The sequence below is a fragment of the Juglans microcarpa x Juglans regia genome, chromosome 5D (genome assembly GCF_004785595.1).
Source record: "Juglans microcarpa x Juglans regia isolate MS1-56 chromosome 5D, Jm3101_v1.0, whole genome shotgun sequence".
NCBI classification, from domain to species: Eukaryota; Viridiplantae; Streptophyta; class Magnoliopsida; order Fagales; family Juglandaceae; genus Juglans; species Juglans microcarpa x Juglans regia.
In genome coordinates this window covers 12,884,886-12,938,492 of record NC_054602.1, presented here as the reverse complement: position 1 = coordinate 12,938,492, position 53,607 = coordinate 12,884,886, and the positions used below count along the sequence as shown (strand labels likewise).

At 37.6% G+C, this 53,607-nt stretch overlaps 3 protein-coding genes and 1 pseudogene across 14 annotated transcripts; 2 read left to right on the top strand and 2 right to left on the bottom strand.

Annotated features, from left to right (window-relative positions):
- Positions 1-292: 292 nt before the first annotated feature.
- Positions 293-21,482, top strand: LOC121266470 (CTD small phosphatase-like protein 2). 7 transcript variants are annotated; one of them, XM_041170304.1, is made up of 9 exons: positions 10,414-10,643; positions 10,725-10,785; positions 12,289-12,550; positions 13,294-13,433; positions 14,680-14,764; positions 15,328-15,861; positions 16,850-17,187; positions 20,161-20,208; positions 21,081-21,482. In XM_041170304.1, exons 3-8 carry the CDS (start codon positions 12,382-12,384, stop codon positions 20,167-20,169), a joined length of 1,275 nt encoding a protein of 424 aa, XP_041026238.1. In that variant the 5' UTR covers positions 10,414-10,643; positions 10,725-10,785; positions 12,289-12,381; the 3' UTR covers positions 20,170-20,208; positions 21,081-21,482. The 7 variants fall into 7 exon arrangements, with proteins under 7 accessions (XP_041026235.1, XP_041026233.1, XP_041026238.1 ...); XM_041170303.1 differs by having other exon boundaries at positions 21,011-21,482; XM_041170299.1 differs by lacking the exons at positions 10,414-10,643; positions 20,161-20,208; positions 21,081-21,482 and adding exons at positions 294-557; positions 17,843-18,369.
- Positions 4,187-6,251, bottom strand: LOC121265696. Its single transcript, XM_041169385.1, has 5 exons — positions 6,027-6,251; positions 5,756-5,985; positions 4,986-5,490; positions 4,470-4,499; positions 4,187-4,312 (listed from the first exon to the last, which is right to left on the bottom strand). Exons 1-5 carry the CDS (start codon positions 6,249-6,251, stop codon positions 4,187-4,189), a joined length of 1,116 nt encoding a protein of 371 aa, XP_041025319.1.
- Positions 21,483-23,024: 1,542 nt separating the features above from the next.
- On the top strand, positions 23,025-23,961 carry LOC121265947 (annotated as a pseudogene). The gene has a single exon (XR_005940712.1). The product of XR_005940712.1 is annotated as a chlorophyll a-b binding protein of LHCII type 1-like (transcript).
- A 355-nt stretch (positions 23,962-24,316) lies between these two features.
- Positions 24,317-46,745, bottom strand: LOC121265946 (probable starch synthase 4, chloroplastic/amyloplastic). 5 transcript variants are annotated; one of them, XM_041169606.1, is made up of 16 exons: positions 45,158-45,516; positions 43,401-43,638; positions 35,063-35,144; positions 33,864-34,950; positions 33,741-33,792; positions 31,967-32,089; positions 31,815-31,890; positions 31,556-31,740; positions 31,250-31,444; positions 31,099-31,170; positions 30,320-30,529; positions 29,420-29,545; positions 25,568-25,717; positions 25,402-25,463; positions 25,225-25,300; positions 24,317-24,959 (listed from the first exon to the last, which is right to left on the bottom strand). In XM_041169606.1, the coding sequence occupies exons 1-16, from the start codon at positions 45,292-45,294 to the stop codon at positions 24,783-24,785; spliced, it is 3,048 nt and encodes a 1,015-aa protein (XP_041025540.1). In that variant the 5' UTR covers positions 45,295-45,516; the 3' UTR covers positions 24,317-24,782. The 5 variants fall into 5 exon arrangements, with proteins under 5 accessions (XP_041025540.1, XP_041025544.1, XP_041025545.1 ...); XM_041169610.1 differs by having other exon boundaries at positions 43,401-43,576; positions 45,158-45,299; XM_041169611.1 differs by lacking the exons at positions 43,401-43,638; positions 45,158-45,516 and adding an exon at positions 46,739-46,745.
- Positions 46,746-53,607: the final 6,862 nt, after the last annotated feature.

Genomic DNA, 53,607 nt, shown 5'->3' with positions numbered 1-53,607 from the left:
TAAATTTATTTTGTATAATTTTTTTGTGTCTGTAGCAATTCTCACATATATATATATATATATGTATGAATGACACGATATTCTATCCTATCACAAACTAACTTTTACAAACATATACACAAGAGTTAATAACGTGAAATCATAATATATAGATAACATATACTTATAATTTTACGTAAATTATTATATTTATAGAATAAAAAGATCAATTTTATCAGTTAAAAATGAGAAACACTTAAAAATGAGGTGCGGTACACGGGCAAAACAAGGAGGTGGACCACCGTCCCCCAATTGCATCCTTCTTTTCCTCGAGAGTCCCTAGCCTTTCCTTTCTTTCCGCCAACCTGCACGTGTCAACGCGTCAAGCTGAGCTGGTTCCCAATCCCTCGTGGCTCATTCTCATCGGTCCGATCACGTCCCCGTGGTCCCATATCAACCGTCCGATTCATCCAGCAGCAGTCGACGTCACCTATGTCTGACCGTTCGTGGAAGTTAAAGATAGCGAGAGAGAGAGCGCGAGAGCGAGAGAGAGCGCGAGACTCTCAGCTGCTATACGGGTATGCGTATTTCCGTCGTTCTTTTCAATTCACTGTATATTGTATAATTCAATTCACTGTAAAGCTCCATTTACTGTTGGTTGAATCTTGAATTTTCTGGTGATTTTCTTTTTCAAAGTTGTGTTTGCCGTGCGAAATGGTAGTTCAACTGTTTAACTGTCATTTGAACTTGGTCTTTCTAGGGTTTAGGTTCAGGAGTTCGTTTTAATTATAGGCTCTGCTTTCATTCTTTAGTTCGTTTTGGTTTTCTGTGATGTAAATTATTCAACTTTATTGAGTTTGGGGTCGTAAATAGCTTGGTTGACTTCGACTTTCGTGTGGTTGTGCTTCAAAATTGTGGTTTTTTGGACCTGGGCTTTGTGGATTCTCACCTTGTCAATAAGTTCGTTTGCTGTTTCTTGAAAATTCTTGAAAAAATCCCATTTTTCCTTTTGGGTTCCAGAATTTACTATTGAATGACACAGGTTAATTTTCTCGTTCTTTTTTATTTTTGAGTTGGTGCAGCAGTAATACAGTGATATTGCATCTTAATTATAGTTTTAGATTCAAGAGATAAATAAATTCTGTTATCTGCTATACCTTGATGTAGTTGAGCTCAAATGGATGAGTTAGGTGACAGTGAATTTTGAAGTTGAAGGTCCTTTAGGATTCATTTTGGCTATTCTTTCCTGAATTGAGGTGATTTGAATATATTTTTTTCTTTCGAGGAATGGCCATCTGCCACTCTAATTGAAACACAACAAGTTGTGATTTTTGGTCACCTCGGTCATAAATGACCAGTTTGGGATGCACAGAATAGGCAGAACACATTTAAATGAGTGGGTAATGGTGAACAGGCGTGGGAGTGATGGCAATGATGGATTTGATGGAGGCTGAGGGTAAAGTTTCTGTAGCATTTTAATCTCAGATCGCGATAGAATTGGAAAGTGTTGATCATCCATTACTCCATCTCATGGGTAGCACATCTTTCATGGTCTGTTGTGGTGGTTTTATTTATGCAGTCCATGTGCATAAATCCTTTTGTTTGTACCCTTAGGGCTCGTTTGAACACTTAGAATATATCATAATTCTGTGAATAGTGGTGAAAATATTTGAGTTAAGATGTTTTATTGGGTTTTGGGAAATGACCGAGAAAATCTTGAATAAAAATATTATAAAGTTAAAAAATTATTTGAGTATAATTTTTTAATATTATTTTTGTTTTGAAATTTGAAAAAGTTGTATTGTTTTTGTGTTTTGTTTGGAAGTTTGGTAAAGTTATATTGGGTTTTGTGTTTGGATAATGATTAGATAAAAAAGTTGAAGATTTGAAATTGAAAAATATGTTGTGTTTGAATGATATTTGCAAGGAAAATTGAAAAGTATTTTGTGTTTGAATGATGTTTGGAAGGAAATTATGAGAAGCGTTGAGAAGTTTAGAATATCCGAGAGGATCTTGTTACCCAAACAAGGCCTTAGAGTATCTTATAATTCTGTGAATAGTAGTGAAATAGTTTGAGTTAAGATGTTTATTGGGTTTTAGGAAAGGAGAGAAAAAGAGTTGAATAAAAATACCATAAAGTTATGATTTTTGTGTTTTGTTTGGAAGTTTGGAAAAATTGTATTGTTTTCTGTGTTTGGATAATGATTAGGTAATGATGTGATGAAAAATTTGAAGATTTGAAATTGAAAAGTGTTTTGTGTTTGAGTGATGTCTGGGAATGAAATTATGAGAAGTTTTGAGAATTTCTCATCTCATCTCATTATGCAAACATGCCCTTAGTTTCGAAGAGCGTGGGACTTGAAACATGATGTTTAACTTTGGCATATGTTCGCTGAAAGGTTATTCTAAATGCTTCAACTATTGAGAAAATGTATTTGTAAGTATTCCAATATTTCATAGAAAATGACATCTCCAATCAACACAATGTTTTGTGTTTTTTTGGGTAATATACAAAAAGAGGGGAAGTTAGATCTCATTTGATGATGATGCGATTGTGCTATTTTTTCTACTCTCATGAGAGAGTATTTAGAAAAACCTTCCTCAAAAGAGGTTTCTATCTTTGCGATGACGGCCTTGGAACATGTTTTTACAACAAAAAATTATAAGGGGAAGCTATAATTATCAATTGGTTGTTATATGTGTATAGAGATATGGTTAACAGAACGAGCATTATCTAGAGGGCCAAACACTGAATGAAATATTGGCATGGGGTTTAGGAAATTTCAATTCCATTTTGGCTCCTTCTTTGTGGGGGTGTGTGGCACATAATTGGGTTCAACTCCCCCATCCCCTTTGTGGCAAAGCCCCTTTTGGGGAAAAAGTCCAATGCTCACTACACGACTTTCCGATACAGAAAGAGGGAGAAAATTGCCGGCAAAAGAATTTTTTGATCTCCATTCTCCTAGCCATGCCTTTGCAGTGCCTTCATCCGGAGTTGTGGAATTAACAAGCAGCAGTGCTGGTGGTCTAATCCATTTGAGTCGAGATTGCTGTGCCATTGCACTTATCTCAGTTGTTTTCCTGCTGCAAGGAAATCCTTTCTGACTGTGTTACAAGGTCTAATCAAATCAACATTCACAGCTAAGACATTGTCCGGTAGCTACGTTCTTTGGGACATTGGTCTACGTTTTTGTGGGGAGTAAGGGGTATTGCCAAACTCAATTTTAGAGATTCTTGCAGGGCATTATTGGAAGGGGGAGATATGGTGTGCTTAGAGAGTAGCACACCTTTTTTCCATTTGGTGTGATATCTAAGGCTATGGATATTAGGAAATTTGAAGGCATGGGGTCAATACTCTTGAGTATACCTATTTTATTAGGCATTCTGGTCGGATAACCTGTTCTTTGACTTGGTTAGTGATGTGTTTGTGTAACAACCCAATCCAATGTTATTAGGGATTGAATAAGGACAATTTTATTGGGCCTAAATTGGGTTTCATGGATCATTTTGGATAAGCCCATGAGCTATATTTAATTGAGGTTGGCTAAGAATTTTAATTAGGCTCATAGACCCGAAAGTTTAATTTTTTTTTTTTGATAGGTAAAAAGAAGTTTTATTGATCCACGTAAAGAGACAAAGCCCGAGTATACAGGAAAGTGCCTAATTACAAACTACGTGCTACTGATAGTAGCTTACAAAGCATTAAGGCTCGTTCCATCCCATACAATAGAAGAAGCCCAAAGCAACAAAGTATGGAAGAAGAAATCCCTAAAACTGTCCAGAGAGCATTCCTTATCCTCAAAGCAGCGACCATTTCTTTCGTTCCACGTGCACCACATTAAACATAAAGGTACCATCTTCCATACAACAACAATTTGGCGATTGCCGCTAATCCCTCGCCAACAAGACAAAAGATCTATCACCCTCTTAGGCATGACCCATGCGATACCGAGCCTCAAGAAGATTATATCCCACAATACCTTAACTGCTTCGCAATGAAGAAGAAGGTGATCCGCTGATTCGCCGTTGCGTTTGCACATTTAGCATCAATCCATTATGTAAGTTCACGCTTTCCTAATTTGTCGATTGTTAAGATTTTACCATGGGAAGCCAACCAAGCAAAGAAAGCAACCTTGAGAGGAGCATTTCTCTTCCAAATACTCTTCCATGGGAAAGCATTAGGGGAATGGTTCACCAAGGCCTTGTATTATGAATGAACAGAAAATTTCTTGTTCCCTGTGCATGACCAGAGTAAGCTATCCTTCCCTCCTGCCCTATTTTTCAGCGCATATAAGATTCTGTAGAAATCAGTGATGGCTCCCACCTCCCAATCCTGGATAGATTTGGTGAATCTCATAGACCAATGAATGGAATCGACGGTTCTGCACATATTATCCGCCACTGAGGAGCCCTGGTCAAACGCAATCCTATACAGAGAGAGGAAAACGGTTTTCAAAGGAACATCCCCGCACCATATATTGTGCCAAAACCTGATTCGCGTGCTCCTTACCACCAAGAACCTGCAGTTGACTAGAAAATCATCCCAACTATTCCGGATCAGTTTTCAAACTCCCACTCCATATGCCCCTTTGACTTCCTTAGAGCACCAGCCTCCCCAGATGCTCCCATATTTAACATCTAAAATATTCTCCAAAAAGTGTCCCCCTCATGATGGTAACGCCATAGCCATTTCCTGAGAAGTGCCTTGTTAAAAGTTCTCAAATTTCTTAAACCCAGCCCACCGCAAGACAGCACGGTGCAAACTTTATCCCAATTGATCAGATGAAATTTCTTTGCATCCTCTAGCCCTTCCCATAAAAAATACGAAAAATCTTCTCCAGTCTATTCGCCACCCCTGCCGGAATAAGGAGTAATGAAAGAAAGTACGTTGGAAGGTTGGATAACGTACTCTTAATCAAAATGATTCTCCCGCCCTTAGACAAGTAAAGTCTCTTCCATCCCGGCAGTTTGCCTTCGATTTTCTCAATGATCCCTTCCCACATTACCTTAGATTTGTGAGGGGCCCCCAAGGGGAGTCCGAGATACTTCATAGGTAATGATGAGACTTTGCATCCCAATAAGGCAGCTTCCTCATTTAAGTTGTTAACCAAGCCAATAGGAACTATTTCAGACTTAGATAAATTCACCTTAAGGCCAGATATAGCTTCAAAGCAAAGTAGAAGTGCCCTTAGAGAGCGAATCTGATCCAAATCCGGGTCACAAAAGATCAAAGTATCATCGGCGAAGAGAATATGGGAGACTATCAATCTTCCATGCGTAGAACTACCCATCGAGAACCCCGAAATGAAGCCCTCATCCACCTCCCCTTCCAACATTCTGCTCAACACATTCATAACTAGGATGAATAATAATGGGGATAGTGGATCCCCTTGTCGCAGTCCCCAAGAGCTGTTGAAGAAGCCTTCAGGAGTGCCATTAACCAAGATAGAGAATCTGATGGTTGTAATACAGTGCTTTATCCACTGACACCATCTTTCCCCGAAGCCGTACCTGCCAAGAATATACAACAAGAAATCCCAGTTCACATGATCAAATGCCTTTTCCATATCCAATTTACACAATATACCAGGAATGCTAGTTTTAATTCTGCTCTCTAGGCATTCGTTGGCAATGAGGACCGAATATAGTATTTGCCTCCTTTCACGAAAGCATTTTCTCTATGACTTCACTCAGCCGATTCGCTAACACTTTAGAGATGATCTTATAAACCCCACTTATCAGGCTTATGGGCCGGAAATCATTTACTTCCACCGACCTCGCCTTCTTGGGAATGAGAGCGATGAAAGAGACATTAAGGCTCTTCTCGAATTTCATGAAGGAGTGAAATTCACTAAAAACCCTCATTAGATCCTCTTTAACAATGTCCCAACAGGCGTGGAAGAAAGCCATTGGAAAGCCATTTGGTCCCGGGACTTTATCTTTATTCATACCTTTTAGAACACCAAGCACCTCATCTTCTTCAAGGGCCTCTCCAATGAAACCGCACTTGTGTGATCAATGGAATAAAAAAAAAAAAGCCCGTCTACCTTAGGCCTCCAAAGGTACTGTTCTGACAGCAGTTTATCATAGAAATGGACAATATGATCCTTGATAGCATCTCTACCCAATAAAACCCTGCCCTCCTCATGAAGAACCTCAATGGCGTTATTCGTTCGATGAGAGTTTGCAACTCTGTGAAAGAACTTTGTACACCTATCCCCTTCCTTCAACCAAAGTGCCTGTGATTTTTGCCTCCACGAGATCTCCTCCATAAAGGTGATTTTTTCTAACTCAGCGTCTACGTCATTTTTCTTGCCCTGTCATCAGCTGATAGAGCCCTATCCACCTCTTTCTCATCCAGTTGCTGTAATTCCTTAAAAAGTTTGTCCCGCTGATCATTGATGTTCCCAAAAACTTTCAATTCCAAATTCTTAGGTCATTCTTTAAAGCTTTAAGCTTCCCGGCTAAAATAAAACTAGGAGTGCCCGTGAGCTGATAGGAGGCCCACCACAAACTAATTTTTTCTATATGAACCCATCCACCTTCAACCACATGTTCTCGAACTTGAAAAATCTCTGACCCTCATGAATACCCCCACTATCAAGTAGAATGGGGAAATGATCCAAACACAACCGGGGAAGCCGTTTTTGGCATAAAGAGGGAAAGTGGACCTCCCAAGACGGAGAAACAATGAACCTATCCAATCTTGACCAGGCCCTTCCGTTTGACCAAGTGACATCCCCCTGCTAGAGGGAGATCCACCAAGTCTAACTCAAAAAGAAGAGCTGAGAAATCTGCCATAGCTGAACCAGTGCTAGAATCCCCCGAACGCTCACTCGGAAACCGAGTGATGTTGAAATCACCCACGATATACCATGGAAGCTCCCACCAACTACAGAGGCCAGCTATCTCGTCCCAGAGAAATTTTCTGCTACCGTCGTCATTTGCCCTTAAACACCTGCGAAACCCCAATTAAAACCATCATCCACATTCGAAAAAGCACAAGCTACCGAAAAACCCCCGATGCAATCCTCCACAAGGTTAACTACTCTCTTATCCCACAACACCAGAATACCCCTAAAGCACCCTTAGAAGCAAGGGAGGTCCAACCTGCATAAGAGCAATTCCACAAACTTCTGATAATGTACCTATCAATAAACTTTAGTTTCGTCTCCGGCAAACAAATAACGTCCGCCTTCCAATCCCGTAATAGATTTCTTCACTTTAAGGCGTTTGTTCGGGTCATTCAAGCCGCGAACATTCCATGAAAGAATCTTGGGCTTCATGGATCGCCCAGATTCACCCTATCCTTGTGCCGTCCCCTGCTCGCACTACCCTCCCGTGCATCATAGTTTATAGAGCAAGTAAGTCTCCTAAGCTCCCTATCCTTCTTAGCTGCGGATCTGGCAAGCAGAGGTTGGTTAGCCTTTATTGCGATGAAGAGAGCTTGCAACTAGTCCTCATAACCCTCACAGGTCAAACCTAGGAAATGGCGCATATCGTTAATCTTCTGAAGGATCCAATCATCCCAGGAGTTGCTGGTGGCAGCAAACACAAAGGACGAGGCATATCCCCGAGTTCACACAAGTCAGTTAGCTGCAAATTAGCCCCTAGCTCCTTACACACTAATTGAAGTTCTGACCCAAAAGAGGAGCCTACATTCGAGACCCTCCCATCAAAGGAAGAATCATTAATGTCTTCCATCTCTGTACACAATACCTTTGAAAGAGTCTATGAGAGACCTAGAAGGTGCAAAGGAGCTTCAAAAGCCTCCCCGAGACTATCACAAATGAAACCAACAGTCCCATGTCACTAGCCTTGCCATCTGAGGGTAGGGGTTGCTTTGGAGGAGAAACCACGGGGTCGACGATGACCATCGGCTCGTTCTGTGGTTGCGGCGAGGTGCTGAAGGCCCGTGAACAGCAGGCGACGTCTAGGGGTTGCTCGGATGGAAAACCTGTGAGGTCGACGATGACCATTGGCCCTTTCTGTGGCTGCGGCGAGTTGTCGGAAGCTCAGGAACAACAGGCGACATCCAATGCGACTAACGCGGGAGGAGGTGAAGCGTATGGGACCGCCTGGAGTTCATTTCCCAAGATAGAGGCGGCCGTCGGTGATGTCTGTGACGGCGTTGGGTTGGCCAGAGAAGCTACTGGTGGGGACTCGTTCTGGCCGCAAGGCGAAGGCTCGGGGACCTTTGCCTGCCAGTCCACCCGAGAAGCCCTAACGGGTGTCTGCCTTGGAATTGGGCTTGAGGCCCGTGTGTGGGGGCACAAGGCCCGTGTTCGTGAGGAAAGGGACTCGGGTTGAGGCCCGAGTTGAGGCCCGAAATCCTTCTATGAGTTAAAAAACAGAATGGGGCATTCGGGCCTCCTAGTGGGTGCGCCCAGCCCATCCATATCAGGTGGTCCTTTAAACCTACTTGTCCCTGTCCTTTCATCTTCCCTTCTTACAGTATCTGAGTGAGCAGAAAATCCCAATGTCTCTCTTCCTAGTCCCATCACCATGCTCAATCCCAGGTCAATTTTATTCATCAAAAAAGAAACTTCCTCTTGTACTCCCGAAAGTCTAGCTCTGACAGCCCAAAGAATGCCCTCAACTTCACCAACCTTTTAACATCTGTCAGAATGCCCCTCTAGGACCGCTAGGCAAGGACCATGCCTCTCACCTCCGCTATGCGTGTTTCCCTTCGGCTCCATGGAAGCAGCCAAGATAGAGGCATATGAGGCTGGGGCCCTTGAATCTGAGACGAAACCAGAACTCCCATCCCTACGCGTAACACCCTCTGGTTGCACAACAACGCTTTCAGCCACCTTTCTAAGATGATAAGCAAATCCCTCCCAGCTACACCCCTTAGCTCCTTTGGGAACAATCAATGAGCCCCTTCTCCTGCCGTTATTGAGCTCCTCCAAAAGGAGGTAACAACCTCTAGCATTTCTTTGATGTTGCAGAGTGAGTATCCCATTTCCCACCCTCAACTTCCTGAAAAAACCTTCGCGCCGATGGGAGTTAATGGCTTCCCCCACCATCCTAACTAACCAAGAGGCAGCCCCCCGTTAATGAGAAGAAACAGAGCCATGCGATGATTTCTTTCAGTAATACGAAAGCTATTTGCACCTGTCTTCATGAAAATAAAAGTTTTCGGTTCCACCGTGAAATGACAAACTTCTTCCATCGGAGTTTGCGAAAAAGAGTAGAAAAATAACTGGAATAAAAGTAAAAAAGGAAAGAAAAGAAAGAGGGGAAGGGGAATGACGAGAATCAACTCCGGAGAGGAGGTTGCGTGCATGCATGCAGGCAAAAGATTTTTGTACGGAGAGAAAAGATAAAGGTTTCGAAAAGTATCCAAAGATTTCTCTCCCAAAATAAGGCCCGTTAAGATTTAGTGGATGATTTTGGCTGGTATTAATAGGCTAATATCTTTGGAAAGCCCAATTGAGGGTTATTGGACAACTTTGAATAGGCTATGGGCCAAAAAATTTATAATGGCTGATCATGGAAATTTTTTTTATAAGTAAGAAGTAAATATTGTTGATACGAATGAAATAGGCATAGCCCGTGTACACGGGAAGTATAGAAAAGAACACCTAAAAACATTCTAGGATAAAGCCCGATTAATACTGGGCTTAATAATTAGGATAAAGCCAAATTAATGCTTATGGACCAAGTGGGCCCCTGTTTAATATGTATTAGGCCCAAGAATTTATTTTAAAAGCCCAAAAATATTTATTGGACAAGTTGGGCTTGTTTTGTACTCAAGACCCAAAACCTATAAAAATGGGCCCAAAGACCATGACCCAGCAACTGGAAAACCCTAGACCTAAACACCCTTAGACCCGCATGTATATAAGCCTTCCTCATGCACATAGGACATCATCTTCAACCTAGGGCTGCCGCTCAACCTGCCTTCCCTCTCAACCTATGCCACAAAGTGAGTCCCCCACCACATGCTCCTCCATGCCATAGTTGTGATCCGCACCACGACAAACAGCCACACACAGCAACCAGTCCAAGGCAAAACCACTACACCAATCGTAAGCCCTTAACACGTTTTGCACCACCACGAGCCGCTGCTGCTCCCCCTCTCAGGCGTAAACCACTGTGCCTCACCATCTCTCATTTGAGAATCACTCAGCCCAACCGAAACCGAGAGTCTGTCACCCTCTGTTGTGCACAAACTGAATAGAGCACTACGTACAGTGCCAAGTCGTCGTCGTTCTCCACTCTATGTCGCACCACGAATCCACCGAACCACCCACATGCCGCCCAACAACCACTGAGCAACATGGGTTTTCCTCTTTAACTCCGACTGCAGTGACCATACGTGAGACCAGAACCGAAGCAAAGGATGATCTCAGCCCTCTGTGTGCGTGCACCACCGCTCCTCCTCCTTTTCTGCTCTCCTCAACCTCCAGCCACCTTAAACCACCTCCAACTTTCATGGACAACACTGTGAGCCGCCTCACTTTCACCCCACGACAACCCTATGCCCAACCATAAACCAACCTTGAGCCTCATAGTTGCTCTCGCGTCAGACATTGCACTGAGAAGACCAACTAACCACGGCCAGCATTTACTTCTCATGGTTGTAGCCACCTAACTCCACCCATAGATGGCCAACTCCTCTTAATCTTGGTGATGCTCCTTGTCTTCCTCCCTGTGCAGTAAGACTCTTTCTCCTTACATATGCCTGTTAAAAACAGTGTTTAACTTTGTTAACTCAGGATCGTGGTAATTATGTTTAGGTGATGATCGATATTCGCTTGGCACTATCGTGAGGTAACTCAGAGATGTTAAAAAGTTCAGGTAAGTGGTGCTCCTATGCTAGAATTTGCCAAAAACCGATTGAGGTTGATTTTATGGAAAACTTGCATATTTTATTATGAAAACAACCTTGGTTATTTTCTACACTAGTTTCTATATCTAAACTTTGAAATCTGACATCTTATTATGACTGGTGTAGACATGAGCAAATTTTGTACTCTATTTCTCTACCACATAAAATGTAAATATGAAATCTGAAATTTTGATTTGATTCCATGATAGTATCTATTCAGTATACTATTTCTGTTATTGCATTGCATCTGAAAACTCAGAGGCATAAGATCTGTTATGCTTCGATTTCTAGGCTTGCTACGGGATAAAATAATGACCTATGTTTTGATTGCACTCACTTTGGTGACAAAATAATGATTTATGTTCCACTTGGCTAACCGCAGATTTGCAACCTTGCCACAGGGTAAACATGGCCGTTGTTTTTGTTTCTGATGCTGTTTCAACTATGCTTGTGCCTAAGTTCTTTTGTATATATGTTGCTATTGAAAAAGAAATGTTTATGAAAATATCACTGCTATTTTTTGAGAACTTATTTCTACATTTTGTAACTTGCTCATGTTTACACATTATTATAGGTTTGTTACTTACTGAGTCAATGGACTCACCCCTTTATCTCCACCATTTTTTTCATATGACTTTGACGGTTGTGATAGTCAGAGTAAATAGCACGTGATAGGATTAGATGCGAAAGGTGAGATAAGTGGCAGGTGGCATGAATGGATTAGTCTGAGTTAAGAGAAATTTTGCCAATGTCTAGTTTATTCTGTTTGGAAGAGTTTTTGCCTTTTGGGATATTTGATTTTTTTTGGAGGATTTTTGTATTTAAGTTCCTATTATTGTGGATTTCAGTTTAAAGGGTTTGCAACCCTTGTACGGGGCGGGACAGTTTGGGTATGATATCTATGGTCATTAATTATATGCTTTGAGGAATAAATTTTGGGATGCTTTTCCTCCCTCTAAACATTTTAATGTTCTTAGTGAATAATCGTATGTAGATTATTGTTTTGCAAGTTAATTTGATTATATATTAATGGCTTAAGTTTTTCTGAGGTTGCGTTTGGGTACTGAGGTGATCTCAGATGATCTGAGTTGATCTATGAATAGTAGTGTTTTGTGGGTCCCATTGAGATGTGTTTGAACCTATGAAATAGGTTGAGATCATTTATTTTTTTATGGGAAGTTGAAAAAGTAGTGGGTCCCATCAATGATTGGTTTGAGATAGGTTGAGATGGGTTTGATACCCAAACATACCTTTAGAAACACCAATTCTTTAACAGCATTTACAATGCTTGAATACTGTATCTCATAGTTCTCATTGTTTCCTATGGTTGCTTAACATCTAACTTTTCGTTTTGCTAATGGTTCTTTGAACTTAGAACAAGCATGAAGAAATTAACGATACTTCTTTATCTTTTGGGTTTTTCTGCCAGATCGGTTGCTTCTTTATTTATCTTTATTGTTTACATGAGACAGTCTTGGCTGCTGGTTTGATTGCTTTGAGGACCTTCTTTCATACGGATGTTCTCGAATCAAGGCTGTGGTATACATATTTGAAGTACAGATCAAATGCCCTCATTAAAAATGAAGACCAAACTGAGCACAAGCTGTTTCAAAGAAACAAATGGTCTTCATGTATGTCAAAAGTCAAGTAAAATTTCCAAAAACTCTTGCTCGTATGTCAGGATTTCTGAACAAGCAGCAGAATTTGACTCCTTTATTCATAAATGTCAGGATGGTAAGCCACTGCACATAATGCTTAATCTCTCGGATTATCTTTTATGTACATAATAATAAAATTTTCAAGTTCTCGTGTTGCCTATCCTGATCTAGATACTTGGTGTTGGTATAGTTTGATTAATGTTTTACAATATTACACTCTATTGCCAATTGTGGGCAAAAAGTCTCATCTTAAAAGCAGATCATGTATCTTTGCAATAGTTTTAATACACTTGCATATGGTTATTTTACACTGACATACATATTATGTAGCACAATTGTAGTGTCTTTTGACGTCTTCTAACTCCCATTTTTTCATACCTTTATATATCTATTCAAAATTTACAATATTACCATTTGGTTGGTCTGCTTTAAATAAAAGAGATAAATATGAATTATTTCAAACTTCAAGAGCAACTTAAAGGATCAGAGGGCTCCAAAAAGCAGTGATTTATCAAAAGCAAAAATATGGCTTTTGAATCTTTCCTTATTTCCAGTATGTTATAATGATTTTCTTTTAAAAAAGTTTATCTATAATCTTTAAGAAAACAAGCAAAATTACTTTTTGAGTTAGTAGTTGAATGGTTATAACTGATTGTGTGATCTTTTGGTGTTTCTTTCTGTATCGTGTTCCACATAATAGAACCATAGTTTGATTTGTCCAAACATTGAGTACTATTATTTGCATGTGTTCCACATAATTAGAGATGCTTATTTGAGTTTACCTGAAGTTTTTATTTTTAATGCTCCTTATTCTTATAGTTTCTTCAAGCACACAAGTGTCCATGAAGAACATTGATAGTGATGAAGCAATTGACCATGAAGAGTTCCTGGATAACGAAAATTATCAGTTTCAGAAGCAGCCATCATTTTTTGTTGATTCTGCAATCATCGGGAGAATGGTACACTTTCATGTTGACTGCTACTTAAAATTTCTTGTTCTGCAAATGTTCTGCAACCACACATGAGGGGGAGTATTAGTTTATTGACTAGAGATCAGATTTACCATTTTATATTAGGTTAAACTGTTGCATTTACTCCTTTTCTTATTTTTATTTTGACTGGTTGGCAGTTAAGTATTTGCTTGAAACCTATCTTAATGGCAATGGTTGGTCCCTTTTGATTTGTTGCGTAACATCTTGTTGAATGAATTGAAGTGTTTTGGGAGTGTTTGTGGTAGGTTTGATGCGTCTGTGGATGTATGTGTGAGTTCATAGAGGTCTAGTCAATGCAAATAGGAACAGTCTTTCCATTTTTATTTTTTTATTTGGGGCGGGACTATACCCATTTTAAAATAATTTTCCGTGTCATTATTTTCCTACAAGTATTCCCAAAGCGACGTAAAACATCAAAGTAACAACAATCAAACATTAATTTTCAAAAAATCATTTGAGCAAGATAGTCTAAAAAAATATAATTAAAAATAAAGTGAGCAAGTTAGTCTAAAAAAATGTAATTAAAAATAAAGTATTTTAGGGATAAAAAAAACTCCAATATATACTCTTTTGAAGATTTTTGGGCACTTTAAGCTTTTTACTTTGCTGAAGTGATTTTCAGATTTTCGAGTGGGTAAGGAGCTTTTTTCCAGATATTTGGGATGCCAAAGGATGTATTTCTTAAATTTTCTTTTATCGGTAAACAAATTTTTATTGATCATAAGAATAGGCAAAAGCCTAGTAGGAATGTGCAAGAGCATGTCTGTGCGTGCTTGTTAGTTAACTTACAATTTTTTAAAAGATTAAGAAGAGCGTTATTTTTTTTTTTTATCTATAATATGTTTTTATGGGGATGAGATTTTTTTTTTTTTTTTTTGGGGGGGAGGGATTGGCCTGCCTTCCCTTTGTCCCTGACTGCAAACATGTTTATTAAGGCTGGGACATCTGGTGAATTTAATGGACGTGGAAATCATTGCTGGATATAGGTTAGTGGAAAGGAGACTAGTTTTTCTTAACTATTTTTGGACCTATTTGTGTTGGTTGGAGATGGAGATTTTCCTTATAATATGTAACTTCTGTTCTCAAGACATTTAAAATCAAATTGAAAATTGTATTTTGTGATGTTGTGTGGATATAAATGTGTCCGTGTTATACATTTACTTATGAATTTTTTCTTGATTATTCTTCCTCTGCATCGTGATCTTAATTGCAGGAATCTACCGACAGTTCAAGCCTAGGGACGATTTTTTCCCCTTCTTTGGAGCCCATTACCAAATCTAAAGCTGATGATGATGCAGGTCTGATGATTTTGTTTGGTTGAACAGTTAATATCAATCTGATATGTTTCCTGTCCCCCATAAATGGGATGATCATGAAATTCTTCCAAGTTTTTCCAGTGAAACCCTCACCAAAGGCTAACCATAGTTTCTTTTCACTTATCCCCTGTATTTTTTATATATAGTATACCTTTACAAATATGAAAATACTATGCCATTGGAGTGGACAATAATTAAAGAAATATACAAATAAATAAAGAAACTGATGTGACTCTTCTCTTGACTGCCTTTGTTGCCATATATTTATGTTCTACCAATTCCTGGTTGTTCAAAGCATAGATTGGTGCTTATATGTTTATTATTTGTCACTAATTTTTACTGCTACAAGAAATAAGATATACGTGTTTCAATGTTTAAAAAAAAATCTGGCAGTATTCATGCTTTGTCTGGAAATAAACCCCAAGTTGCCTTCAAAAAAGAAATTGTAAAGAATATGCTTCTCAAATCCCGTTTACATGCTTCTTTTACATGTGTTTGTGAAGAGATTGTGTCTAATACCCAACTTTTTTCTTGGTGTGCTATAGGGAACAACAAAGATCCTGACATACCAGTGTTGGGAGCCAATGACAGTGATGATAATAGAAGTTCATCCGATTACCAAACTTGTGATGTATCAGATTTCTACATATCTGACATGATTGTTGCTAGCTTACCCTTCAATGGGCATGCGTTTGACAATGACATTAGTGAGGGCAATTGCTTTCCTGATTACAAATGTGCTGAGCCAAGTTTTATGTTTGATGTGGCTGAACAGTGCATGATGCTGCCTTTCCTTGAGGACACAGTCCGAACCAGCGATATGAACAATACCCAATCATGTGAAGAAGCCATGATGGGTTCAGATAGTACTAGCTTGTACCGAGCAATTGATCAAATGAGATCCTGCGATCAGGAATTCGATGTCAACGCTGACTCCGATCAGGCAGAGTGCTTTGATCCGCAAGTGTTCCTAAGAAATTTACCGGAACTCTCAGATGTGGTATCAAATTTTCAGCCCACTATATTGCCAAAGGAAGCTCAGAATGGGAAACCTGTAACACTAGTACTTGATTTGGATGGTAAGGAATTTGAGTTATACGAATCTGTCTCCCTTTGTGTTTATGTTATCCAAGCTTTGATGAAAATGATATCTCATTATTTCCAGTGGATATGGTATGAACTTGGAGTTTTTGGTATTTATTGGCCCAATTCGTATACTTTACTGCCATCTTCTTGTTAAAATAATTTTGTTTGATCAAATATTTCATGCATTATATGGTATGAATGCTTTATGAAACTCATCCATGCTATTGTTATGGAATTGCTTCTACATATGGTCATTTGTTGTTATCAATAGATGATAAATTATGTTTTTTTTAAAGCTAATGAAAGTGAACATAGTGAAAAGTCAGCAGATTTTGTTGGTCCCAGATTTGGCTTTGAAGATCTCTTAGGAGTCATTGGTCTCAGTGATACAATCTGAGATAGTATCCATTGTGACATCAAGCTTCGGTGTCTCAGATGCAGTGCACATGTCTCATCGCCTGCATGTATGAGGAAAACATCAGAAAGCTCTCAAGATGACTGGTCGGTGAACTGTGCTTATACAACTGCATTTGTATTTGCTGCAAACCTAACAGTTTACTACTGGACTCGATAATTTGAAATCTCTAAGTTTTGGGAGATTTTGTGAATTGATTTAAATTGTAGAAAGTTGGCATAAAGTCACACATTAAGTATGTGTATTTTGTTTATTTATCTATGTATGCATATAGTTTGACTGTTTAATTTGTTCCCCATTTTGTTTTCTTCGTTAAAGATTTTCTGAATAAGCGGCTTTTTGGAACAAATATGAGAAAGGTTTAAAAAGTTCTTGATATTCCCAGCTGAGTTATGTTTGGGTAACTGTATAATTTGGGTCTCTGTTCTGATGGAGCCAGTAATTTGTGCTTCAACTTGGGGATCTGAGAGTAGCCTTGACTTTGACATTGTGTGGTGAAGTTAAATTGTGCTTTTTTTTTTTTTCACTTAAGTGAATGTTATTGATGCAATTGTCCTTCTATGCAGAAACACTTGTTCACTCCACATTGGAACCCCGTGATGATGCGGACTTCACCTTCACTGTTTTCTTCGACATGAAGGAACACATTGTATATGTGAAACAGAGGCCTTATCTCCATACTTTCTTGGAGAGAGTTGTGGAGATGTTTGAAATTGTTATTTTTACTGCAAGCCAAAGCATCTATGCAAAACAACTTCTTGATATACTGGATCCAGCTGGAAAACTTATATCTCGCCGAGTTTACCGTGAAGCATGCATTTTTGCAGATGGCAGTTACACTAAAGATTTGACAGTTTTAGGTGTTGATCTTGCAAAAGTTGCCATAATTGATAATTCTCCTCAGGTACATCACTTTCCTAGCCGTCATGATAGTTTGACCTTTGGTATCTCCATTTTTTTGGTTAATTTTCTTGCTTTCTTTTGTTGAAATTTTCTTTCATTGGTGTTCTGAGTTGTTGCCCAGTACGTTAATGATTTAGGTTGATGGACTTTTGACATCAGATTTTGTTGGGCTACCAACTTGGATTTAGTTGGACAGTGCCTGCCTTTTCCTATGAAGTTGGGAATATCCTCAGGGATAGCAGAAAGAAGAGGGTTGACTGTTGCTAAACCAAGGGTTAATAACTTAGGTGAAAATTATGTGGATCTGATTCAATGGCTTAATATTGGACAAGATTTTCCCATCATGTGGATTTCTAAGAACTTAAGAAGTAAAGACATGAATTTCAATCTTATGGATATGCATATATCTAGGCAGTAAATTAATACCAATTTTGCAATATGTCAGTTTAATATCTAGGAAGGCAAATATTTCTGTGCGAACCGGTTTAAGATGACGCCAAAAGGAAGAACGAGAGTCTGAATAAGGTCTCTTGAACCTGCTTAATAATGACATGATAATGTATATATCATAGGAGAAAGGGGGAAAAATTAAAAGAAGTCATCTCTATCATGGGCGCTTGATTGTTTAAGCCTTGTTCTCATTTTGATCATTTCAGGTTTTCCGTTTGCAAGTCAATAATGGGATTCCTATAAAAAGTTGGTTTGATGATTCATCAGACAGTGCACTAATTTCCTTACTTCCCTTCTTGGAGACCCTGGTTGATGCTGATGATGTCCGTCCAATCATTGCCAAGAGATTTGGTACCAAAGAATAAGAGCCCCTTTTATTTCTCATTAGCTTGAATATAGCAGCTCCTTGTCCCCTCCTGCCTATTTTAGTGCAAAAAATTACTTCTAGATTAGATTCAATACTATTTCCCTCCTTGAGCTCTTGAGGTAATTAGCTATACAATGAACTGTTGCTTGCCTAATTGTTGGTCCAGCTCTTGGTGCTTGTCCCTTTCTTTCTTTTCTCAGCTGACAACTCTATGGAGTGCTTGTCTAATTTTGTTGAAAAGGTAGTATAAGGATTTTCTCTTATATATTTATATTGTACAGTTCAAGTTGCTATTCTATTCATAAGGAGGTGTATACAAACTGTTATCATATTATGGAATATAATTCTTGTAACTGCTGCTTCCTTGATCTTATTACCCAAATTTGTGCTTATGATTTTTTATTGTTCCTTATTCTTCCATCTTTACTAAAAAGAGGCTGGGAATTTTTTTTTGGTACAAATGGATTAGGATGTATATCCGGTATGCTTGTGATCTTTTATTTCATTTATACATAGGAAATGTGTAGTGGGTCATTGATGCTCTTCCAACAATTCGTTTGGCAATTTCACGGTGCTACCTGGAAGGGGAAAGTATTATAGTATACAATTGAAGTACATATAAGATCAAAACCCAGTATAAATAACAACGAGAGATCAGTAGATTTGAATGATGGTGTCTTCATGATTCAAGACCACTAAAACTTCTTTCCAGGCATGTGGAAAGGGGAGTTGTACTTTCATCTAGTTTATAGTTTGCTGACATTCTATTTTCATATGACCCATAATCCACTTTTCAAAAGCTTTTTTGGGATTCAGGGCCACCGGGTTGGGATGGTTCTTGTAAACCACAACTCTTTTACCTTCTTTTGTGGGGTTCCCCTTTTCTGTACTTCTATAATTAATTCTCATATCTCAAAAAATAAAAAGAATAAAAAAAGAGATCTCAAGTTTTGGAGGCCTGCCAGGTGATGATCCCCCTCCTCCCCCCCATATGGTTCTTGTTCAACAGTTATCTTCTTTCTGGATTCTCTGTGCATAAATTTGATTTTTCGTCTTCTGAGTGCAGAATTCTCCTGACATCATACATGCATTGCGACACTTTGAACATAGCTTATAAAAAAAATTGTTTTCTCCTTATTGAATTGTACTCTGTTATCTCTGATTTCCATCTATATCTTCAAAGACTGTACTTGGCTTTTGATCTGAATTTCCTTCTTGCAATTGGACATGCATGTTCATGTAGGATGTAAAGATGGAGATACTTTGAATTGGTTCTATTGCTGTAGAATCCAAATGTAGCATGCGAAGACAGGCAAATTTGGCTGGTTGTGACCAGAACAATATATACACTTCTAACCTGTTCCATCTCTCTTACATAAGGAGCACGTCAGCAAATTCATTTTGCTCATTCCTTGATAGTATATGCATAAAAGTATGTATAAACTTAAAGACTTCTCTTAAGAGTAGAGTTACAAGAGGTATATGAAGGTTATTTTATTTTGGTAACTAAATGGAACACATGGAGTCAAAATTAGTTGAAAAGATCCAACTAGGCATATAAGTTAAAGATTGAGGGGATCCAACTAGGCATATAAGTTAAAGATGGAAACTATATTTTTCTTTCTGAAAAGCTATTGTGTTTGAGCTACATTTCGCTTGAAGAAATTGAAATTATGATCGCATGTACGGATCTCCACTAACTAACCTAGCATTCTCAACAACTAAATTATTAGTGAAAATTCTCACGAGGCTGCCTATGCTGAGTTATAATTTTTTGTCATTGGATCATGTGAAAAACTGTTATGAATCTGATCACAAACTTTGAGATGATACATGGAATGGATGATGATAGGCATAGTGCTATGTTTGGATTGGTGGATGATTGGGGTATGGCTATAGATACGAGGCTATGTTTGAATTGATGGATTAAGAATTTATGAGAATGGGAGTAGTCTCCTGAGTTGGTCTGTCTGTTGATAGACCAGTGGGAAGATTGCGAAGAGAAAAAGGGTTCAAACTGCTCATCAACTACCACGAGAATTGGAGAACAGATGATGTGTTATGGGTGTATAAATTAGCTGATATCGCTGCTTGTCATGATCTTCTGTTCAATCTCATAATATATTACAGTTTCACAATTTTGTACCTTTTCTGCAGGTCATTTGAAGAACATGCAGAGATATCTGCTAATGGCAAAAACAGTAGGTATGTGGAGTTTGTATCGCTTTTTATCTTTATTAGAAGTTGTACGTACAATAAATTTTCTGACAAATTTCGAATATCTGAAGCAACATTGAGAATGTGAAATCACGTTTGTAGATAATTGGATTGTTACCTTTTTATTACCTCTGTATAGTTTTCTCTTCTTGCCATCTTGTTTCTCACTAACCCGAGGCTTTGTATTGTAATATGACTAAAAGAGCATCCAGCTTGTAGCCTTTTATCTTCTAACACTTGTGGTTTGATAATTTCTAGATACATGCTATGTTGACTTGATGTTCCATTGCTTGTATCGTTCAAATCGTGGTTTTCCTCTCTGAAATTTTAGAATTTGGCTTTGTTTATTTTTGCGTTCACTTAACCAATTATCTCTTTCATGGATGAATATCATTTTTAGTGTTTAAGTTTTTACTCAGTTCATCTAAATGGAGATTGCATTTCAATCTGTCAATGGTGTGAACTTGGTAGGATTTGTCATGAAATTGGTGCAACAATTTTTTTGCCCGCTGATTACGAATCTATGATTTAGTAATGCTAAATTGGTAGCTTGACTCTACTAATGTAGAATTATCAGACCACCCAATTTCTATGTACAGCCCTCCATTTTCTTCCCTCTTCCCTCTCCATGTTTGGCAGGGATTTTTTGGTTTTTCCTTCTTTTTAAGTTTAGTGGAATCTTGTTACTCATCTAGTCTTGAATACACACGTGCACAGTCTTGTAGACTGATGAGCAATTTCAGCAGTGGAAGAGTTAATTACACCAATTGAATTTTAATTTCTTTACCAGAGGGAAAAGGGTCAAAGCAGTACAACCCACGATATCCATTGATTTGAAATCAATGTCTATTACAATTGAGATGGGTGCAGGGAATTCAGTTTCATCTGAAAAGGAAATCAGTTTGATTTTGATGGAAGTATACTCGTTCACTCCCCTCATTTCCTTATTACCATGGCATGCATTTATCAAAAAGCCAGGATGGAGCTTTGGATTTTTGGGTATCTGAGGAGGAGGGAATAAGATCAAAATGAAGCCTAAATTTTTAGTTGCCAATGCTTTAGCCCTGAATCATGAGGAGTAGCTTTTTTTTTTTTTTTTTCTTGGTTTTTATTATAAGTAGATGTCACATCAGATAATTTTGTAAGCAAATTGAAGTTTGGATTCCAAGAGTGAAAATGCAATTCAGGTTATTGTTTTCTGGATTTCCCTGATTTTAAAAGATAACACACTAAGTACAAGACATTCAAGTTCTTCTGTGTAAGCTTTTGAGTTGAGGTCTTCATATTAAGTTAAAAAGAGGATCGATCCATGTTATGCTTCTTATTTAAGGGAGATTTTATAAGTTTGTTTATTTGTGATGGACAAAGGATTATTTCTTAAACAGCCCAATATTCATCGTTTACAGAACGACCACTTTGCTAAGCAATGCCCTGACGCAAGCGAAAAGAGAGAGATGCCTCTCCATTAGGTAGATGTTCATTGTCCATAGCTTTCAGAGATGATGATCTTTAAGTCCATTCTCTCTTAAATAAGCTTTCTTTTGAAATGTTTTCCTGGGAAAATGCTGAACTTCAAGCTTCTGGGTTTACTTTGTTACAATTGGAGCAACTTCTTTTAGCCTGGTTTTGAGGAAACTTTATCCTTGATATCTTTGTTGCTTGTTTTTCCCCCATGTTTTTACACCAAGTTACTGCCAGTCTTGCTTGAAAAAAGCCAGAGAAAATGAAATGTGAAAGATCTTAAATGCAAACCATCTAAAGAATTGGCATCCTTTCCATTTCATTCCAACTACGCAATTTTCCATTTATGTTTCAGTAATTCTATATATAATCGTCAAGTGCGTAAATGTTGCATAATCATTTTGAAAAAGAGTAGAGTTTATTATTAAAAAATTAATTTTTTTTTATGTAAATCTTATATTTTATTCATTTTTTTTAAAGTGATTATACGACAGTTGTATAATTTATGGTTATAAATATTTTTTTCTCTTGATGGTTAGATAGATGTGATACCACGATAGTGAAAAGCCATCAATATTGTATGACACGTATGGTTCTCCTTTGTTGTCCATTCCAACCCACGTGACCATCTTGTTTCAGAAAAATCTACTACACATATCATTCAACAAGTGTCATCTTTCAACAAAATGTTTGTTGACCTGGAAATTGAAATTTAGCCTATATGTAATGTTATCATTCTTGTTTATTTAACCAATATATAATCATGCTTTGTATTTTTTAATCATGTCTCGAAGTGGTGTTCAATCCAATTAATTAATGATATTATCCTATCTCCCAAAACAAACCAACCAAAAATTCACATATATTTCTTCTACAAATGTCAATAGAGTTATTCTATTATTAAGTTGGTATGTACAGTACATCATCCATAACAATTAAAATGTTAAAATTTAATTTGTAAAATTTAAATTTTAAAATTTATTTTTTAAATTAAATTAGATCATGTAAGTATTTTATTAAATATATTTTATACACACCTTTATAATAGAGTTTTTAATAGCAATCGGACATGCTACCGTTCTAATTATAATTATTATTTAATTAAAAAGAACAACATATCCAAATATCCGGTGAGTATAATCTGAAATCTACACGTGTTACAACTGTATTGGTTAGAAACTGGAAAAACTGAATCTTTTGGACTTGGTGGATCAGAGAGTGCCATGTCGGCAAAGAAAAAACAAAAGCAAGATCTTGAACGCCCAATGGAGTTTAAGATCTGGATACTGTGAGATAAGGAGTCTAGCTCATAATCCCCTATAAATGTCTTCCCAGAGAACGATCCAATTCCACCACCACCTACAGCAAAAAAGAAAGTTTAGTAATCAAGCTCTCTCCTTCAACAATGGCCGCCTCAACCATGGCCCTCTCATCCCCATCTTTCGCTGGCAAGGCAGTGAAGCTCTCTCCATTGACCCCGAGCTCGGCGTTGGTCGTGTCAGTATGAGGAAAACTGCCACCAAGACCGTTTCCGGTAGCCCATGGTATGGTCCAGACCGTGTTAAGTACTTGGGCCCATTCTCTGGAGAGCCTCCATCCTACCTTACTGGGGAATTCCCCGGTGATTATGGCTGGGACACCGCTGGACTTTCAGCTGATCCAGAAACCTTTGCCAAGAACCGTGAGCTCGAGGTCATCCACTCTAGGTGGGCCATGCTCGGAGCCCTTGGGTGCGTCTTCCCGGAACTCTTGGCTCGCAACGGAGTCAAATTCGGCGAGGCTGTTTGGTTCAAGGCTGGAGCACAAATCTTCAGCGAGGGCGGGCTCGACTACTTGGGCAACCCAAGCTTGGTCCATGCACAAAGCATTTTGGCAATCTGGGCCACACAGGTTATCTTGATGGGTGCTGTTGAGGGTTACCGTATTGCAGGTGGGCCATTGGGTGAGGTGACTGACCCAATCTACCCAGGTGGAAGCTTTGACCCCTTGGGTCTTGCTGATGACCCAGAAGCATTTGCTGAGCTTAAGGTGAAGGAGCTCAAGAACGGGAGATTGGCTATGTTCTCTATGTTTGGATTCTTTGTTCAAGCCATTGTGACAGGAAAGGGACCCTTGGAGAACCTGGCCGACCACCTTGCAGACCCTGTGAACAACAATGCTTGGGCTTATGCCACTAACTTTGTCCCCGGAAAGTGAAACAATGTGAATTTTCCCTTTTCGGACTGATTTGGGATGTAAATTATTGTTTGTTTGAAAATGTAATGAAGAGCTTAATGTGAATTTTGTGCTCTAAGAAGCCACAAATCGATGAAGTCAATGATCTTCGGACACAGAAGATACCGGTAGATTTTTCTCTTCTTTTCTTTTTCTATAATGAAGCACTCTAGTTTCTTATGCTGACGACATACAAAGCCTGGAAGTTGTTTTCTTGTGTTGAGTAGCTTCAAGCAAAATGGGTCTAAGAAATGATATCGAAAAACAATCTTCCTGTTTTTCTGGCAAGTAAAACGTTACACCTGTAACTTGTTGATGGAACCCTTGCTTTTATCATTTTTAGGGTTTTCATCTTCCACCATAATATTTCCTCAGAATGAAGCTTGCCTGTCTTGCCCAAGAACTTGAGTAGGTATATAACTTGAGAGCAACGAGCTCTTTATTTTTCTATATCGAATGTGTCTTTTATTACATTGAAAGCATAAAAGATATTGCACACTTGAACTCCTGTGAAAGCAGGTATACATTAAAGGTCTAAAAAAGAATATGAGAACCTCATACAATCTACTGTACCGGGGGTAGGTTGCTTTTATTATAAAGTGAATAGCATATAAAATGGATGAAGAGGTTGGGAAGTTGGGAGAAGAAGGGGCAAGGAACGTGAAATCCAAAACAATGCCAACTCTCACCCTTGTCAAAGCCATAAAACTCTATTTACTCTCATGCTGCACGCTCCGCTTGCTAGAGGGGCTGTCCCACATCCCTGAATGAAGCATTCCAATTTCACCTCCACCTTTATACAGACGCACCCAAAAATGTTTGAATTTGCGGGCAGGCTTGTACAGCCTTTCACCAAAGAGGATGTGAATTATCGTCGGCAAGCAAAGTTAAGTCCAAATTGCAGCCCTTGCTCTAGCAACAGACTTCGAGTAGAGTTCCTCATAGTGTGCTGCCGAAGAGTCCCAACTAAAATCTATATTCATGTCCTTCTGAACAAGCTGCTTCCAAATGTCACGGTTATTTTTGTAGAGGTTAAATGCACGTTCCAAAGCATTGTTTACACCCTGTCAAAATAAGGATGCATTACAACAGGGAACGGCAAAAGGGAACATCGTTACAGAGGGGAGAACCATGCAAAAAGAAGCGAGGACAAAACTGGTGGTTACATAGGATGCTAAAATTTCAAGTAGTTCGCTGCAATGGCCCAAGCCTCTAACATACTGGAGCAGAAAAGTGCCAACTAAAGCCCCATGCATGGAGGCGGGTGGAAATTACGTAAACACTTACACAAAACTACTCAAACCACATGCCATTACTCCACTGACGTACCTGTTCATCAGGTGTCAAAAATGTAAATCCGTTTCGAAATTCGAGAGGTATTGTATCATCATCAATGTCGAAAACACTACAGAAGAAGAAGAAGAAGAAGAATACAACGATTCTGGTAAGTCCTCTCAAATGAACAATGTGGTCATGTTATATTCAAGGAGGCATAAAGTAACCCACCTGTCATTCAGACCACCCGTTTTTCTTGCAATTGGTATAGAACCATATCTCATGGCTATCATCTGGAAAGAGTCAGTAAGGAATTAGTAATGTTTGACGAGGAAGTGATTTGCTCAAGCTGTTTTCTGTTCAAGAAGTTTTGCTTAGGAATGAATGCAGACGTTACCTGTGTAAGGCCACATGGCTCAAAGATAGATGGGATGATGAACATATCAGAAGCTGCATATATGGAATGGGAAAGAGACTCATCATACTTCAATATCAACCGAATGTGATCATGATTCTGAAAATGGTTTGCAATACCCTCAAATTCTCTCTGCAAGATAAAAAATAAACATGCATTAGTACTTACTAAAAAAATGTACAAGTAAACTAACATGTATTAGTCAGCATAAACTAAATGACTGTTTGACTTATCAAACAAAGAAAGTACACAACAGGGAAAAAAATATAGTAGTTATTGTTAAGATATAACATAAATAATAAAATCTACCTCTTTTGAGACAAGTGGAGATTTTCACATGGTATCAGAGTAGATGTCCTGAGTTCGAACCTTGACTCTACACTTATCCAATTTAATTAAATAGTCCACATGTTGGCCCATTTATTAGGGGAGTTCTGGCTCACACTTGAGGGAGAGTGTCAAGACATAATATAAATAATAAAATCTACATTTTCCCATTAACTTAAATTTTTGGGAGAAGCAATTTCACATAATGAAATTACATATAACCAGTATGTGTAAGAAGCAACAAGGAAACTTCAGTCTATCTGATATTTTCATTATCCACATGTCAGGGATATAGCACAAAGATGCCTTCCTCTCAATATAGCTTAAAGAGAAAGTCTACTTTGCCTCCCCAACTTGACACCTCCATTTGACCGCTAGTCAAAATTTATTTATTTATTTATTTTTTTTTACTTAGTGGTTAAGGAAGTGATTTTAAGTGTATTGGTGTATTTTTTTTATTTTTTAAATATATTTAAATATGTTAAAAAAATGTGAAAAGAAAAAAGAAAAAAAAAAAAAATTTTTACGCTGGGCGGTATGCCCAGCGGTCAAAATGGGGCTGCATAGTAGCCGCCCCCTAGCTTAAAACACAGTATCTCCACCCCCCCCCCCCCCCCCCCCCCCCCCCCCCCAAAAAAAAAAAAAAAAAATCTCAAGTTTTATTGACAAACATTATCCAAGTCCATTTATTATTATTATTATTATTTTTTGATTGGCACCGGGTGTTCGGGAACAACATCCTGATTAATCCTGGGGGTGCATAGGCCTAGGTAAGGAGTTCCCTGAAAGTGCATAGGCTCTCGGCAAGGAGTTTCCTGTGCACATTGGGTAATTCCAGGGAAAAATCTCCCAGTTCGATGGCCCCTAGATTTTTTTTTTTTTTAAGTTCCGAATGACCCCTATATTGTTTGCATCTAGTGGGATTCGGTTAATTTATTATTATTTTTTACTCTCATGATCTACTATTCGTTCATTAAATCAAAAGTTTTACATACCGAGTCAGTGAAATCCTTTAATGAGCATTTCATACCTCTTACATGTATACTTCTCAGATAATGTGCTATCTCCTAAGACAGCATATCAATTGATACACCGGTTTTTGGCTCTAACACCAATAATGATGTAGAACAGCACTAAAATTGTGTAACAATACAAACAATTAAGTTGAAGTCTGCTCGAGAGAAGGGTGGGGTTTATAGAAGGAAATTCCTTGATGGTGTGATTTAGTGGAGCGCCACAGATGTATATTTATTCTTTTATAAAGAAAACTCTAATCAAATAAGACTATGAAATTACAGGCTTTAGCCATTTCACACAGATCACTGGCACTTCAAGAGCAGACTACACTACGATAACCATGTTGAAAACAAAACAAATCTGCTTCAGATCAAATGCACTGTCACAAAAATTTCCAAAACTGAAGTATATCTACTCAAAAATCTTCATAGGATAGGTAAAGAGACACTCTCTGCAGAATAACTCCTACTTTAACTTCTTGTAATATAATGACAAGCTTATAAAGAAATATGGACTATCTGCAAAGCTAATTGCCTGTTCTGGGGTGCATCACAATGAGGCAAACTCAATACTAATTTCTTTAAGTACTAGATAAATATGGACTGGTCTTTATTTATCTAGTACTTATAAAAAGTACTGGATGAAAGAAAAAATTGAAAGGAGGTTAGCTGGATGGAAGAGGATTTTTTTTTGTCTAAGGGGGGTAGACTCACTCTTATAAAAAGTACTCTGTCTAACCTGACCACCTATTTCCTTTCTCTATTTCCTCTTCCGGAAATGGTTGAAAGGAGAATTGGGAGTTTATTTCGAAACTTCTTATGGGGAGGCATAGGTGAAGAAAAGAAGTATCATTTGGTTAGTTGGAAGAAGGTTTGTCAACCGTTGGATCGCGGTGGTTTGGGGATTAAAAATTCAAGGGTATTTAATAGAGCTTTACTTGGGAAATGGCTTTAGAGATATCAATTGGAGAGCAAAGCTCTATGGAAAAATGTGATAGATGTGAAATATGGAAGTTTGTGGGGAGGTTGGTGTTCTAAAGTATCTAGTGGAGCTTACGGGGTTAGTTTGTGGAAATTTATTAGAAAAGGTTGGGATTCCTTCTCCAATAATTTCAGATTGAAGATGGGAGATGGAAAGAGGATACTCTTCTGGCATGATTTGTGGTGTGGGGATATTGCTCTTAAGCTGGAATTTCCTGCCCTTTTCAGAATTGCAAGCGATCAAAATGCAGCTGTCTGTGATTTGTATTGCAGTAGTAACAATAAGGTTGAATGGAATGTTATTTTTAAAAGGGATGTTAATGATTGGGAGATGGATGAAGTTAAGGCTCTGCTGGTTAAACTTTACAGCTCAAAACTGGTCCAAGATAGAGAGGATTGTATGGTGTGGATTCCTGCTGGAAATGCTAAGTTTTCAGTTTCATCTTATTACAGAATTTTGTTAAGCCATAGTAGTTGTGTATTCCCTTGGAAAAGTATTTGGAAAGTGAAAGTTCCTTCTAAGGTTGCTTTTTTCTGTTGGTTGGTTTCTTTGGGCAAAGTATTGACTACTGAAAACCTTAGAAGGTGAGGTTTGTTTATTGCGGATTGGTGTGTTTTCTGCAAAATGGATGGAGAATCTGTAAATCACCTTTTCCTTCTCGCGAAGTGACAAGATTCTTGTGGAACGAGGTTTTGAGTTGGACAGGATTACATTGGGTTATGCCCAGGGAAGTGGTGGATTTATTGGTAGGGTGGAAGGGTGTGAAGGGTTGTAAGAAGGCGATGAGTATTTGGAAAATGATTCCTCCTTGTCTTATGTGGTGCATTTGGCTTGAAAGAAATGGGAGATGCTTCGAAGATAGAGAACGTTCTTTGGGAGATCTTAGGGTTTTTTTCTTGAGTACTTTGAGTTCTTGGGCTAAAGCTTTTGTAATGGCGGATAATTTTCTGCATCTGTTTTAGCTTTATGGTGGTAGTTTTCTTTTTGTTTCTGGAAGTTGTAGGTATTTCCTTTGTATGCATCCTGTGTACTTGGGCTTATGCCTATTTCTTTGAATAAAATTTATTACTTATCAAAAAAAAAAAAAAAAATATGGACCGGTCCGATGGATATTTATTGCTGAAGTACTACAGTTCTCTAAATTTTATCATTGCACAGACAGCTGCACTTACCGTTATAAGAATCTTCCGAATTTAAAAAAAGTTCCTCATACAGATCTGCAGCAGGAGGAGGTTTCTCAACTTGCAGGATAATATTTCTGAATTTTCTACCCTTAAATACTTTGAGGATCTGATCTTTGATTCTCCACATTGTTAAAATTAACACAAAATATTGATGTGATATAAACACATAACATATAATTCAGATCAGGCTTTCAAAGCCACAAACCAACTACTTCAATCAAGTGAGAATGTCCCTATTCTCTTTTATCTTTCTTTCCTTTTGTTTGAGCAGACTGTGGGGGATGGAGGAAATTGCAGATTGCCAAGAAGAAAAGTAAAACACTACCTGAATATGTGGGATTGGGCTTGAGCCAAGAAGTATAAACTGTCCTCCCAACTCCAATGTTCGATATATTGCATGTCTAATAAGATGAACACCTTTCTGTGGCACCAATCTTGTTATGCAGCCTACCTATAAAATAATAGATTGAACGGAATCAATCAAGAATTCAAGAAGCTTGACTACTGTAAAATAAAGAAAAATGTCAATGAGATATAGTGGCAATATTAGGCTACACACGGGAGGAGCCTCCTCCCTCACAAACTCTTATCCTGTCATGCATTGAATCAAGACCTTTGTAGTAGTGTTATTTCTTCCAAAAAATAAAGAACATGGAGACTACCTACATGGCAGCATATCATCCAGTGAAATTATAACATACAAACGGCCAAAGATACATTTTAAGCTAATTATTATGATATCACAACCACTCCCCTGGATAAAAGAGATTGAAGTGCCTAGACAATAATACAGAATAGACTTCTCTACCTCATCATTGATGCTTCTTTATCTTTCTTTATTTTTTGTTAAGTTTTTGTTAAGCATTAACATGGATAGTACAAAACCAAATCCTCGAACAAAGTAACTTAACAGCAAAGATGTTGGCTGTGCAATCAATTGAATTGCTAAATATTGATAAATAATTTATGGATACAGGTGCACATCTTAAGCCTCCTTGCTGGAAACTTCTGCACGTATGCATGGCAGTACCCCTAGAAGCTTTGTCCAGGATCTGGAGTTGATTAGGCCTCTCATAACTTTTTCAAAGGGCAACACATTATAATACCTCTATCAATGCTGCATATTAAGATTTAATGAATCTGAAATCTTATTAAACAAGAAAACTTAATGTGATATGATGATGTCTTCTCCTCACAAACTAACCATTTGGTAAAACAAAATTACCAGTGGCTTCTTGATATCTGCTGAAGAAAGCTGTAGATGCCTTTGCATAGCTTCCTTATTTTCTGCTTTCCCTTGAAGATCATTTGCAGTGTACTGGACTTTGAGAAATGTATCAGTGGCAGGATTCCATGCATCAGTATCAATTCCGTTTAGAATTCCAATGAACTTTTTGGAGTGAGAATTAAGGGTTGAATGAAGACCTCTTCCTCCCTGTAAATCATAAAGTACCAATACAACCTTCAGTAACAACCAAGGATATGCAACCATAGATTTAAGAATGAAAACCAATGAGTGATTTGAACACTTGCTTAAAATCTTGGCATTTTGCTTAAGGCTACGTTTGGGTAGTGAGAATACCTGAGAAGTGTTGAGAATGTTTGTGAATAGTAGTGAAAAAGTAGTGAAAAAGTAATAATAGAATAATGAATAGTAGGTAAAAAGTAATGAATAGTAAAAAAGTAGGTGAAAAGTAATAATAAAGTAAAGAATAGCAGTGAGAGTACTTGAGATACTCTTGGTACCCAAACGTAGCCTAAGACTCTAGTCATGGCAAAGAAAATTTGTAGTTGTGAACACCAATGCCATTCCATTATTTCTTGTAAAATCACTACATATAGGTTACCTAATGCGAACGATAGAGGTATTTTCTCTGCCCCCCCCCCCCCCCCCCCCCCCCCCCCCCAACAAAAAAAAAAAAAAAAAAAAAAAAAAAACTTCTCAGTCGAAGCCTTATTGTAATGACTATAAGTAAATGCAGTAAAACCAACGCAACATCATACCTCAGCAGTCCGCACCTCTTGTGCATAAGTAGGCGATACTGTTGTCACAATATTGGAAAATACAATTCCACCCTGAAAAACAGAAATATTTAAAATATATGCATGTTTCGAAGAATGATATACTAATAAAGGAATCCATAAAATGCCATACCTTAACAGGATTGACCCTATCATGTGCAGAGTTATCTTGCATTCTATCTGGTCTATTTAGCTGATGGACATCGAGACCACAGGATGCCAATTCTGAAGCGGGAGCAGTCCCTTGGTACTCAAAGTTGTGGCATGTAAAACATATTCTAGCTGAGTTAAATCCTTTAGGGGCATATAAATCCCAATAAAGTGGAGCCTAAGAAATCAAAACAAAATAGTTATTTAAACTAACAATGCATATATGAAAATAAATGTCAGAAGCTCAAAGAAAGCATGGGTCAATAAAAAAGTTTTAAATGGTCCATACAACAAAAGCTGTCTGCCAATCATGGCAATGAATTATGTCTGGTTTCTTGCCAGCTTGAAGAAGTAACTCAAGTGCTGCACGGCTAAAAAAAGAAAAACGTTTGAAATCATCATGCTCGCCATAAAATTGTCCTCTCCAGAAGAAATTTTCAGGATGATGAGGCTCAATTAAATAAACTGGAAGACCTGCATAATTAAAACTGTAGTAAGCACATGATGCTAAAATATACAATGCAAACAAATATTATGAAATCCTTAACCTTCAACAGTGCCGAGCCAGATTTTATTTTTGAATAGCTGACCGGCAAAGTATGATTCTACCATCACATCTAGGGCCTGTACCAGAAATCAGGTCATTAAGATGTTCATGGAACTCGGGCACTTTAAAATAGTTTCCAAAATCACAACTCACCCTTAAGTCACGAATTCGATCATATTGCATGCAGTCATATTTTGGAAGAACAATTTCGACATGGTGTCCCCTCTTCTGTAAAGATTTGCTAAGACCAGTTACAACATCCCCCAAACCACCCACCTGTAAATGAAAAAGCATAAGATTTTGCACTAATTATGATTATAGCATCAACTTTTTTTGTGACTCAGAGTAAGTTAAATTTTTTTAACTAAACTAAAAGTTTAAAATTTCTTTTCATATTCCACAGGGACTCATGATCAGCACTAGAAGAGAAAATGGGTCAAAGCAGAAAACTAGACAAAAGCCTGACAAAATATTATGCTACTTTCAAGGGCAAAACATGGCACAGTAAACATGTCAATGGAACATTTTCACAGCCAGAAGCTTTTGCATTAGCATCGCAGATGAGATACAAAAGAAAAAATTACCTGTATACGAAGATATGAAATAAGAACAATAGATAGTAAACCTTATAAATAGAGGAGAAATCCAGAGGACCAAATGTAACTAACAACCCTTGTAAAAGTAATTTCCAAGTTGGGTGGTGTTTAAATGGTGCTGTATGTGCAAGCAGGATGGGGAAACATTTTCTGTGGTGTGCAATGCCTCGTTCAATATAAAGAACAAAATAAAAATAAGGCTTGACCATTGCAGGTCTTTGCAAGGCTGTCTCTCCCATCACATGCTGAAAAAGAAAATCCTCCCAAGTGGAAAATACCCGCCACACTGCCAGAGAAGAGTCTGGGTAGATACTTTGGATGGGCAGGCAATTGAAAAAGTTATATGGCCTATTTTTTACATCTGTACTTTATGTCACCACATTGCCAATTGAATAGTGTGCTGTATAATCTAAAAAACACTTGTAAAACAAAAGTTAATGACCAAATATAAGCTCAGACTAGGTCATAAAGCACAGCGTTAAAGCATCAAGGAGACGCTAACATGCTTAGTTTGATGCGCTCCAAAAGGATAAATAACGACTATCATAACTTATTGGCAATAACAATAAACTTTAGGGTTAGTCTAATAATTTGTAATAATAATATACCATATTGTTTTTTGTCCCATTTTTTCAGAAAAGGGTAACACTTCTTTGAAGCCATATGTGGTTTTATAAAGAAAAGGATCAACCAAATAGTTCAGCCAAAGAGGACAAACTAACAATTTGTCTACACAATTGTCCAATTCAGGTATTTAGCCAGAAAGAAAACAGCAGTTCTGAACATGGAAACTATACTACAGGCAAGTTTCAAGTGCTAAGTAAAGCTGCGGATGCTGACATGCTGTACCCACTAAGATAATTTGACATAACATTTTTCTTCTCACTTGAATTGAAGTTCCTCAAGATTCCACCTTACATTTCCTTTAAACGGATGATAATGCAATATAGAGATTCTTTAATAGCATGTGATATTGACTTCTTTTGAATTCCTCAAGTAACACTGTCTGTCTACTAAGCAGTGTAACATAATTCTTTATAAGTATGGTAAGTTTTATTAATGATGTGTGTAACGTAATTTTAAAAAAGCATATACTAAAATAACTTGACATAATATGCTACTTCCAACTTGAATGGGCCTCCCTTGAGATGTTCCCCAAACTTACATTTCCTTTAGACAGATGATAAAACAACATCAAATTTCTCAAGTAATATTGAGTAATTTTGAAGGGTGTAATGTAATTTCAAATAAGCATAACAAAGAAATATATTAACATTTTCAAAAAATAAAGTAAAAACTTGAAAAAATGTACTGCAGTAAGTTGAGTTCACCTTAGCAACCGGTGCCATCTCTGCCGCAATATGAATGATATGTAATCCTGGACTGGTCAACAAAGGGCACAAATTAAACCACAGCCTACATGTTTTCTAAATTTAGGTTTAAATAATTAATACCGTGCTGGTGATGATATCAGCCTGAGAAACGTAGTTATAGCCTCCCGTTCAGTCTTTTCCTTGCATGCCATGTATGCATTGTAAATCTGTCCATCTCTGTTCCATACCATTTCTCTCAATAAATTTGCATCATTGGTTGATACTTTTTTCTCAAGCAACCAACCATCTATTATAAGCAATAAACGGCTCCAAAATTCCAAAGGCATGTCATCCACATATTGATCTGCTGCCCTTTTCTTGCTCTCTTCTTTCAAACTATTAAGTGTATCTTGAAATTCCTTCACTGATTCTTGATATAATTGTACACAAGAATTAATCTCTTCATCAGACCTTTGAAGACGATCATCCAACAGTTCGATTTTTTGTTGCATTAGTTCATTATATTGTTGCAATTTTTCTGATGAGAGCTTATAGACATTAGCTTCTTCAAGGGATTCTTCCAGTTTATCAACCTTTTTCCGGAGCTCTTGGTTTTGCTGCAATACTATAATAGCTTGATCTGCCTGTTTTGTTGCCTTATCTAACAATACCTGTAGATTTTCTACCTTCTCCCACAAGCTCTTGTATTCAGCTTTCAGAGTGGAAAGTTTGGAAACATCTTCCTGAGAAACAGAGAGTTTAGACTCCAAGTCTTTCAAGGAAGACTCCAGCAAGGAGCGTTCTCTTTCCAGTAAAAGCACGCGCTCATCTGTGTCCTTGACATCACTAAGCTCAGTCTTAAGTACTTCTATATCATTCTTGAGGGAGATATTCTCTTCCCTCAATGAGTTAAGCTCCTTGCTAACAGAACTAACACTATCTAGTACATACGCTTCATGATGCAAAAGTTTGTGATGATTCTCATTCATATCAATCTCACTTAACTCAGTAACATCCCTGTGAGCCAGTTCATTCTGCAGCTTCTCTAACTGGTCTTCCAGGAGTTCCAGACGTATCTTTTCTTGGGCAGCAACTTTAATCCGGGCGTCAGTTTCTGCCAGTTTCGTCTCCAAAGCATTGATCTCTCCTTGCAGTGTCTCCTTCTCAGTGACAATCTTTTCAAGATCTTCAAGTGCACTCACTCGGGCTTGATTTAGAAGGAGGACATCTATAGCAAGAATGACAACACAGGCACATATATTTCACTCAGAATTGAAACAAAGGCACTAACATATGGAGAAAAATATCAAAAGAACTTTAAGAGTTAGCAGACGTCCTACTTTTTTCTGCATATCTTATCATGCCAATCAAGTCCTCCTGTTGAACACCCGAAAGTTGCTTGTCACCACTTATGTTTATAGCCTGTGAGATAACCAAAGAATAATTACAATATACCGTCTCCAACAAGTAGAAGATTATAATCTTTTAAATGGTTCAGCTATCTCGATATACACCGACATACACAAACAGGACACTTGTTTGTTTAAAAAAGAAGATAGATCAATAACTCCAATTCTTTCTTTGGCTATCACCTATTATCACATAAGTGGGAAACCATAGTTCCATGATGTTGAGCTAAAGTTATTAACGGTGATGGAAAGTTTTGATTGTTACTTTTTCCTCTACAATCATATCATCCAACCTAACGTTATAAAAACCTTTGATCCCCAACGGAGTCGCTTTTGATTTACTTTTATTTTTAAAAACCCCTAGAGGTTGGCTCAAGTGGTAAAGATCTTGGTTTTGGTGGTATGTTCCCTCTAAGGTCCAAGGTTCGAATCCCCCATTGGGTGCAAACGATCTCTAGGGGCTATCGGACTGAGAGATTTTCCCCTTGACTTACCCGAGGTGCACTTGCGGGAAACTCCTTGCCGAGGACCTGTGCACCCCCAAGATTAGTCGGGACACTGATCTCGGACACCCAATGGCAATAAAAAAAAATGAAGTTATAATTCATGCAATTGATGTCAGAGTATTTATTTTTTATAATAGAATGAAAATTTTATTGATATGAATGAAGTAGACGAAGCCCATGTATGTAGGAAGTATACAAAAGAATACCTAAATACATTCTAGGAACCAGAAATTAAAGATAGAAAATCATGAACACTAGTTCCATTAAGCACAATGGCTGAAAACCAAAGCAATAAGGTGTGTACAAAAAAGTTCCGAAGTTCCTCCATCGTGCGCTCCATATCTTCAAACCACCGATTATTCATTTCCATCTAAATACACCACATAATGTACAAAGGAATCATCCTTCCAACTGTAGCCACTTGGAGGCAGCCTTAAATATTCTTCCAGCAGGCTAATAAATCCACCACCCTCAAAGCATAACCCAAGCCATCCCAATTCTTCTAAAGACCTCATCCCACAACACTCTTGTCACCTCACAATGTAGTAATAAACGATCAACTGATTTTCCATCCTTCTTGCACAAATAGCACCAATCCATGACAATGAGACCCCGCTTCCTCAAATTGTCTGTGGTCAAGATATTCCCAAGAGAGGCGGTTCATACGAAGAAAGCTACTTTAGAGGGCACACAAGACCTCCAAATACTCTTCCACAAGAAAGGAACATTACCATGTGATGCCAACATCTTGTAATAAGATCTCACAATAAACCATTTGCTCCCATTGGGCCTCCACTGCATCCTATCCCCATGTATCGTTGGCCTTCATGTAGAATATATAAGACTGAAAAATTCAGAAACAATATTCATTTTCCAATCATGAACATCCCTATTAAATAGAACATCCAACTGGTGAGAACCATGGAAAAATGCCAACAAATCTGACATAAAAGCATCCTAATTCACAGGAATGCGATAGAGAGCTGGGAATGCCCTAAAGAGAGCGCGATCTCCACACCAAACATCATACCAAAATCTGATTCTAGAACCCTCACCAGCTACAAAACAAATATGAGTGGCAAAACTCTTCCAACCCCTCCTAATGAATTTCCATAAGCCCACACCATACACGGGGCACTTCATTAGAACACAACCACCCCCCCCCCTCCCCTCGCACTTCCATATCTATGATCAATAACCTCTTTCCAAAGTGAATCTCCCTCCAAGTGGTACCTCCATAACCATTTCCCCAAAAGGGCTTTATTGAATGCCCTCAAATTGCGAATCCCCAAGCCTCCATTAGAAATTAGGAAACAAAATTATTCCAATTAACAAGATGGAACTTAGTTTCCTCCCCCACTCCACCCCACAAGAAAGCCCGAAATAACTTCTCAATTCTATTGGCCACCCCTGCAAGCAAAGGGAATAAGGAATAAAAAATAAGTGGAGAGGTTGGAAAGAGTACTCTTAATTAAAGTGAGTCTGCCCCCTTTTGATAAATACATCTGTTTCCACCCTGCCAACATTTTCTTAACTTTCTCAACAACCCCATCCTAAATGGCTTGAGCCTTAAAAGTCGCCACCAACGGAAGACCCAAATATTTCTTAGGCAATGAAGCCACTTTGCAACCCAAATAACTCGCCAAGCTATTTATACAACACACCACACTAGGGCTGAGCATCCGAAAATCCAACTCTGACTCCAAATCCAGCTCTGCTCCGACTCAGACAAAACAAAGTTGGAGTCAGATTTTTTTTAATTTTTCAATCAAAGTCAGAGGTGTCGCTGAACTGACTCCGACTCCAACTCCGACCCCGACTCTAATATTGTACATATGTTATAAAAATATGTATTTATCTATATATTTATCATATATACTAGTATAACTATATAACTATATATAACTTATATAGTTGAATTCAATAATATACTAGTATAAGCTAATTATTATAACATAATATACTTATACTATAATATAAATAGATTAATGATAGTTTAGTATATGTAAACATCATAGTATTACTACCATACATAATCAAGTATAGAAATAAATTAGATACTAGTATTTAAATAAGTTTAGTATAATAAATTAATAACACATATCCTAATTTACTAAAGTATAATAACATGTAATTAGACACTAAAAATAATATGTAATACTATAGTATGATAACAAGTAATTAGACACTATAGTATAAGTCTAGTATAAAAATAAGTTAGATATCAGTATAGAAGTAAATTAGCAATGAATGATTTAGTTTTAGTTTTAAATTTTTTGGAAAAATTGAAATTTGAAAGGCCACAAAAACTTTTGTAAAATGGGCTAATATAAAGCTAAAAAAAAAATCCAAAACTGAAAGCCCAAATCTGACTCCAACAAGTTGAATTCGGAGTTGGATCGAAGCTTACACAAGTTGGAGTCGGAGTTCGGATTTGAACTCCAACAAAGTCGGAGTCGGATTTAGGTGAATCCAACTCCGACTAAGTCGGTGCTCACCCCTACACCACTCCCACCGAAACCATCTCAGACTTACCAAAGTTTAGCTTGAGACCCGACACAACTTCAAAGCATAACAAAAGTGCCCTTAAAGCTTGAATCTGGCCACGATCAGCCTCACAAAAAAGAAGGGTATCATCTGCAAAAAGGAGATGGGAAATTATGGTGGAACCATTAATACCATTTCCCTCCGAGAACCTGGATAGGAAGCCTCCCCCAATGGCAGCCTCCACCATCCAACCAAGTGCCTCCATAACAACAACAAAGAAAAAGGGAGATAACGGATTCCCTTGCCTCAGGCCACAAGAATTGTTAAAAATCCAGTAGGTGTGCCATTAACTAGCACTGAGAAACTAGGGGTAGTTACACAATGCTGAATCCACAAAATCCACCTATCGCTGAAGCCACACCTCCCAAGCATATAAAAAGGGAATTCTCAATTCACATTATCATACGCATTTTCCATGTCAAGCTTGCACAGAATGCCTGTAACTCCCTCCCTCAATCTACTATCTAAGTATTCATTGGCAATGAGGACCGAATCAAGAATTTATCTCTCCTGAACAAAGGCATTTTGAGGCTTAGAAATAATTTGATATATAACCGTGCTCAAACGATTAGCTAGAATGGTCGAAATAATCTTATAGGACTTATAGGACTAAAATCCTTAACTTCTGTAGCCCCGTATTTCTTTGGGATGAGAGTGATAAAAGTCACATTAAAGCATTTCTCAAAATTCTTAAAAGAATAGAACTCGAGAAAAACCTGCATCACATCCTCTTTCACAATGTCCCAACAAGCTTGGAAGAATCCCATAGAAAACCATTTGGACCGAGAGCTTTATCTTTTGTCATTCCACCAATCACCTGACAAATCTCAACTTCTTCAAAAGGTCTTTCCAACCAACTCGCACCCTGAGGAGAAAGAGACTCAAAAACCAAGCCATCGAGATTCGGCCTCCAATTAGTTAGTTTTGTGAGAAGGTTCTCATAATAATGCACAATATGATCCTCAATCTGAGAGGGGGAAGAGAGCACACGATTATCTGAATGAAGTATCTCAAAAGCATTACTTTGCCGATGTGAATTAGCCACTTTATGGAAAAACTTCATGCATTCATCACATTCTTTTAACCAAAGAGCCTTTGATTTCTGTCGCCACGACGTCTCCTCCATCAACAACACCCTCTCCAATTCAACCAAAACTGAATTTTTCCTCAACAATACCTCCTCAGAGGTATCTCCAATTGCCTCCCTACCCTTTAGAACCAGCAAGAATGAAGCTAGGAGTGCCTGTAAACTGATAAGAAGACCACCAAATTCTAACCTTATCTACAAAACCATCAGCTACTAACCACATATTTTCAAAACTTGAAGTACCACGGTCCCCCATGAATACCTCTGCAATCAAGCAAAATGGGAAAGTGATCCGAACAAACTCAAGGCAAACACTTCTGACACAGCTCTAGAAAGCGAGCCTCCCAAGAAGGAGAGATGAGAAACCCATCCAATCGTGACCAACTGCGACTATTGGACCACGTGAACTCGCCCTCAACATGAGGGAGATCCATGAGATCCAAATCAAAGATGAACTCAGAAAACTACTCCATAGCCAAGGAAGTTTGAGGTTCTCCCGATCGCTTACTAGGAAAGCGAGTAATATTGAAATCCCTACTCATACACCATGGCACATCCCATAGATAATATAAACCCACCAGCTCCTCCCAAAGAAGTCTCCTATCACTATCCAAATTTGGCCCTTGAGTACTTGCATAAGCCCACTCTCACCTATCCTCAACATTTTTAAATAAACTAGCGATTGAGAAATTCCCAATACACTCCTAGACAAACTCCACCACTGTTCTATCCCACATTAAAAGAACTCCACTTGAAGCTCCCAAAGATGCCAAGTAAGACCATCCCACAAAAGGACACCCCCCCCCCCCCATAGACTCCGAATGATGCTTCTATCGATAAAACATAACTTTGTTTTTTGAAAACACACATCAATCTTCCATGTCCACAATAAAAATTTTATGCAAAGGTTCTTGTTACGATCATTAAGCCCCTACACATTCCAAGAGCAGATCTTAGGTGGGGACACAATGGGGACACCACAAGGTATATCTGTCACTATACAGATATCTTGGCAAGTTGCCTAAGATGAAACTACACAACAATATGGAAAACAGCTGGCTCAAAGATCAAAGCATTATAGACCAAGACCATTTCCGAGGTTCCTTTTTCTTAGCAATTTAAAGTAGGGAAATTTGGGAAACTCCAAACAAAATGAGTTCCTATTACAAGCCACAGGTGGAAAGGCACATGATTTGCCCGATTTGCCCCTTTCATTTGCCCTGAACACTATATATAAAGAACTTTCGTCTAAATATTATAAATTTGGGACATTTTTCAGATTCCATCTTCTTAGAAATTATAGAGCATAGATATTCTCTCTCCTCCCCCCCCCCCCCCCCCCCCCCCCCACCATGACTCCAGCTACGTATAGGTTGCGGATGATCCCCAACTATCACAATATCATTTTTTCTTTTAGCATTATGTTGCCAATACTCAGGAGAATATGGGTCATCGAATAGTTCATAGAATCTAAGGCGAATGGGTTAATGTTATCAGAAGGAGTAGGAGGGTTATTAGAACCATGTCTCTAGGAAGAATCGAATAGTTGTTGGCCATGGTGGAAGCTTGTGTTCAGTCAGAGAGAAGGTCAAAATTCGCAAAAACCTCACGTATCAGAAACAAAGCATACCTAGTGGTGTTCAAGCACTAACATGAGTAATTTGGCTCTGGTGACTATGGTGGAGGTGGGCAGCGAGGTTTCACAGTAATACCTGAAGGATTGGGGGGGATGGGTAGGAAAAGCTTAGCCAAGGAGCTCTAAAAAGTCTTTTGTTTTCCTTAACACAATGCTAGACAAAGGGTCCAGACTGGTAATTCAGGCAAGATCTCTGTTGTTTTGCATGGGCGGGCCTCCATTGGTGCAACCAGTGAAAACTAAGAACAACAACAGTGCATTTCGGTTGTATGCATCTGCACATAATGCTTTTCAGTCTTGGTGACACATCGGTTGCAAAATAGGGATCATTTGTCTCCTTTATTGTCTAGGCCTTACTAGAATGCTCTGAGCACTGGGAATCTTTTATCAGGTTGCTTAGTGGAGACCTAGAATGTGGAAGGACTTTTCATCTCACACCTTTTACTTTCATATGGCACATTGATTTTTAGTCAGACAAATCTTGGCACTTACAATATTTTTTCTTCATGTTTCTTTGTTTTGAAGCAGTATCAGGTTTGAAGATTACTTTGGTTAAGTTTGAGTTTCTCCCAGTTAGCAATGTGGATGATGTAGACAACCTGACCCAAATTTTGGAATATATAGAGTCTTCATTGCCTATGACGCACTTAAGCCTCCCATTGGGAGCTCATTTTAAAGCTTAATTGGTTTGGGAGGGTATTTAGTAGGCTAGATGGAAGAGGTTGTATTTTTGTATAAGAAAGGTAAGACAACGCCCTTTCAAACCTCCCCACTTACTTATGTCTTTATTCCTCCTCCCTATTGGCATAAAAAGTTACATAGGGACCACTTATGGGGTGCTATGGTGAAAAATCTAAAATCCCATTCAGCAAATTGGCCCAAGGTCTGCTCCCTGATCTCTAAAGGGTTTGTTTATCAAGAAATTGATTACATTCAATAAAGCTCTATGCCAATGACAAAGATAGCGTATGAAGATCAATCGTAATTATGTAATATGGTAGTGCATGGGGTGGATAGAGTTCTAATTAGGTGCATGGGACCTATGGGATTGGACTATAGAAGAATATTCAATGGCATTGCAGGAAGTTTTCCCAGCACACCAGATAAAAGGTGGAAGATGGATCGAAAGTAAAGTTTTAATATCATGTATGGTGCAAGGATTAGCCCTTTAAAGAAGCTTTTCAGGATTTATTCAACATTTTTTAGTTTAAGGATGCATCAGTGGCAGACAATTTACAGCTTGCAAATGGATCTTTCTCAATGAGAAGTGGATTTTATCAAGGCATTGCAAGATTGGGAGGTGAACCTCTTTAACTTATTTTATGACCAGTTGTGTTCTCTTAAATGAGAAAGGGTGGTGAAGACAAGATGTGTTAGGCCATATTCAAGAGAGGAGTGCTTAAAATCAAATCATTCTATAAGGTGTTAAACAACACCCCCCCCCCCCCCCCCCCCCCCCCCCCCCCCCCCCCCCACATGACAGCATTACTTTTCCATGCAAGACCATTTGGAGCAGCCAGTCTCCCTTGAGAGCAGCTTGCCTTTTGGACAGTTGTGCCAGGAAAGATCCTCACCTTGGATTAGTTAATGTTTGTATATACTGGGCTAGGCCTATTCTTGGAGTAATATAATTTGTTTACTTATAAAAAAAAAAAGTTAATGAAGAGGCACGTTATAGCGAGAGAATGGTATTGTATGTGCAAGAGGAAAAAAGAAATTGTGGATCATTTTTCCTCCACTGTGATGTAGCTAGCACTTTGTGGCAAGTTATTTATAGTCTTTTTGAGCTAGGCTGAGTGGTGCCTAGATGGGAGATAGACCATTTACTGGAAATGACGGTTTGATAGTCATCACAGTGAGACCTTGGGGAAAATTATCCCGATCTATTTGATGTAGTGCATATGGAGAAAAAAGAAATGATCAAAATTTTGAAGTTTTGTTACTCTCTAAAGGGCTGTGGGGAACCTCACAGCTTTCTTTTTTAAATCACTTTCACACTAGGTCGTTGCCTATTTGTGTTTTCTCTAGCTTTAGCTTCTTGGATTTTCTTAATCTCTTCTCTCTCTAATTAGGTGTATTTGATGTATATACTCTCTGTGTACTTGGGATAATGTCTATTTGATCATTAGCAAAACTTATCTTGTTAAAAAAGAGTAGAAAAATTAGTCACATATATTTTCCTTCAACGAGACATTTTTTATTCTTATCCAAAACAAATGTGAGATGTGCACACCGCTCCCCCGCTCCCACCAAAAGCCCCCGTTTGACAGTGTTGACTACCTTAGCAGTGAAAACTTATCAAGTTCCGCGTAGTCAATCTCTGGGTTTTCAATGAATTAATACCAGTTAGTCTTTATCTATCTGCAGTTAGCCTTTCACCAGCAAGAATCCCAACACCTGGTAAATAAAAAAATACATATAGAAAGAAACACAGTAGTTTATCTCAAAATAGATTATTGGTTTGGTTTTAAATTTCTAGGTGAAGGAGCATACCAAAGATTTTTGTTCATCGGGTACAGTCGGGCCACTCAACTCCTTTGCATTGATATGCTCTATAGCTATGCCAGTGTCAACATCATCAGTAGATATAATTTCCTGGCTCAAAATTGGAACATTAATTATTGAAGCATTTTCGGTTTCAGATTCCTCGCCACCATTTGCCTGGAAATCTGCATTTGTTGAAGTCCGTTCATGAGAGGCTTTCTTCAAATGTTGTTTTTTATGCTGGGAACTGCAAGTATTTCAATATTATCAAGTTCTTTGACAAGCGTACCCTAATTATAAAGGATACAGAACTTTCTCTCCACAGGTAAGATGGACTCAGTATAAATTATACAAAATATAAAATATCCAATGAGAAGACTGTTTTACTTATCAAAAAAATGAGAAGACTGTTTTAAATTTCCTAGAAAGATTAAGTTAACATAAAAGTCCTTTTTTCCCCAAAACCACAAGCACGAGTGCTCTAAAAAATATTACACTGTAAATGTTCCTAATAGAAGAAAATTGAATCCAAATTAAGCACCATAACTTTTTAAGGAAAGTCAATCTTGAATAAAGGCACATAGTTCAGATAGTTAACCACTTTCCCTCATTTTGTTTCAACTCAAACAAGAAAAACAACAGTCAGTTCAGAAGGCATGGCATCCAAGTTGAATAATGACCATTGCGAGCAAAATCCAATGTGAATGGATACTAGGAAGTTCCAAATACAGCAAGTGCTATAATGTTCCTAAGAGTGCATGTAGATAGATTTGTATGTAAGATCATATGAGAGAAAGCAAGATTTGTACGTAAGATCATATGAAAGAAAGCAAATTAAAGTTATACTGATACTCTAGGATTCCTTTTTAAAAATGTTTAGCAATTAGATTTTATCCACCTTACATGACAAAGAATGGGTGGGTCAGTATTCTTACCCTTTGCGCCTTATAGCATATGTTCATCTTGTCGGCATTCTCTATTGATTCAAGCAATCTCTTGTGCCTCAAAATATACATGTCCACTTCAATTTCTATCTAGCCTCGCCACTCATTCTGTCAACCTCTTGATCCAACTATACTTATTCAAACTCAACCAAGAACTTAGGTACTACAAGCGTAGAAGCGGAAAATTCATAGATTTTTTCTAAATTGGTTTTTTTGTTTTTTCTATATAATTGTATGTACTGTTTTATGTAAGTTACCCATCAAGATCCTTAAGAGGCATAGTTCAAGCAGAGGCACATCAACTGCAACAAAGCGGCAGTGGTGATAATAAGTCCATTGAATAACTTGGGATAAGGAGTAGAGAATCAAATGTACCAATAAGGCAAGAATCAAATGTACCAATAAGGCAAAAATCAATGCGGCTTTTGTTGTTATCTGGAGTTATGAATACTATCCTACACGAACCACTTCGCGGTTTCACACACCACCAGCACTCTATGGCCAAAAGAATAAGAAAACAAAACAAATCAACCATCATCCTAATGTTCATTCCAAACCCAAGGAAAAGTACCAAACTTCAAACCCTTCTCCAAGAACGAAATGGTCATCTCAACTAGTAAGAGTTTTAGACCATATCCCCAAAACAAAAGCTCAATTTACAAGAATCTAACTACAATAAAAATAAAAAAAATAAAAAAAATCATCAAGAAACAGAACCGAACGTTAACACACTTCCAATTACAAAAGAAGAAAAAACAAAGAAAAGCAAGCACAGGAATGAGATGAGACCGAATATACAGAATTGGGGACGATAGAGAGAACCTAAAATTACGCTGACGCATTTTGCAGGAAGCAGGAAGTGAGCGATGAGGTAAGAAAAAGCGCACAGCCGAGTGCTTGCAGCTCAATCCGCCGATCCCCTCGCTTACAAACCACGTCGATAACTTCACAGAAGACATTTTTTTTTTCCTCGAGTTGAAACCCGTGTGTCTACACTCTACATGTAAGAGAAACTAGAAAAACTCGGCAGCAAGTAAGAGATGGAACAAAACGGTTTCTTCGGAAGTTGGCATGTGAGTCTATGACTGCTCTCCACCCGGGTGGAGAGAGAGAGAGTCTTTCGCATCTTTGATTGAGGATTGTGTGATGGTACGTGCGGGTTTACTGAGCCATCCATCGTTTGTGGTTTTTTATCACAGCGTTATCTAAATCGAACGGTCCCCTCCACTTTCCCCTCGAATCTCTGTTCTTTTTTTTTTCGCTGATTTGAATTTTGATTAGATCTTAGAGATGAATGGTGATGCACCCTGGTGATCGGATCATTGACAATGGCATGCTAACTCTAAAATTTGGCTAGAATCTTAATTTTTGATTATAATATTAACTTTTGATTATTTGAATTCACATTAGACCAGACATCTTAAAGTCAAAATAATAATATTATATTATATATTTTAATAATATTTGAATTTTTTTTATATTTTACAAATATACTTTATATATTTTAATAATATCTGATAAAAAAAATTTATACAACAATTCTTGAAACCAACAAGTTAATTTTTGTAAACTCTTCTTCTTTTACCAACTTTTTTAGTTGTAGCTAATAGTTAATGATCAAATTAGAATTTTGTGAAGCCAACTTCTTGTACCAATCAATTACCATCTACAATTCTTGAAACCAACAAACTAATTTTTGTCAACCCTTCTTCTTTTGCCAACTTTGCTGCTTGCCAGAAGTCTACAAGAAAAGATATGAAGCATGCATTCGGAGTACTCAAAGGTAGATTTGCAATTGTGCGTGAACCTGCTAGGTATTTTGAACCTGAAATTCTAAAAGATATTATGTACGCATGCATTATTCTACATAATATGATCCTTAAAGATGAGCGGCATCTATATCTCGGGGCTGAGCAGTTCATTTACAAACAAACAGAAAATACTCCAAATGAGCCAATCTCACACGATAATATACCTAAATTAGTAGAGTTCATTGCGCAACATCATCGAATTAGAGATAGAGGCACTCATAGCCAACTCCAGGCTGACGTTATCGAGCATTTATGGAGTACTCATGGCCGCACATAATTTTATAGCCAGCATGTAGAAAGAGTTGTTCCTACTATGTAGTACTTCTATGACTTATTTCAATGTGGTAATTTGTAGTATTTCTATTATTTCAATGTGATAATTTGTAATACTTCTACTATTGTATGAAATCAAAGTCACTTAATTAGCATCAACTTAATTAGCAAAACACGGCAAGTTACTTAATTAGCACATCAACTTTACGCAGGTTGTTATGCTACATATATTCATAGCTTTGTCAAGTGGAGATTCATGAACCAACTACTCAGTATTAGCCAAAAGAAAAAAGAAAAACTAAGAAAAAAGAAAACAAACCAAAGCTTTGTGATACAAGCATAACATCTCATGACTCTACTTCTATTAGCACAGACCCTAAGACTATAGCCTAAAGATGATGATATACTAATAGCAATGAACTTGTCGCTTCTCCAACAGTAATCAACCATAAGATTGTTAATAACAATGAATATACTCACAACTTCTAAAACCACAAACACTGGCTACTGCACTTCAGAAAATCCATACTATCAAAACCAAATTAGTTCACTATTCAATTTGAAATCTATTGTCAGCCAATTAGTTTTGATTACAAACAAAAAATGCACATTTAATATTTTCTCGTCACTTCCCAAATCACAATGGAACACAAAAATAGCACAAGATTCACCAACTTAATTAGCAAGACACGGCAACACCTCCAAATTCAAGATTTCAAATTCAAGTCCAGCAACACACGGCACCAACAGTCTATATAAATATCTCTTTATATACCAAAAGAGTCAGAAAAGTTATCAAAATAGTCCACAAATTACCAACACAAACTACCAAAATAGTCAACAAATTACTAACACAGTTCAATTTCTAGTGCAAAGATAATATTTACAGTCCATGCATTTAGTTGCTATCCAGCCACATATTTATACGGCCTGGGTCTGTAGAGTCAAATTTCCTAAATCAATCACACAAAGTTCATACCATGGGGGGTATTCTGAATGTTCTTGAGCCAAGCTGAGAGAGAGAGAGAGAGAGAGGAAATCGCACAAATGACGGGAACCAGCAAGGAAATGGACTCAAGAATTTTTAGACCCAAGAATTGAGAGACAATCGATCGAAGAAGATTGAGGAAGAGAGAAAACAGAGAGAAGAGGGAGAGGAGCGATGGACTTATGAAACAAAAGGGAAAAATACGAGGGAAGGAGGGAGGAAAAGGGAGGGAATAATAAAATATTCCTTTGGTCCTTCAACAGTATGTCACCAAACATGACTAGGAGGAGAAATTTACTGTAGCTCAAAATTAAGAAATATGGTTTTAGCTAGTTCAATGTAGGGATTTTAATTAAAAAAAAAAGTAAAATTAGGACTTGAATTTGGCAATGGCAATGCTCTAAGTAAGATCAAGGACTTTTCTTTTTCGTGATCAACGCCCAAGATTTAATGAGAAATGATATACCCACCTCAATTTACACAACAGTCCCATATGGTATTATTTTTTTTCCTTTTTCTAACACAAGGGCTTGGCGCCTAGTTGGACTAAAGTCTAAAATTGTAAAAGAAAAAAATTGGAAATCTGCTCGAACTCACCCCACACCTTACCTCACCTCGTCTTCCCCAAATTTCAAACCCAAAATCCGACCACCACTGTCCACACCGGTATCGTAGAGTTTTCTCTCTGAATAAGGCCTTTGATGAGCTCCAACCCCATTCCTCCTTCTCTCTCTCATGGTCCGACTTGGAGTCGCTCGAGTCATGAGAACAAACTTTGTCCCATACCCCCGAGTCCCTAGCCAAACTCCACAACATACCCATCTTCTATATAAAAGGAAAAAAATAGTTACTTTACTCGCACAAAAGTGTCCAAAAACATCTCTTGTCGTTTCCTGGGAAAGAATCATAGTTACACTCACATAATCCTAACCCAACAAAACCATGAATTTACCCTATCGGACTAGATACAAGCAATGCTAGTCTCTAACACATACCCTCTCTAGTGTTTTTTCCCTTTTATTTTTAAGAATGTATTTAGCATAAACCGGAGCTCGAAACTGGCCGAAACCGGTAGGAAATCGATTGGTCGTCGGTGGTAAATTAACAAAACCGACATCAGCTGGTTCAGTCTTGGTTTGAACCAGCAAAAAATGGATAAACCGGCTGATGTCAGTAACCTTTTTTTTTAATATATATATATATATATATATATATCATTACTAAACGACGCCATTTCACTTAAATAAGTGAAAATGCGTCGTTTTGCTTCTACCTAGAGCATATTCAAATCCCTTCCCTCTTCTTCTCTTCTCATTTGAGCTCTCAGCCTTCCCCCCTCATTTCATCTCTAGCTTCCGCAGCCATTGCCCTCCACTCCACTCTCCAGCGTCAGCGGCATCGGCTGTAGCATTGTCAGCAACAGCGGTAGTGGCCTAGCCTCCACGTTCCTTCGGTAAACAGCGTTTGCACACTACCAAACCAGCAATTATTTATTTATTTATTTATATTTTCTTGATTCTGTTGTTTACTATTTTCTTGGATGCTTAGATGATTAAGGTTTATCTAATTTTGAAATTGCTGTAATACTGTATATTTTTTGATTTTGTGATTGGATTGAAATTCTTAGATGATTAGGGATTATTCATTGAATGGCTACTTTGGGCAATTGAACTGCAAGACACCCAGGCAATTGATTTCCAACAAACCGCCAAATCGACCATGAACCGGCCAGCAACTACACCGGCCGGTTTTACCCCTTACACGGTCGGTTTTCGGTCGATTTTCTTCCCCAAATCATCAGTTTCAGTCAGTTTCAGTTTTTGCACTAAACCAAACCGAGGGGTTGGTTTTTCACCCCTAGAGTGCACCATGTGGTTGTGCTCTGTCATGGAAGCTTTGGCAACGGAGACTGTTTTTACTGCTGGGATGTCTCTCGTTTGCCTTCTAGTATAGCCTGTGTTAGTTTTTTTTTTCTTTTTTACCACGGCTTGTTTCCATAATTTGTTTTTTTTTTCCTGATATATTACTCTATTTTTGTCCCTTTCTTCTTAACAGATAATTATTGTATACAACTTAAGCTTTCATCCTTTTGTTCTGCTTGTAAAGTTCTCTTCTTTTTTCCCTTTCATATTTTCATATGATTTTGTGGGTACGAAATGTTGTTCTAGCTTTCTTTCCTCAGTGAGTATGTAATACGCTTTTATCTTTAGTTTTGATTCATTTGTTTTGGCTATAATAGGACTGCCTAAATTATTTATGATATGAAACCTGAACTTACTTAAGAGGGTGTTGGAGAATACGTTGGTCATACACTTCGTGAAAGTATTTAATATGTTAGCTATACTATTTTCTTCTTTTCTATAATTCTATAATACAATTCTGCATTTATATAATTCTAACCATATTGAAGCATTCTAATTTCATAATGTGTTCTGATGGTTACAAAAATTTCTATCTTTACTCAATAGGATAGGCCATAATGATTTTTGTTTTTAGTTGGGTAAAGTATGGACTACGTTGGTTCCCCTATGCTAAATCCACAAATTGTGGCCCACGAGAATCACCAATCACCACCACAAGCCAACGGTGACCTCCACGCCCAACTCTCTCCCCCCTTTTGTCTAGACTAAAATCCATCACTATGCAACTCCACTCCTGACATCGTATGCCATAAGTTGCTCTCCCGACATCGCTAAAATGAAACAAACGTTGCACTACACCTCATCATCCACTAGAAGTTGGTAAATTTTATTTTTGCACATATATATATATATATATATATATATTTCAAAAAAATTTGGAGAATATTTATTTATTTATTGATATGAACTTGCATTATCCAAAAAGAATTTTGAGCCTGAAATTTTCATATTTTAAAGATTGTTGTGTACCTTTGCTTTGACAATTAATTATTGCATAACCTAGTAAAAAAACAACCTAGCCATTTTTTTAATATCACATATAGTTAGATGTGAAGTGCTTTTTTAATATAAATGTTTATTATTTTATTAATGTAGTAAATGGACTCAGGTGTCTCACATGTGGATAATGAGGATGATGTTATGGAAAGTGATACTAGAAATGATGGGTATGAAATCGTGGAAGAATCAAAAGTTGGAATGTGTTTTGATTAAGGAGAAGAAGTGAGATCAGAGTATATGAAATATGCAAAACAAGTGGGATTTGGGATGATGAAGAGAAGTTTTAGGATTGATAAGGATGGAAAGTTAAAATATTTCACTCTTGTATGTGCGTGGGAAGGAAAGATACTTCCATAGGGGCAATAGTGATGAGGTGGTAAGCCCGATCAAGGTGAAAAGTAAAGGGAGACCATCATCAAAGAGAAAACAGTCTAAGTTGAAAAAATCAAGAAAAATATTAAAAACCCAAAAGAGTGAACAAAATAAGGTTACTCTCGTACTTTGGTGTGTTGGTTAAATCATATGTATACCATTGTTTTTACATTTGTCTTTAACATTTTTTATCATGGGTTATCAGAAATTTGCTCAATAATTTGAACATAAGACCCTAACTCATCTCCTACCTAATTTTAATGCTCCATTGATTGCATTATCAAGGATGATATGCGTATATCATTGTTTTTACAGTTTCTTCTAATATTTATTCGTCATGGGTTATTAGACATCTATTCAATTATCTAAACATGAGACTCGAACTCATCTCCCACCCGATTTTAGTGCTTCATCGACTGCACAATCAAGGATGATGGTATTAATTATTTTTTTCCACATATTTCAGAATTTCTATTTTAACATGTTCTTTTTATTTTGTATTTTTATAGATACAACCTCACACAATTTCGCTTGTAAATGAGGGCATTTCCTATTTTCCTATCAGCCAAGATGTATAAACAGACACTCGTGAGCATTTTTAAATATATTTTTTATATTTATTTTTTAGCCAGATGAAAATGAAGTTAGCGTGATGCTGATATCTTATTACATTTAATGCAGATTTGGGACTTTAATGATATTGTTATCCTCATTACTGATTGAAGTAGAAGACTTTGTATTTTGTGGTCATTTTGAGACTTTGTTGTGGTTTGGCAATGTTAGGACTTGGAGTATCTCAATTGAATTGTACATGGTTGTGATGAAGGGGAAGGGTTTGTATTTTGTGAAAGTTGTAGATACTGTGGCGTTGGTGTACTATGTTGGGAAAGGTGTATTTTGTGCAAGTTGTAATACTAGTTTAACAGATCAGTCATTTTTTTGTACATATATTTTTTGGCTTCCATTTGTAATGTTATTGAACAGTTGTAACCATGTTTAATGATGTCGATGCTAATGATCAATCAAGTTCTTTTTGACATGTTGTTTTTGGCTCTACTGTTTTTATAGCTCATTATTAAAATTATTGAATGGTTGTAAATATTGTTTACTAGCTTTAATGATTTTAAGCATCTTTCTATTGTGTGTAATTAGTGTACCGATGAGAAATGGATGTTGTGGTAGCCAAACACAATTCCTAACATGTGAAAATGGACAGTTGTTTCTTTTGGGGAGAGATGTTTGTAACTTTGTTGCATGGTTGATCATGATCCACACACTAAAATGCATTTCCAAAAAGTTGGATGCAGCTATATAGAGACAAAAAAAAACTGTTGTTTTTTTCTTGCTTACTTCATGCTTTTTTACTTGCTGTTGTTGCAGTTGCTGAGGCTTTATGGGAGGAGCTTCTGCAAGTTGTTTTCTATTTGCAATCAGCTTCTCTAGCACCTCAATGTAGTTTTCGGATTGAATTTTACTTGAAAAAAGAATAAAAGACGGTTTAGGACAAAATTTTGGGGCACAATACAGTTTAGAAACCTCTGGATATTCAGTTCCATTCATAAAATTGAAACAGAAAGAAAGATAGTTCAACAAACTTAATTTTTATAAATAAAACTAAAAAAAGAAAAGGAAGAAAGAAAATAAATTACTATGAAAATAACAATCAAGAGTCTCAACAAAAATCTCTTAAAGAGAATAACAAGCTCAATAGATAAAACAAAATGCAGTAGAAGATTCAGCTAACTTAAAAATGATGATTTATCTGTAGCCACTCATTCAAGAGCAACATAGATTCATCACTCTACAAATGATGGCCCAATTAGACTTATATCTAGGACCTATTTTTTCTTTGCCAAAGTTAAGTTCAAAGCTACATTAGAGCTGAAATTAAATAACTTACACACTTATAGTTACAATATATGAAGCAGTATTAAAAGGAATATCATGGCTTCAATCAGATCAATGTTAGAACTTAGAAAGTTAACTAAAATACAAGTTCCATATATTCAGAATTGGAATCAACTATAATTATGTCACAGTTTAACAAAGGCTACAAAGCACAATCCATTTAAGAGATACTAGCAGCATTCATTCACTATATTGATCATAAAAATTAGATTGCATTAAATGTTTTTTTATAGGTATTGTATTAAATGTATGGGGAATGAGTACGAATTAACAGCATATACTCATTATGCAGTGAGTCTTGAACAAAATTACTCAATTGAAGTATAAAAAAATAAGGTTAACCCAAAGCTCTACTGAACTGACCCTCATAAACCACCTACCTATTTTCATATACTTTCAAATCCGAGGTTGAGGGCTGACGTGGCAAGTGATTTTTTTTCCTCTCAACTTAGAGGGTGATTAGGGTGTGCTTCGTTGCACCGTTATGGCCACGATCATTGGGCCTTCAATGTCGATGGTGGGGCAAGGTGGCCATTCATTTGGGGGGAGCTGAAGAAGTCGGTGCGTATCATGGAAACTTCATCTGGTCACATGGCGGCCTCTTTTGGGAAATCGTTTGCGGATTTGGTGGGAGACCGGCCTCAGGTTCTTCGTGAGGTGGATATTCCATTGAAAGAGCCTAGATTTTGTGATGGGGAGATGTTTTTCTTATTTTCTAAAACGGAAATCAAACAATCGATTGAACCTTTCCGGTTCTCAGTTGTTCTGAAATTCTTACGACTCAGGCTGTCTTTGGACCATGTGCGTGGGTACATCAAGAACAGATGGAGGTTGTCATCAATGTCGGTAGTGAGACAGCTCCGTAACCCACGAAATGTCCTAGTACGTATGGTGAATGAAGAGGATTTTGTAGGAGCCATGGCGAGAGAGAATGCTGATATATCGGGAGTTCCTTATCTGATTTTTCATTGGACATCGGATTTTGTTGAGGAGGAGGAT

Coding starts and splice junctions, on each gene's coding strand:
- LOC121265696 (XM_041169385.1), bottom strand. CDS start 6,251: ATGGAGGAGATCTCGTGGAGGCAAAAATCACAGGCACTTTGGTTGAAG. Junction 5,986..6,026: donor AGTACCTTTGGAGGCCTAAG/GTAGACGGGCTT, acceptor TGATCACACAAG/TGCGGTTTCATTGGAGAGGC. Junction 4,500..4,985: donor GGGCCCCTCACAAATCTAAG/GTAATGTGGGAA, acceptor AGTCAACTGCAG/GTTCTTGGTGGTAAGGAGCA.
- LOC121266470 (XM_041170301.1), top strand. CDS start 12,382: ATGCCCTCATTAAAAATGAAGACCAAACTGAGCACAAGCTGTTTCAAA. Junction 13,434..14,679: donor CTGCAATCATCGGGAGAATG/GTACACTTTCAT, acceptor TCTTAATTGCAG/GAATCTACCGACAGTTCAAG. Junction 17,188..17,842: donor TAATTGATAATTCTCCTCAG/GTACATCACTTT, acceptor TGATCATTTCAG/GTTTTCCGTTTGCAAGTCAA.
- LOC121265946 (XM_041169606.1), bottom strand. CDS start 45,294: ATGTCTTCTGTGAAGTTATCGACGTGGTTTGTAAGCGAGGGGATCGGC. Junction 32,090..33,740: donor AGATGGCACCGGTTGCTAAG/GTGAACTCAACT, acceptor TTTCATTTACAG/GTGGGTGGTTTGGGGGATGT. Junction 29,546..30,319: donor CAGATATCAAGAAGCCACTG/GTAATTTTGTTT, acceptor ATTATTTTATAG/GTAGGCTGCATAACAAGATT.